This window comes from Trichomycterus rosablanca, chromosome 1, assembly GCF_030014385.1.
Source record: "Trichomycterus rosablanca isolate fTriRos1 chromosome 1, fTriRos1.hap1, whole genome shotgun sequence".
In the NCBI taxonomy this organism is placed as follows: Eukaryota; Metazoa; Chordata; class Actinopteri; order Siluriformes; family Trichomycteridae; genus Trichomycterus; species Trichomycterus rosablanca.
Window position 1 is genome coordinate 42,610,392 of NC_085988.1, and position 72,089 is coordinate 42,682,480.

General features: G+C 37.9%; 2 protein-coding genes across 2 annotated transcripts; one reads left to right on the plus strand and one right to left on the minus strand.

The window, feature by feature from the left end:
* The first annotated feature begins 4,370 nt into the window (after positions 1 to 4,370).
* fem1b (fem-1 homolog b) lies at positions 4,371 to 10,037 on the plus strand. Its single transcript, XM_063003139.1, has 2 exons — positions 4,371 to 5,121; positions 6,862 to 10,037. Exons 1-2 carry the CDS (start codon positions 4,874 to 4,876, stop codon positions 8,495 to 8,497), a joined length of 1,884 nt encoding a protein of 627 aa, XP_062859209.1. The 5' UTR covers positions 4,371 to 4,873; the 3' UTR covers positions 8,498 to 10,037.
* Positions 10,038 to 13,265: 3,228 nt separating this feature from the next.
* Positions 13,266 to 57,998, minus strand: itga11b (integrin, alpha 11b). Its single transcript, XM_063002871.1, has 30 exons — positions 57,926 to 57,998; positions 52,427 to 52,538; positions 46,279 to 46,388; positions 46,060 to 46,151; positions 44,779 to 44,893; positions 43,645 to 43,772; positions 41,903 to 42,051; positions 41,587 to 41,731; positions 40,938 to 41,100; positions 39,210 to 39,280; positions 33,583 to 33,727; positions 33,117 to 33,265; positions 29,069 to 29,212; positions 27,939 to 28,142; positions 27,711 to 27,841; positions 27,453 to 27,619; positions 25,185 to 25,324; positions 24,201 to 24,311; positions 23,954 to 24,039; positions 23,487 to 23,691; positions 22,540 to 22,638; positions 21,973 to 22,049; positions 20,980 to 21,063; positions 19,444 to 19,534; positions 19,164 to 19,277; positions 16,945 to 17,028; positions 15,712 to 15,822; positions 15,199 to 15,294; positions 14,976 to 15,089; positions 13,266 to 13,340 (listed from the first exon to the last, which is right to left on the minus strand). The coding sequence occupies exons 1-30, from the start codon at positions 57,972 to 57,974 to the stop codon at positions 13,266 to 13,268; spliced, it is 3,561 nt and encodes a 1,186-aa protein (XP_062858941.1). The 5' UTR covers positions 57,975 to 57,998.
* Positions 57,999 to 72,089: the final 14,091 nt, after the last annotated feature.

Consider the following 72,089-nt stretch of genomic DNA (forward strand, 5'->3'; position numbering starts at 1 on the left):
CAAGGTAGTTCGATTAACAGTTTTGCTAGGCAACATGAGGGCGAAAATAACATTCACTTTTTCTTTTCAGTGGCGTATTAATATGGAATGATGTGAGGTGGTCATAGGTGTGCGTTTATATGATTTTATCACGTCTTTCCCCGTGATAAAATCATAGCAGTAACCATGGCTGGATTACTGACCGAGCCCAAAAACATTTTGCGATGCCTATCAACATTTATGATACAATATATTTTTATTTCCGAGGGCCCTCCATTTTAAGGATCCTCTGATTATTGGGGACTTTTGGGGCCCCTAGCCATGCTTTTGGGCCCTAGCCAAAATACTTCTCTGTTATAGTTGACTCCACTCCAGACCTTGCTCATGTGGACCAACTTACTTTTACTTTCAGGTTTGTTAATAATGACGGACATGTAGTTGAGCGTTTTCTAGCTTTTGAGCCTATTGAAAACCATAGTGGGGACAGTTTGGCAGAGTGTGTCGTTGCTATGGTGGAGAATCTGGGCCTAGACTTATCCAACTGTAGGGGCCAGTCATATGATAATGCAAGTAACATGTCGGGAAAGTACAATGGAGTCCAAGCTCATCTTAAACAAAGAAACCCTTTGATTTGTTATGTCCCCTGTGCAGCACATTCACTGAATTTAGTTGGTGTCAATGCTGTTGACAGTAGCCCAGAAGCTGGACGTTTTTTTGACTTTGTACAGGCAATGTACACATTTTGTGCATCATCTACACACAGGTGGGGAAAGGTTTTCCGTGATACTGATATCAAACTCACACTGAAATCACTGTCAGGTACTCGATGGAGCGCACGAGCTGAGTCAACTAAGGCTCTTTGGAAATATTATGCACAACTGAGAGAGGCATTGAATGATATGTCTAAAGATATGGAGGAGAAATGTGTAACTCGAAGTGAAGCCTCTGCACTCTGTGACAAATTGGACACGTTGGAGATGGCCTTCATGGCATACTTCTGGGACACAATACTACAGAGGTTCCAAGCCACAAGCCTGCAGCTGCAGAAGCATGATATTGACATATGTACAGCTACACAACTTCTCTTGTCTTTACGAGACTTTGTGGCAGCACAGAGAGATACAGTGTATCACAAAAGTGAGTACACCCCTCACATTTCTGCAAATATTTCATTATATCTTTTCATGGGACAACACTATAGACATGAAACTTGGATATAACTTAGAGTAGTCAGTGTACAGCTTGTATAGCAGTGTAGATTTACTGTCTTCTGAAAATAACTCAACACACAGCCATTAATGTCTAAATAGCTGGCAACATAAGTGAGTACACCCCACAGTGAACATGTCCAAATTGTGCCCAAATGTGTCGTTGTCCCTCCCTGGTGTCATGTGTCAAGGTCCCAGGTGTAAATGGGGAGCAGGGCTGTTAAATTTGGTGTTTTGGGTACAATTCTCTCATACTGGCCACTGGATATTCAACATGGCACCTCATGGCAAAGAACTCTCTGAGGATGTGAGAAATAGAATTGTTGCTCTCCACAAAGATGGCCTGGGCTATAAGAAGATTGCTAACACCCTGAAACTGAGCTACAGCATGGTGGCCAAGGTCATACAGCGGTTTTCCAGGACAGGTTCCACTCGGAACAGGCTTCGCCAGGGTCGACCAAAGAAGTTGAGTCCACGTGTTCGGCGTCATATCCAGAGGTTGGCTTTAAAAAATAGACACATGAGTGCTGCCAGCATTGCTGCAGAGGTTGAAGACGTGGGAGGTCAGCCTGTCAGTGCTCAGACCATACGCCGCACACTGCATCAACTCGGTCTGCATGGTCGTCATCCCAGAAGGAAGCTGACGCACAAGAAAGCCAGCAAACAGTTTGCTGAAGACAAGCAGTCCAAGAACATGGATTACTGGAATGCCCTGTGGTCTGACGAGACCAAGATAAACTTGTTTGGCTCAGATGGTGTCCAGCATGTGTGGCGGCGCCCTGGTGAGAAGTACCAAGACAACTGTATCTTGCCTACAGTCAAGTATGGTGGTGGTAGCATCATGGTCTTGGGCTGCATGAGTGTTGCTGGCACTGGGGAGCTGCAGTTCATTGAGGGAAACATGAATTTCAACATGTACTGTGACATTCTGAAACAGAGCATGATCCCCTCCCTTCGAAAACTGGGCCTCATGGCAGTTTTCCAACACGATAACGACCCCAAACACAACCTCCAAGATGACAACTGCCTTGCTGAGGAAGCTGAAGGTAAAGGTGATGGACTAAACCCAATTGAGCACCTGTGGCGCATCCTCAAGTGGAAGGTGGAGGAGTTCAAGGTGTCTAACATCCACCAGCTCCGTGATGTCATCATGGAGGAGTGGAAGAGGATTCCAGTAGCAACCTGTGCAGCTCTGGTGAATTCCATGCCCAGGAGGGTTAAGGCAGTGCTGGATAATAATGGTGGTCACACAAAATATTGACACTTTGGGCACAATTTGGACATGTTCACTGTGGGGTGTACTCACTTATGTTGCCAGCCATTTAGACATTAATGGCTGTGTGTTGAGTTATTTTCAGAAGACAGTAAATCTACACTGCTATACAAGTTGTACACTGACTACTCTAAGTTATATCCAAGTTTCATGTCTATAGTGTTGTCCCATGAAAAGATATAATAAAATATTTGCAGAAATGTGAGGGGTGTACTCACTTTTGTGATACACTGTAACTTTGAGGTGTTTGAAGGGGCAGCTTTAAATGTCACCACTGCTGTCTCCCAAGAGTACAGGCATGACCTCCAGCGTACAAAGAAGCGCAAAATTATGTCTGATGATAGTGCAGAGCCAGGTGTAGCATTTAACAGAATGGACAAGTTTCGGATCGAAACTTTCAATGTTGTCATTGGCAAACTTGTGTCCTGTCTCAACCACCGTTTGAATGCATACACACACTTAACTGAGCTATTTGATGTTCTTTTCATGCCTGACAATATGTCCAACAGTGAGCTCACTTTAAAGGCTAACTCACTCGCTGCAGCATATCCTTCAGATCTGAACATGAGCCTGGCAGATGAATTGATACAATACAAATCATTCATAACAGAAAAAGAAAAATGTCCTAGTAAAATGCTCAAAACCATGATAAATTTGAATTTACAGTCAACCTTTCCAAATGTCTACATAGCACTTAGACTTTTTTTGACTGTGCCTATCACAAATTGTGAAAGGGAGCGTTCATTCTCCAAACTGGCTCGTATTAAGAATGAACTCAGGATTAGGATGCGCCAAAACCGCCTGAACTCACTGTCACTTCTGGCCATTGAATCAGATTTGGTCAGACAGCTTAATTTAGATGAATTAGTGGATGACTTTGCAAGAAAGAAGAGTAGAAAGAAACTTATATAAAATAGATTCTTGTGTTAGGGTTAGTTATTGACAGGTTGTTTAATGTATTCATTTATTTATGTTTTTGGAGGGGGGGGGGACTATCCTTAATCCGTCCTTGGCAGTAACGCACGGTCTCGAAAGGCTTATTGCTTTTATAAAACGACGGTCAACATAAATATAATAAAATACAACAAGGTTCAATTTATAAATGTTTTTATTTACAAAAAGCATTCTTCCGCGACCCCAGGTAGTTGTTAACAGTGTTGCTAGGCAACATGAGGGCGAACATAACGTTCACTTTTTCTTTTCAGTGGCGTATTAATATGGAATGATGTGAGGTGGTCATAGGTGTGCGTTTATCGGTGATTTTACAACGGCTTCGAACGCGGCTCAGCCAATCAGATTTTAGGACCGGAACTATCCGTTTTATAAATGTAATTAGTAGATCGAAACGAAGCACTTTTAAGGGTGGTAACAACGTTATTGTTGTCTGTCATCTAGAATCTATTACCTAACCTCTTAATAAAAGCCTTGTATTACTAGTTTTATATTTTGCTGTTAAATTATTACGTTTTAAGCAATTTTGAAACGTAACGTTGGTCTTAAAATTAATAACAAAAAGCCGCCCAGCTGTCGTTTTACTGATAAAAATGTCATCGTGCTTACTGTAAACAGACGAACACAAAGTTTAAGCTAAAGCAGGAAAGGCTATCTAAATGTAATGTGTTGGTTATGTTGGCTTGTGAATACACATCATTTTATAACAAAACAACTGGTTAATCGTGTCTGTTACCTTTAAATGATCACTCACTATTCATAATAATTGAGCAAACTTTTGCATTGCATTTACGACTCGTTGCGTTCATTTTGAGGACTTTTATTGTAACCCTAGGAACTACAGAATGATTGGTTCCTGTTATTGCTAGTTGTAAACAGCTACTGTGACTGCTGTGTGGTGTGCCGCGAATGTTACATGTGTATGTTTTTTTATTTAGTTATATTCGAGTTTTTTAGGAATTTATAGTGCAGTCGGACGAATAACTTTCAATATTGCCGAGTCACCTGTAGATAAAAGTGTCGGCTAAGTTAGCTAGCTAGCTGGGAACAGGCAGCTAAGTATAAACTGTTAAAGTTGCTAAAACCTAGCGGTACGTTCTTAATATTATATATGGATAAGCTTTTTTAAAGGTTAGTTAGAGCATTTAAAGGTTGAAAAAGTGAACCATAGTAACTTAAAGCGAACTGTGTGGATACTGTTTAAAAGGCTAAAAGAGTGTATCATTAACTTAGTGGTTAGCAGCGAAAGCTAACGCAGTAAATAATACCGGCGGTTTAGTCACCGGTTGTTTTCAGTTAGAATACAGTGATGAGATCGGACAGAAGTGAGTCGGGAGTTCATTTATTCTGAGCGTTTGGGCTCAAATCGGGTTTTAATGGGAGTCGGGTCGCGGTGCTGTGGTTGCGGCAGTAGGAGAGATCCAAACAGCGTAAGGAGGAAGACGAGGCCTCGGCGGCCTGAATGGAATCGCTGGCGGGTTACGTTCATAAAGCGGCCAGTGAAGGCAGAGTTCTGACCCTCGCTGCTCTTCTACTCAACCACTCGGCCGCCGAGACCCGCTATCTGCTCGAGTATGTTACACAGCTGGCTGGCCAACGCTCCACTCCTCTCATCATTGCTGCCAGGAACGGTCATGACAAAGTGGTCCGACTCCTTCTGGATCACTACCGAGTGCATACTGAACAGACTGGCACCGTTAGGTTTGACGGGTAAGTGTATTTCTGCACTCTGGAACTACAAACCTTAATTTCAAAAAGAGTTGAGACACTTTGTGGAAAGCAAAATACAACAGAAAACGGTGACTTGTAAATACACTTTACATTTATGACATTTAGCAGAGCGGCTTGCAGTACTGAGACAGTATATTGTCTAACCAATTGAGGGTTAAGGGCCTTGCTCAAGGGTCCAACAGTGGCAGCCTGGCAGGGGTAAGGCTTGAACCAACGACCTTTTGATTACTCGTCCAGTATTTTAACCGCCAGGGTACAACTGCCCTTCGTTGATCTGTATTTACAATCTGTAAAAAAGACATAATGCTTTACCATAAAATCGTCATTGTTTTATATATACTGATGCATTCAAGTCAAATGAAATTTATTTGCATAGCACTTTCTGCAATGGACATTATATCTAAGCAACTTTACACATTCAAAAACCACTGATGAGAAATAGTAGGACAATAGTGGCAAGTAAAACTACTCAAACATTACATGGAAGAAACCTTAAGAGGAACCCAACTCAACAGGACCCATCTCCTGGGGTGGCCTAGTGCAGGGTTTTTCAAACTTTTTTTCAAGCAACCCACATTTTGATCATGATTTTACTGCTACCCAAGTAACACAGACAATGCATCAAAATAAAGCACAAAATGAATTAATTAATAAAAATGGTGGCAATCTGGTCCCACTGTGGTTTACGAGATGTAATGTAAAGCCTCTACAAAGAGTGTTCGTAAACAAGCTTATTTTGTGTCTGTGTGCCTGTAAAAATTTGTTTATTTAATTATTATTTTTCTCTGCAACACATTTCTGTTCACTCGTGACCCATGGTTTGGAGAACCCTGGCCCAGCGTGTATTGGGACAGGGCAGATTAGGACTAGAAGCCTTTATTTGTAATATATGCAGGTGTAAAGTACAACGAAATTCTTTCTTCACATATTCCAGCTTGTTTGAAAGCTGGGGTCAGAGCGCAGGGTCAGCAGAGAGGTTTAAGGGCCTTGCTCAAGGGCCCAACAGTGGCTGCATGGCAGAGCTGGGATTCAAACTCTCAACCTTTCCGTTGATAGCCCAAAGCGCTACCCACTAGGCTACCACTGTCCCTAAAAACAATTGTGTTAAACAGTTAACACAATCATGCTTGTGTACATGAACATCTAGTGAGTGTAAGAATTTTTGTTATTATCTACAGTGCATAGAAATGATAGATGAAAGATACAAAAATTATGAAAAAAGGCAACACTTATGATTAATATAACCAAATCGGCAGAGTAATGCTAGTCTAATAACTGTAAAAATTGTTGCAATATTCACAAACAACAATTTAAGACTAATATTTACAAAGACATCCGTTTCTCAAGAAATGATGCTGACTTTCCTGGACTCGGTTGCCTTATATGGACTGATGCACAGTAAAAAAAAAAAAAGTGTATTGTGGTTTTATAGAGTCAACATTTTTGATTGTTTATGGAAATAAAAAGAAGAAATAAATGAAGTTTGTACCCATGGCATGGTTTACATGCACATTCCAAGGGGATTATAAACACCATTATCTGTGTAAATATAGTTTAATTGCAAAAACACAACATATTGATATCTTTTTATTAGTTATTTATTATTTAAGGCCCAGAGAAGGCTGTGCATTCTATGTTTGTGTTTTAGCCCTCTGTTCTTTTGATAATTTGTAATAAAAAAAACAGAACCCTGACAAATTGTCTCTTATATTTTTCTAGGTATGTTATCGATGGAGCCACAGCTCTTTGGTGTGCCTCAGGTGCGGGACACTTTGAAGTGGTCAGGCTTCTTGTGTCGCACAATGCAAATGTGAATCACACAACACTGACCAACTCCACTCCTCTCAGGGCAGCCTGCTTTGATGGTCGGCTGGACATTGTGCGCTACCTGGTGGAGCACAACGCTGACATCAACATTGCCAACAAGTATGACAACACCTGTTTGATGATAGCTGCTTATAAGGGGCACACAGATGTGGTGCACTTTCTGCTGGAACAAGGTGCAGATCCGAATGCTAAAGCTCACTGCGGTGCCACAGCACTGCACTTCGCTGCGGAGGCCGGCCATCTGCAGATTGTGACTGAGCTGGTGCGATGTCAGGCTGCCATGGGGGTGAATGGCCATGGCATGACTCCTCTTAAAGTTGCAGCAGAAAGCTGCAAAGCTGATGTGGTTGAGTTACTTCTCTCCCATGCTGACTGTGACCCTCACAGTCGGATTGAGGCTTTGGAGCTGCTTGGAGCTTCGTTTGCTAATGACAGGGAGAATTATGATATCCTTAAGACGTATCATTACTTGTACCTGGCAATGCTCGAGCGCTACCGTAACCCTGAGAGGGTCATCACCAAGGAACTTAATCCACCAGTAGAAGCTTACGGCAGCCGCATGGAGTGTAGAACCCCTCTGGAGCTGGAGGCCATCAGGCATGACCGTGATGCTTTGCACATGGAAGGTCTGATGGTCCGTGAACGCATACTGGGCTCAGACAATGTAGATGTTTCTCATCCTATTATATATCGTGGAGCAGTGTATGCCGATAACATGGAGTTTGACCAGTGCATCAAGCTGTGGCTGCATGCTTTGCGCCTGCGTCAACGAGGCAACCGCAACACACACAAGGACCTCTTGCGTTTCGCCCAGGTATTCTCGCAGATGGTGCACCTTAAGGAGCCTGTAAAGGCATTCGATGTGGAGCAGGTCTTGTGCTGCAGTGTTCTAGAGATCCGGCGCAGCGTGGCACGTCTGGAAACAGCGTCTGAAGCCGAACGTCCAGCCTGCACTGACAACTACGAATCCAACATCTTTACCTTTCTTTATCTGGTGTGCATCTCCACCAAAACGCAGTGCGATGACGAGGGCCGTGCACGGATGAACAAGCAGATTTACGACCTGATCCGGCTTGACCCACGCACGCGAGAAGGCTCATCACTGCTTCATTTGGCTGCCAGCTCCAGCACCCCAGTGGACGATTTTCACACAAATGACGTGTGCAGTTTCCCAAATGCGCAAGTCACCAAGCTGTTGCTGGACTGCGGCACTTCAGTGAACTGCGTTGATAACGAAGGTAACAGTGCGCTGCACCTCATAGTACAGTACAACCGACCCATCAGCGATTTTCTTACCTTGCATGCCATCATAATCAGTCTGGTTGAAGCTGGAGCTCATACTGACATGACTAATAAGCAGAAGAAGACACCGCTGGAAAAGAGCACCACAGGAGTCTCTGAGATCCTTCTCAAGACACAGATGAAAATGAGTTTAAAGTGCCTGGCTGCTCGGGCCGTCCGACAGCATCACATCCTTTATCGAGACCAGATTCCTAAAAGCCTTGAGGAGTTTGTTGAGTTTCATTGATCTGTTTTTTATAATTACGTTTCAGTTTCTACATTTTTAAAAGCCAATATGATGGTGCTGGGAATTCTTGATGTAATTTTTTATTATTATTTCCCCATTTATTGATGTGCTAGTAATGAATTGGTAAATAACTTTTACTCTTTTCTCATTTTTTAATTGCCAGTGTCTTCTGACCGATGCAAACATCAGAGTCTCAATTTTTCACTTCTTTTTGAAATGACATTTTAAGTTATGGACTAACCTAAGTGTGCATTGACTATAATAATGGTTTACATTCTCTGAATACAGACTCTGAGTAATTTTTATTTTGGCATTTTTTTGTTTTACTTTTAATGATATTTTATATAAATGATTGTTTAGAAAATTAAAGTCAGATGATCTATTTTTTATGGAATCATCGCTACTTTATTGATAATTTATATTAAATAACTAATCTCTCTTAACCAGAAAACTTGTGATGTCTGTGACTGGTTTATTTTTCCTTTAATGTACCTGCAGCATGTGGTACTTAGTATACCAGTGTGTGTTTTGGGACACAGCCAGAGAGAATTGTAAGCAAATAGCTTTCCCTTATACTTAACATTCAAACTAAACACATGGCTACAAAATTGTTAAAACACACACAAAATACCCAAAATATATGTTCATATGCTTAACCTTTAATATCATAAAGTTATTACCATGAGTGTATAGGTAAAAGTAAAGCAATAGTGCTAGATTGCACATCCTTTGAATAGGCTTGTACATCACAGCACATTCCATCAAATAGTTAACTATTGTAAAATTTTGGCTCTAACAGCAGATTGTATTTTTAGCTTTAAACATAATTGTTATAAAATGCAAGCCAATAACAGAGAACACTGACATTTGTTCTTTTGTAAGCAGTAAATATTGAGGAGAGCTAATGGGCCCTTGTCATTAACAGCTGACAGATATAATGTCACAGTGTGATTCTGTTTTCTCAGGCTTATAATGGATACACTTGCATCAATTATTGATTTAACAATTATGTTTCATTAGGTTCCATAATTAAATACTAATCAGTTCACCTTTAAGACTTGATTTAATTTTATCTTCCCACACACAGTTGGTGCATTATATTATATTTACTAAAATTTGTCATCTTTGACTTTTGGATTGATGCTTAAAATGTCCTTAAATGGAACACAGCCAGATATTTATTTATTTTTTAGAAATATACTAAAGTGTGTGTGTGTGTGTGTGTGCATCAGAGAGAGATACAGATTTTTAAACTTTTTATATCTATGTTTGCCAGATTTTATTAACAGCAATGCCACTGTAATGTCTACGGTAATAGAAACTTAATCTAAAAAGATATTTTGGGCCTAATCTAAGTGGGCTGTCATGCAACATGTGGCCTTTATTTTGAATGCTGCTTGATTTTTTTTTTGTGCGCGTCTTCCATTCTTACATGCTTCAGAATGTTAAGGGTGTGTTTTATATTACTGTGAACTGGTGATTGTGGAATTGTTGATTTTAAATTTAACAAACCATGATTAAACCCCGACTTGAAGTTTTATTTGTTTGAACTGTTTTATTCACTGTCTCTTTTATTCATTTATACTTTGTATCTAATTACAATAGTGTACTCTAACATACAATGATCAGCCATAACATTAAAACCACCTCCTTGTTTCTACACACTGTCCATTTATCAGCTCCACTGACCATATAGAAGCACTTTGTAGTTCTACAATTACTGACTGTAGTCCATCTGTTTCTCTACATACCTTTTTAGCCTGCTTTCACCCTGTTCTTCAATAGTCAGGACCCTTACAGGACCCCCACAGAGTAGGTAATATTTAGGTGGTGGATAATTCTCAGCTCTGCAGTGACAATGACATGGCGGTGGTGGATCAGACACAGCAACTGCTGGAGTTTTTAAATACTGTGTCCACTCACTGTCCACTCTATTAGACACTCCTACCTAGTTGGTCCACCTTTAGATGTAAAGTCAGAGATGATTGCTCATCTATTGCTGCTGTTTGAGTTGGTCATCTTCTAGACCTTCATCAGTGGTCACAGGACGCTGCCCATGGGGCGCTGTTGACTGGATACTTTTGGTTGGTGGACTATTCTCAGTCCAGCAGTGACAGTGAGGTGTTTAAAAACTCCATCAGCGCTGCTGTGGCTTATCCACTCATACCAGCACCATTGTCAGTGTCACTGCAGTGCTGAGAATGATCCACCACCCAAATAATACCTGCTCTGTAGTGGTCCTGTGGGGGTCCTGAGCATTGAAGAACAGGGTGAAAACAGGCTAAAACAGTATGTAGAGAAACAGATGGACTACAATAAGTAATTGCAGAACTACAAATTGCTTCTATATGGTAAGTGGAGCTGATAAAATGGACAGTGAGTGTAGAAACAAGGAGGTGGTTTTAATGTTATGGCCGATCGGTGTATTCATGACTAGTTTTTAGACTTATTGTGTAACAATATTTATATAAATATTTAATTTTAATGTTTAACTCCTGAGGCTGAAATATGATTTGTGCTGCCAATTGAGAGAGCCCTGAGATCATGTTAACTGTTAAAACCCATTTTCTATTCTAATGTAGGGACCCCTCCTGCTGCCAAAACCACTGGTGCATGTACTCCACAAGACCTTGTAAGGTGTCCTGTAGTATCTGGCACCAGGACATTAGCAGCAGATTCTTCAAGGCCAGTAAATAAGGTGGCGGGGCGTCCTCGGATTGAACTTTTGTTTCGAGCAGATGCTTTACTGAATTGAGATCTGGAAAATTTGGAGGCCAAATCAACACACAAACCTTTTTTGCACTGTGGCAAGGTGCATTATCCAGCTGAAGGAGACCACTGGCATTCATCGCCTCTGATGGCATGAAAGAGTGTACTTGGTGTGCTTTAATGTTTTAAGTTGGTTGTGTGTGTCAGTAACAGCCACATAAATGCCAGGACTTAAGGTTTTCCAGCAGAACATTGCCAAGGGAATCAAACTGTCTATGCCAGCATGCCTTATTCTCATAGTGCATCCTGGTGCCATCTCTTCACCAAGTAACCAGTGTGTTCTTCAAAACACATCTGCAATAGTATAACCTCCTGAAAACTAAATAATTAAACCTTGCTCAAGTCATTTTTTTTAAATTAGTTTTATTTTAGACAAACATTTAAAACAATTTTTCTTCAATAGTGCATAAGTAAATGTATTGCATACTGCTGAATAGAATAAAAATGTAACATTTATCTTAGGTTATTAGCTACATTTGTAACGTTCATGTTTTCTCTCTTTTAATTGACCTTCTACCAAACTGTAAAACATTGTCTTATCTTCTTGTTCTACATACAGTAGACAAATTGCAAAAGCTACTATATTTTTGTATTGCAAGTTATACATTGCAGTTTTACAGAACTACAGATAGACTGCCGACCATGTTACAGTTGCTGGATGCTATATAATCATCAATCTGGTTAAAGTTCAGAAGTTATGTCTATAGAGCAAGTCAAGTCCATTTAAGGTGCAAAAAGCATCTCTATTATAGCATATCCACTAATGAGCACATTATTAGGAACACAATGCTAATACTATGTAGGGGAAAATTCCTTTAAGATTTTGTCCATGTTTAGATGAGTGCATAACAGTTTCTGAAGGTTTTCAGGTTGCTTTCATGTTGTAACTCTCCCTTTCTACCCCATCTCAAATGTCTATTGACTGGGAATTCCCTAAAGAACATGTCATGTTTTTGAAACCAAAATCCTGAGATAACTTTTACTTGAAGTATGCTGGAAGTAGCCAATTGATGATGGATAAATTAGGGCCATGAAGGGATGCATGTGGTTAGCACCTATACCTAGATAGGCTGTGGCATTTAAGCAATCATTTGTGTCAGTGGTCTTGAATTGTAAGGAGCTTGTGCCCACTGCAAACTCAACTTTCTTTTCTTAGCTATCAGAAGTGGACCTGACCTGGTCTTAAAGTTTGATGTGTTGTGCGTTCTGAATTGGTTTACTGCTCACATCAATTGTACAGATTTGTTGTTTAAGTTACTGTAACCGTTCTGTTAGCCAGACCAGTCTGCCATTCTCCGCTGACCTCTCTTATTAACAAGGTAAACCACCTCTTACTTGATCTCCTTTGCACCATTCTTTAGAAACTACTTTAGTGAGTGAACTTTGTTTTGGATGATCACGGAGCAGTAGGTTAGAGATACTCAAGCTTAGGCACCAACAATTATGCCAAGACACTGCCAAAATAATTGGGATTACAATTTTCCCTCATTCTGATGGCTGATGTGAACATAAATGGAAGCTGCCAACCTGTATCTGCATGAATTATTGCATTGTCACATGATTGGTTGATTAGATACTTGCATGAAAGAGTGGTTGTACAAGTGCTTGTGTGTATAAAGTATTTCATAAATAACTTGCCTTGTTTTATTACAAAAAGCATTATTTGTGTTTGTACAAGTTGAAGTCTATAGGTGCAATTGCATTAACATAATGTAAAACTTTTGTCTACCAACAAACTGTTAGTTTACTTTTGAAATGAAAATAATACAAGAATGATCATTTATAGTCAAGACTTTAAAGTCTGTAGTCCTAAGTTCTGACTCCTCAGAGATCCATATAAAAGAGAGCATATTTATTGGCTTACTGAGAAAGTCAGAGGGCTCAGCAGTGCATGACAAGTATTGGTTAGCTGGAGTGGTGTAAAGACACACCCCCCGCTTTTGTAGCATCCCTGAGTACCAGTGTAGTTAGTACAAAACACCTATTGGCTGTTGGTTTATTACTCCATAGTGGTCTTCACATTGTTGTCCTGTTCCTCTTTGCGTCGTTGTCTCTCTCTATGAAAGAATCCCAGCTGAAGACAAGAAATGTATGGTCAGTTTTTCTGTACAAATTAAAAAATATTATTAAAAAAATTATTCCTGATATTAAATATGGGATCAATGTGGTGTGTTTATGTTTTTAGAAACAGTTTTAAAAAGTCTTAAGTGAAAAATAAAGCTAGTAAAATGCCTTTTGTAGCATTTTGCTAAACAAATAATATTCTATACTACTTTACATACAGGGTTGATAGTTTTCTTTGAGTAGAGGTCTTTGTCTTTTTAGATATACTGGTTTCATGTAAAAACATTATTAGAATTCAATTTTAAAATCTAAACACAAAAACAAGTAATTTTTGAAATGTAATTTTTAGTTCATGTTTTACCACCGGTTTATCCTGGTCAGGATCACACCGGGTCCAGCTTCCCGGAATCACTGGGTGCAATGCAGAAACACACCACAGATAGGATCCCAATCCATCACTGGGTTTTGACCAACAATCCCCCCATGACATAGCCAACAATGTCTGTCTGTAAACAACTGACAGTCAGAAAGCTATAGGCTGGGGATTTAAACCTCGGATCCCAGCAGTAGTGGGTTAGCGTAATTTGTCACTGCGCACCCATATAAAATTATTGTAAATAAATAATTGTATTTTTTTATTACATTTCGGTAAGCGCTGTTTCTTGCTCATGGTAGTGGATTTGGTGCCTATCCCAGGAATATTGGCTGGAAATGTGGAAGTCACACTGCACATGTCTTCAGTTCCAGCTTTTTATTATGTCCACAATTTAAGAATCAAAGTTCTGAGATTTACTAGCTATATTGTAATGAATTATTTTTTCTTTCTAATCTTACACACATTACACACTTTTTCATAACAGGCAGGTGTTGAAGGTAGAACCTTTCTGATTGTTCTTATTTTTATTTTCTATTTTATTTATGCATTTTCTCCCAATTTAGCGTAGTTAATTTGTCCTTCACCGCTGGGGGATCCCTGATTGCAGTCGATGTGTGTATATTGCTGCTCACGCCTCCTCCGACCCACACGCAGAACCCTTTTTCACTTATGCACTCTGCACAGGTGCCTCTCTATCTGACAGTCAGGGTCCTTACACAGCGTTTGAAGACCCCACCCCCACAGTCCGCTCATCCTGCCCTTGCAGAACCGTGTCTGCTACAGGCACTGCCAATTATGCCCGCTAGATGGCGCCCAGCTGACCGGTGGCAACGCCAAGTTTCGAACCGAGGAGTTTAGAATCTTGGTGCTGGTGTGCTAGTGAAATATCTCTATATATTTTTATATTTAAAAAAGTATTTGTGCTCAGTCCATTATATGCTTTATAATACTTATTTCTCAATATTTTCTTTAAAAAGTGCATTTATGCTTGATTTGCATCGTCTGTGCAATCGTCTGTACATCGTCTGTGTGTAAATTTGCAAACAGGTATTTATGCCATTGTTCCTCCTTTGGCTTTTTCCAGAAACACCCCTTCCAGTGAGGTTTTAAATTGTATGCTAATTGTAGTCAAAATTTAAATACATTCTAATTTTGTGCAGAACACATTACTAAATATTTTTAGAACACTGTGATTAGAACTAGACTTTTTTGTGTATGTTGTTATAGTATGCCCTAATACATGTATAATAACTCATCAGAATGACATGCCTTCCAGAGTGCTAGTATTAGAAGAGCCAGAAGCTGAAGGCCTCCCAAAGTGCTTCCAATTATGATCCAGATGGGAATTATGTAATCTTCCTCCTTCCTAATCTCCAGAACTATCTGCAAGCATGAAAAACAAAAACATAGTCAGATCCTGATTGAAATTTGTACAGTGGTGTGTAAAACTGTTTATAGTTATTTGTTTGTGGTATTGTTTTGTTGTACTTACATTTCTTGTTGGTCTTTCCTCATGGAGAAACATAGAGATATTTGGGCTCAACTCGATGGCTGCCGTCGTCACCAGCTCTAGTGCCTTAAAGTTAATCTGGTTAAAAAACAAGCAAGTAATTCTCAGTCAAACTCTCCACTAGAAGTTATGTTTTTGTTATGTGTATTCATATGATTGCTTTTTTGACCCTCTGGAACTGTGCTGTGCTTACAAACTTATAAAGGGTGTTGCACATTTAAATTGAAACTCAACTTGATAACACAATATTACACGTTAATTAGGGAAGAGGAAATTGTAATTTCTCATTTATGAGCCTGATTGCACCCTACAATCACTAGTACATTATATATAGTACTAATACTAGTACAGTATATTCTTGTAATTTTATTACTGTGACTGCTGAGGTTCTGCTCTTAGCCTGTATTAATGACAGCATCAGAAACAAATATATTTACTACTAAAACAAAATCAAACAAGAAGCACCAGGCATTAAGTTATACTGTTGCTGCTTACTGTTTGTAGTGCATGTAGATTTAGCCATCCTTCCACAGTTACTCTGATCTTTTGCTGGGGTAGAAGCATGAGCTTACACTGTGCAGACAAAGCTACAGCAGTCGAAGAATTCTGTTCAAAACACAACAAATAAATACATTACACATACTAAGTGGGCGGCACGGTGGCTAAGTGGGTAGCACTGTCGCCTCACAGCAAGAAGGTCCTGGGTTCGATCCCCAAGTGGGGCGGTCCGGGTCCTTTCTGTGTGGAGTTTGCATGTTCTCCCCGTGTCCGCGTAGGTTTCCTCCGGGTGCTCCGGTTTCCTCCCACAGTGTAAAGACATGCAAGTGAGGTGAATTGGAGACACTAAATTGTCAATGACTGTGTTTGATATAAACTTGTGAACTGATGAACCTTGTGTATTGAGTAGCTACCGTTCCCGTCATGAATGTAACCAAAGAGTGTAAAAAATGAAGTACATGACATATTTAGCAATATCTCACCTTAACAGTATCTGACTGTCTGCCTGTCTGTCTATCTCTCTATATCTCTCTCTCAAAGACCAACATTGTCATGGGATGTGACTTTGCACAATCCTGACAAGGCTAAAAAGCTGTTTGTCATAGAGTATTACAAATTAACATAATTTTATATTTTAATACATGTATACAATGCAATACAATGCAATATAGATACACTTTTACATCATTACTCTCTTTGACTTTGGCACACTGATTATTTATTTTCACCAACCATTTGATCTGAGTCCAGTGCCACCTGGATCAACTGGGTGCAGGGCAGGAATACACAAAGTACCAATTCATCGCAAGACAAGACTCACACATTACCTTACTAATGCATTGTCTAGCAGCCAATCCACCATCTTCATATTTTTAGGAGAAAAGATGAAACTTGATTACCAAAGTATACATTGAAAAAACATGCAAAACTCAAACTTGGTTCCCCTGGGACCCTGCTGCTGTGCAGAACCCATTTCACGAGCATTCCTTTTGTGCAGTGCACTTAATTAGGATTTAATTTTAGCATTGTCTGAAATAAAGTTTCATGAAAAATCACATTAATGATATACTAATGAATTACATTAGTATAGAATTATGCCAGTATGTAAATTTTTTGCACAATGATCATTTATTGTTAAACTTTATTCTTCCAGCAGCCAGAGTAGACTGAAACCATTCAGAAAATGGCCAATTATTTAAATAAAACCTGGAATGTTAAACAGATATTTACTAGCTGTGAAGTGAGAGAAAGGTCTTCTTCCAAAGACACACCTGCCACTGGGATGTGGGGAGCAATGCACTGGGACCCAGCAGTCTGTAAAAACCAAACACACAAAGACAACCGACTGCTTGTTATAAATAATATAAAACACAAATATAACAATAAATGGCAAGATTTACATAATAAATAAACAATTTTAAAAGGTTAATAAACTAAAAGATGTTGCTCTTACTGATTACTAGTCCAGTACCTTAACTGCTAAATTACCCCTGCCCTTGAAAACTGAAATAATATCATTTTGATTTAACTAAGCAAATAGGTAAGAGCCTCCCATTGGATAATTACTGCATGGGTGATTATGTTTCAGCTGGCAACAAGTTATTTAACCCTCACTGATGCAGTGAGTAGCTTCTCATTTGTTAAACAACAATGTCGAAAGACACATCCTGTGGTCGTGGAAAAGATGTTCATCTGTTTCAGAAGGGTCAAATTATTGGCATGCATCAAGCAGAGAAAACATCTAAGGAGATTACTGAAACTACTAAAATCGGGTTAAGAACTGTCCAACGCATTAATAAAAAGTGGAAGGACAGTGGGGAAACATCATCTTCGAGGAAGGAATGTGGTCGCAAAAAAATCTTGAATGATTTGATGAAACGTTTGGTGAAATCAAATGGTAGAAAAACTTCAGTAGAACTCAGGGAAATGTTTAATAGTGACAGTAATAGTGACATTTCCACGCACAATGTGAAGGGAATCAAGGGATTGGGACTAAACAGCTGTGTAGCCTCAAGAAAACCACTTGTCAGTGAGGCTAACCGGCAAAAACGACTTCAATTTGCTAGGGAGCATAAAGATTGGACTCTGGAGCAATGGAAGAAGGTCATGTGGTCTGATGAGTCCAGATTTATCCTGTTCCAGAGTGATGGGCGCATCAGGGTAAGAAGAGAGGCGGCTGAAGTGATGCACCCATCATGCCTAGTGCCTACCATACAAGCCTGTGGGGGCAGTGCTATGATCTGGGGTTGCTGCAGTTGGTCAGGTCTAGGTTCAGCAACGATATGTGCCCAAAGAATGAGGTCAGCTGACTACCTGAATATACTGAACGACCCGGTTATTCCATCAATGGATTTTTTCTTCCCTGATGGCACAGGCATATTCCAAGATGACAATACCAGGATTCATCAGGCTCAAATTGTGAAAGAGTGGTTCAGGGAGCATGAGACATCATTTTCACACATGGATTGGCCACCAGACCTGAACCCCATTGAGAATCTTTGGGATGTGCTGGAAAAGACTTTGCGCAGTGGTCCAAATCTCCCATCATCAATACAAGATCTTGGGGAAAAATTCATGCAACTCTGGACAGAAATAATGTTGTGACATTGCAGAAGCTTGTGGAAACGATGCCACAGCGAATGCGTGCCGTAATCAAAGCTAAAGGCGGTCCAACCAAATATTAGAGTGTGTGACCTTTTTTTTTTGGCCAGGCAGTGTATAAGAGAGCAATCAGAAAGTATTTTTCTTAATATTATTATTATTATTCCACTATTTTTGTCCGGTTTTCCTTTTCCAACTCTAAAATGTGTGTCCTGTATTCACACCTCTACTGTATGAGAAAAAGTATTCACACCCCCACCAACTACATGCTTGCACCCACACACACAATCACCTGTCTTTAACCAAACTATTTACACACCCACCAAATATGTGCTTACACACACACAATCACCTGTCTGAACAAAATTATTTACACCCCCATCCAATAAATGCTTACACACACAATACCTATCTGAGCAAAAGTATTCATACCACCAGTTATGTGCTCGAACACACACAATCACCTATTTGAGCAAAAGTATTCACACCTCCATCAAATACATGCTTGCACTCACACAATCACCAATTAGAGGAAAATTAAATGCATTCACATCCTCAACAAATACATGATTGCACACACAATCACCTATCTGAGCAAAAGTATGCACAGTGCTGTAAAGAAGTCTTTCCTCTGCTGCCGCAAGAAAAAATGACAGACCAGATGTGCATTCACATAGGTCCAGATTTAATAAAGGACCAGATTCAATCACAACTTCCCTCTAAATAGGCAGGTTTTCTTATCTGCACATTATGACGTGTAATCAGTGAAAACATTTTTCAATGTGTATGTGTGTTTTCTTCAAGTATTTCATGAGACTACTTACTACCTAGATGTTTTAATGCCATACCTGATCAACATTAATATATGGCATGTAGAGCAGCTGATTCATGTTTCTGGTTATGGCAAAAACATCTAGAGTGAAAAGCAGGTGAGTTACAGGAAACAGGCCAAGATTCTGGATCTGCAATGTAATATAAAAAATATAAAAAGTTTGCACCAAAACTAAAAATAAAGATTCAGTACAGGCTTTATTATTTTTTTTTACTTTAAGTACACAAAAATGTTTAAATCTAATGAGAAGAGCAACTTCACTTCATTTTATCCAGAGTAACAGAAAAGATTCCTACTTGATAAGACAGATTAAAGGCTGGTCCAGTAGGTTCTGAATAGACATGTGTAGGCTCCGATTTGATTTCAAAGCGAGGTGTGTTTGAATCTCTGCAAAAAAAACAAAAACAAAAAAATCATGAAGGGGTAATTCTTTATTTAAGAATTCTGTTTGCCAAGTATACACGTGAATATGTGTACAAGGCTAGATAAACAATTAAAAGGCATATTTTAACAAGTGTTAGCCATCATTAATTTTATGTCATGTTGACATTGATAAATGTTTACATAAGTTGTTGACTTGTTTGGAAATATTTAAACACCACGAGTATTATAATGAAAGAGCTTCCTTAAGTTCTTTGAAACATTCCAATAAAAACACTTCAATAAAAAAGGTTCAAAACCATAATGTTAAACAACCTTAAACAAGTGGAAATGTAATTGAATCACCAGTTGTCCCCAGGCAGGAATGCCATTTAACATTTTACAATGTGCTCTCAGATTAATGATAATGAAGGTAAGAGTTGCAGAACAACCTGAAACAGCAATAAGAACAGCTACACAGTGAGCAAAAAAAAGATACACTAAAATTAGCATGAAAGAATTTACAAAAATCATATTACACACTGATTCAGTGTGTCATCTTTAAAAAAAAAAAAAAGCTGTGCTTATGATCCCAAAATTCCCATAACTACAGTGATTTATGGAGATGAAAACAGTATAATATTTGGATGCTTCCAACAGTACTAGGGCATACATGTAGAAAATCTGGACATAACATTAAACATAAAGCCAGAATAATTCATGAATCATTTTCTAAAGAGGACTGACCTAGGTCCTACTTAAAATACATAGGGAATTTCAAATTTGCGAGTCTATCAGATCTGCCAAGAGTTCAAGTTCCAAGTTCAGCCGCAATGCTGCATAAAGCTATTTTTATTATAAGTCCCAGTAGCCAGCTTGGCAACAAAGTAAAAATGTTATTCATTTGTGGATCTAAATACTTTTTCTTTTACCATTAGAAAATAAAAACATATCTTTAAGGAATAAAACACCCACTTTACTTAAAAGACATTGTGTGTAAATTTGAAGTAGAAATAAGCATTGAATTTATATTAAACAACAAAAACACAAGCACATAAATACTGATTTTTCTGTTACTGTACGAATTCTAATAGTTACTTATTTATCATTCAAAGCTATAAAGTATGATGATCTAATACACAGTAGGTCAGTCTGGCAAGGGCATGACATTGACTTGTGTTAAATGTGAAATAGGTAAAAGTGTAATATTTGGGTATTAAGAAAAATGTATGACAGTAAGCATTTTTCATGACAGCTAACACCTGTTGCATTAAGTACTAATAAATAATGCAGTCCTATATGTAAGGTAGGCTTATCAAGCACAAGTAAATTGGTAACAAAAAAGATTCATACTATGTTTTAAATGTTATGAAAAATAATGCATTGTTTTATTAAATCAATAAAAACCAACAGAAAAAATTGGACAACAAAACAAATATTATTTAACTATGAATGTTACATTGGCTTATTACCTTGTAAAAAGAAGATCAGCCTCATATTTCAGAGGGTGATATATCTCATTGATGTTGTCTTCTGGTGTCATTTCTTCACCATCACTACAACAAATGAAAATTATTTAGGGGTATGTTTTAATGAAGTGTTTACTAACAAAGGCAGTATTACCCACTGTATTTACTCACAACCTTATTTGAATGAAGATTACTATAGAAATTCAATTCTGATCTTGCAGGATAATTGGAATTAATTGGATAATTTGTAGAATTTTTCCAAATTAAAGACCTACTATCAGTATAACATGGCCTTCCTGTCTTTTTTCCATCTTCTAAACCATACAGAATGTTCAAATGTTGTTCTAAATTGTCCTGTGCTGGACTGGGGTTCTGTCTAGTCTAGTGTCTGTTGTGTCTAGTGTGTTTTCAGGTGGCTCCAAAACCACCACATCACTGATCATGATCAGTCAGATTTTAAAAAAGAATAAATATTAAATTTTAATGTATATACATGCAAACTGGGCCAGACATACATCATCTGTTGAATTTCGTCATCACAATAACTTTGTTATTCCGTCTTTAATATGCTACGCCAATTTTTTTATTACATGATTGCTGCTCTTTATTTCCTTGCTACATCCAGGTGAACAGATTTTAGCTTAGACTTTTATAAATCATTACTAAATAGCCTGTAATTTATTTTTACAAAGATGTCTGTCCTAGCTTTGAATGGTGTAGCCTTCATAGAGACTAGGTCATTGTTTTTTTTTCATGTTTTACCACCATGTCATGTCATACTGGTCAGAGTCACATTGGGTTGGACGTTCTTGGAATCACATGGTGCAACAGGCCTCATTTAAACCCTGGATCTTAGTTTTAGCAAGCTAGCATAATTTACCACTGCACCACTTGAGTAGCTGTCTATGATTCCCACTAAACAGACCACTGACAAAAACAATAATAAGCTACTGTATGTGACAAGTTACTGTTTAAATTATTAAAACATTAACATACCTGGAGACCTGTAGTAAAATTTGTATGTAGTCCAGAAAGATTGACCTGCTGAACTCGAATTCCAACCTGATGGTCACCTACAATTAAAATGAAAATCTGCTGATGAATGTAATCCACACGTCTTGGGTAAGATGTCGTTATGTTTTGTATTTCTTGTCATGCAACAAACAGGGTGCATTTGATTGCTGCATTTTTGTAAAGAACTGATGTATGGCTGCATCTGGTTGCATTTCTTGATGAAGTGGTTGACTGTATCAAGTGATAATGGTTTTCTAAAGTTCTCTCAAACATAAGTGACTATATTTATTATGGTGTCATGACAGTCCCTCATGCATTGCTGTCTAAGAGCTCAAAGGTCCTGCACATTTAACAGTTGTTTCCTGCTTTGCCTTACATGGACTATCATCTCTCCAGATTCTGTGAATCTTTTTATAATGGTATGTATGGTAGATGTTGAAGGACTAAAAAAACAGGCAGAGAACACACAGACGCAGCCTTCGATATACTGGTCTTTAAGTAAAACCTTGTAAGTATGTGCAAACTGATGTGTGAAGTGTGAAGACTTACATGAGCTAGTGACCTCATCAGTGGAGCACTGACACTGCAGTTAGTTTGTGGAATCAGTCTGTCTTCTGCCTCACATTTAATTTTCATATCAGGAGGAGTCTGAAACACACAAAGATTTGATGTGACCGTGTGTTAATAAATAACAATAATAAAATTATTATTAGACATGCATTCAAGTATTTTTTTTTTTATAATCATCACAATTAGATTAAACATAATTAAGTATTTTAATTAATTAAAATAAAATAAAAATACTACATAGAATAGAAAAATAACATGAACAAACACATACACCTGTCCTTTTTTCAGGACAAAAATTATATATTTTTAAAACAGAGTTCCTGTTGTCCATTATTATTATTATTAGTAGTAGTAGTAGTAGTAGTAGTAGTAGTACTAGTCATTCATTACATTATTTTAACATTATTTTTACTCATCCCACACATTTATAACAGACAAGTTAAGGATGTTGTTCGGCTTTTAAATGAGAATATATTCCTCCAACAAAGGCAAATTGTGGGCATAACCTCTCATCTTGCAGTTGAAAGTCAACTGTTGCAAAGACTTTTACCCATCCTAATTTTGCTAGAGATCATGCATAACCTTAATAGACTATCCCTTATCAGCTAAGCAACAGGTGCTATGAGTAAATATTTCTACATTATTACTACTGTTTGTAGTAATACTACGGTTCCTGGCTGATGACCCTGCAGTGGAAAACTACATGGGCACCGGAGGAGGTGCGACTGGCAGTAATGCCCAGCAGGCATTCCATCTTCCTGTATATTTACTTTGTGTGGATTAGTTTATGATCTGTACCAAGAGCAGGGAGTTTAGGTTATTTCAATGATGGTTCCATGTGCAGCCCTGAGCTTGTTTTTCACTTTAGTACTAGTCACCTTTGCAAAATATAACCGTGTGTGTGTGTGTGATGCATAGGTGCACACCTTTACTGCCAGGCTGGACAAGTTCAGGTTAGCAGAGTGAGTGATGTAGAGCTGTGTGTTGTAAGCATTCTCTCCTCTGTTTTCCAGCTGAACCTCCACCAGCACCTGTCTTCTGGTGGCCTTCACTACACGTTCAGCACTCACACTTACTCCCTTCTGGACACACAGTGACCATGCAGCATGTTCTTGCAAGGCACAGAACTGACTGAGGCAAGAGCACAGTTAGAAGGTAAAGCACAGTTGAAAATGATTTACTGTTTCAATCACTTTACATAAGTCGATGGTCAAACAGCATTAATAATGCTGATTTTAACTTGAAGACATGGCATGTTAGCTGTAATAGACACCTGTGACAAATGCAAGCTAACTTCCTATTGTTGTAAAGGGTTTTTAATAATCACATTGTTTGTGTGTATATTTGTGTGATTTGTGTAGTTGTACTGGTTACATTAATTTTAACAACGCACCTATGGTCTAAAAGATCAGTATTACTCTGTAGTATCAAGCTGGGCACACATCGATCATCTTCTTCACAGCCATTCCAGAAGGGCAGCTATTGGAATTGCGGAAGAAAAATACAGAAAGTAAACATAAGAAAAGAGAAAAATTCCAATAATCTCAATTTAAACATGTTTTTTCAGCAGTACACAGAACTACAGTAGGTAATTTAGCTGAAATAAACGAATATGTAATTTAACCTTCAGTAATAGTCACCTCTAAACGCAGTGAGGTGGGCCAATTATCATCCAGCACAGGTCCTTCATCAGGGTTCTGCATTTCTACATTCACCTTAAAGACTACTGGTTGAGTGTAGTCTGCGGTTTCCTATACAACAAGAAAACTTTATTACTGCTGTTACACATGGACAGTCATGTCACAATCATAATAATTGTACTATCATAAAATTAACAAATTAATTGTCTTTCCTCTTGACTTTATGCCAGATGATATTATACAGATACACTTCATTAAAAATAGTCAGTAGTCCGAATAAACATGTTAAGAATGTTTAATAATTAATGTATTAATGATGTTTTTTAATTAATAAAAAGTGGTGTTCATAAAATGTAAGATTGTAAAACCTAATGATTCTTTCCAGATTATTTATCCTAAATAATCACAATTGCATCATAATTGTTAAAGACCATAATGTTAAAATTATCTACAAAATCAACTCAATTTATCAACTAAATGATGTACTTTAAAGCAAATTTCAGATCACAAGAAATCCAAGTACATTAATATAAAATGGTATTAATGTAACGATATGGTAATTATATGACATTGATAAGATACCATATTAAATTTTAAATTTGTAAATAACAGATATGAATTTAAAGTCTGTACATAGAAATACAATATAATATATATATATATAATATATAAAATATAATATAATATAAAGATAAATCATGTGCAGTATGTACCAGAAGGGATCTTCCACAAACATTTGCCACAAAGTTAAAAACATGTAGTTTAGTTTATATAATTGATTTTATATAAATGTGAACAATAGATGTGACTGAAACATCTGAACTTAATAATTAATAGGATTTATTCCACATACATTTGGCCATAAGGTGTAACAATTAAAGTTATATTTATGATCATTACATATTGTCATACAGGGCTAATAATTTGATTATTGCTCTACTTGTTAAATTATTATGACACAATACAAAACATTAAAGTACTCACATGCACATGAAAGTTGACATGTTTGCAGTGCAGAGTTTCAGGTAGGACAGCAATGTCTGCAGTGGATTGTCTATCACTGGTGTCCAGCACCGCTCTGGGACTGTGACGCCTCTCATCAAAAACCCAGTGTAATTTAAGAGCTGCAGAAAGAAAGAGATAAAAGCTAAATTCAATTATAATAAATATGAAAGATTTCTTAATCTCTTAATTAACTGAAATTGTTATCAGGGTATAATAAATGTTACTATTATTTTTTATTATTTATTGTTTTATTAAATTATTTATTTATTTATATTTCATTTTAAAAGATCCAGTTTAGTTTTAAAGTAAAGAAAACTGGTCGTGTTTAAATGACATTTTTATCTAAAGAGCTCAGTTTCCCAAACAGTGTAAAATGTTATTAATGTTTTCTTATTTTTTAAACTATCTGTAAACTGTAGTATAACTGCTTTGTTTATTTGTCTTATTTTACTTTTACAGTCACATTTTACTTTTACACCAGAGGACCTCTAACTGAGAGATACTCCCTTTTAAACAGTGTTCTACATTACTACATGTAATGTATTTACATGATACATGATAGTTAACAGCAACCTAGATTGACTACACTGCCACCCAGTGGTCAAAATGTACAACGCTAGAACATTTTCTAAAAATAATAATAATAAAAACAGTAATCTGTGATGTTATTTTCTTAGTCATTTACTTAACTGTCAAAAGTACAATGCAATAACTGCTAATGTTTTCAATGAACATCTTGGTTGTAATTTGTAAATATAAACACATTTTGAAGTTGATGCCTGCAACACACTTAAAAAAGTTGAGACAGGCAAAATAAAAATGAAAAGTTTATAGGATTTCACAATACGCAAGGGAATTGTATACAGGTGAGGTAATGATTAGGTATACAAGGAGCTTCTCCAAAGCAAATAACTGGGAGACCTCTGGGAAGAATTGGGAAATGGATAACTGGGGCCAAATACAGGAACATTCCAAAGAAAAATGTCATCCAGAGCATACAAGAGCATACAAACTCTGACTGGTGCAACTGTCCACCTTCTAATATGACAATGACAACATTGACAACATGTGTCAAGTCCTTGAGTGGCCCAGCCAAAGCCCAGACCTAAACTCCATCAGTCGTACGTTAAGAGAGCTGAAGGTGGCAGGTCACAGATGCTCACCATGTAGTCTAACAGTAACAGAGCTTAAGAGAATGTGCCATAAAGAATGGGAAAACTGCACAAATCTAGGTGCCATAAAGATGGGATAAACTGCACAAAAATATTATTTCAAACAAGGCAAGAATTACTATAGTATTTAACGAATTTCCTCCAGGTTGTGTTGAATAAGGTGTTGTGCCAACAGGGAGTGGTTCAACCATGTTCTGGGGTTGTTTTAACTAGAGCAAAGTTATCTGTAAGTTTGTTGTTTGTTATTTGGTATTTTAGTTAAAGCATTATCTACCACATCAAAATGACCTTTTTTTTCTTTCTTTTTTCTCCCTTTTAGTGCGTCCAATTGGCTGATTGCGTTATGCTTCCTCTCCACCAATGCCAATCCCCGCTCTGATTGACGAGAACGAAGCTAACCCACGCACCCTCCGACACATGGGCAGCATGCCGTATGCATCTCATCACCTACACTTTGATGAGCATTCTTTCCTCATCTCTGTGCAGGCGCCATCAATCAGCCAGCAAAGGTCGTAATTGCACCAGTCATGGGAGAGAGACCTCATCTGGCTTAGTCCCGCCCATTTCTGAACAACAGGCCAATCATTGTTCATGTGGCCTCTCAGCCTTAGCCGGCAGGCAGAGCTGAGATTCGATACGATGTATTCGAGATCCCAGCTCTGGTTTCAGCGTGTGTTTTTACTGCTGCGCCACCTGAGCGGCATCAAAATGATCTTTAAATCAACAGTTGTATAGACCAATTCTGGATATCCGATTCAAACCCGTCAATGAATATCAAACTGTGCAATCTGTGTATAAATAATTTGACATACATCAAGGAACAGTGGAACCACTGGAGTAAAATAACTTGACCCTAGTCGTACTGGATATTCATCACAAGTCATCACAGGATGAACTGTGTACTCAGTTAGTAGAAGAGTGTGTTAAATTTAAATTATATCAATCAGTGGAATCCTTGCCTGACAGTATTGTAATTACTCTTAAGGTGGTGAAGGTGTAACAACAAAGGGAAAGAAAGATACAGGTGATTAACTGTCTGATAAGCCTACAAAAATAAGTAAATGTGATTACATACCCACTCTTTGTGTGCTTAGAATTGTAGTTTGAGCCTTAACTTTGAGACAGACAATGGCCGCCATGCATGTCACTTTCTTTCCTCCTCGCACACAATCTTTGTTAAACACGTTTACTTTTGATGGCTCAAACTGAACAGTGATGTGCACACGAACAACACTGCGAGACCTGCTCAGTAACACAAGAAGCAAATAGTGAGGCAATACATTGTCAAATTATAGTTATAACAAACTACATTAGACACTTGCTGATGACTCACCAGAGCAAGACTGCAGCATTGAGTGCACCTACAGACAAATCAGTTAGTCCATCTCCATTTAAGTCCATCACACCATGGACGCTCCGGCCAAAATACTGTAGGTCTGACGAGATGTCCATAGCTGATATTCTCTAACAGAGAGAAAGAAATGAAAGATTACAGTACATTTGTGATTTGGAGCACCTAGCCAGATTCAACAGGTCTGCTCATCAAAGCTTTAAATTCTACCTGCTTATACTTTAGGTGGATAGCATTCTGCTGGCTGTAATAAAGGTAAATTGCACCTCTGTGTTCATCCTCTAGAGGTGCACCCACCACCAGCTCTCTGCTACCATCACCGTTTAGATCCGGCAGAGAGGACATGGCTGATCCAAAACGGGAGTTCTGTGCCTTAGGTGATGGCTCAAGAAGCCCCTCCAGGTTAATATTACCCTTTAAACAGAGGAAAAATAATAAGGCAATTAGATACAATCATTCATTTATGTAAAAAAAAAACATCCTGGTCAGAGTCACAGTGGGTCAGAAATATATCCAGCAAACACCAGTCACAAGGTGAAAATACACCATAAACCACACATTACATTATTACATACGTCTGTTTAACGTCCTGACCTATCAAACCCATGTTGGACGTTATGTGTATGTATAAAGAAGGGGAATGGAGGTTGACAAGTGTAGTTCTTTCTGAGATAAATTTTAAGGCATTCCCTGTGCCTCATTAAACATTACTCAGCACTGGTGGGTGTTTGGGTTGTAACTAGCTGGTGGACTGAATAACTGGTGGAGTTTCATCTCGAAGTTTCTTCTCGAATTTGTCCCTTTGTTTGCCATGTTTGTTTCCTGGCACTTTTGTCACCCGTCTTTTCAATTCTTGGTATTCTTGGGCGGCAACTTTGGTTTTATTTTATGAATTTGTCAAGTTTTATCATTTAGTTTATTTAGTTTTCCTTTTAATTGTCCTTTCTTTTGTTTTCTAGTTAAGTCTCATGCAACTGGGTTTATCATCTATTATCTCAGTTAAGGGGCTACTTCTGTTGCTTCTCTGTCATGAGATTCTCACCACCCCGTAACATCTATAGACAACATAAAATAGTCAATCTACCTACTGGCTTGTTTTACGGACATGAAAAGAAACCAGAGTACCCAAAAATGATGACAGCATATCAAACACCACACAGACAGTAACCCAAAACTTAGATCCAAAGTAAGTTGATGGAAAAGCTTGGCAAAAAATTAGATTCAGAAAGTAGGGGAAACCATATGCAAAAGTGACTACCTTCTCAGCATCAGCATTATCTTTATGATACACTAGTGATAAGTAAGTACAAACACACCAGTAATGCTGTAGTAAGGCCTACCTGTTGGTCCATTCTGTAGATGTAGGTTCTGCCAGCTTCCCAGCCTTTGCTGAAGTACATAGGAGCAGCCACAAGCAGCAGATCAGTCACTCCGTCCATGTCCTGGTCTAGTGAAGTTACCTCACTGCCATAATATGATCCAATCTACAACACAATACAATGTCAGTTCGACAGACAGGCCAAATCTATTTTATGAAAATAAGACACTATTATTCAGCCAGGGTGGCATTTGATTTGAAACTAATACAAGTTGAAACTAATAATTCTATTTTATGATGAATGTTGGACCATGTTCTTTAATATCATCTGTTAAGAAGTATAAAGTGCCTTAAGAGCCACAAACTACATACAGTATCGATAGATTTCACTTTAGCACCAGTTATCACAAACTTAAATGTCAAATTAAAGATTTATGAAAAATGAGAAGAATGTATCTACGTATGTATCAAGTATCTTGATTCTTTTTTATTAATGCCCTGCCTTGGTACAGTTCAATCATCTTTTAAAAATAGTGCAAGCTTTATAAAGCAAATTTTACGAGAAAAAGTGCATTTATAACACAGAATTTTTTATAAATTCTTATACATTTTAATTTTTTTTTTTTTATTTTATACATTTTTTATCAAATTTATAAGAAAAATTTGTGAGGCTAAGGAACTGTACATCGGAGACTGTTGTCAGCAACACAGGAGTACCACAGGGGACTGTACTTTCCCCTTTCCTTTTCACAATCTACACATCAGATTGGGGGGCCTGTGGTAGCCTAGTGGGTAGGGCTTTGGGCTATCAACCGGAAGATTGGCGGTTCAAATCCAGGCTCTGCTATGTAGCCACTGTTGGGTCCTTGAGCAAGGCCCTTAACCCTGTCTGCTCCAGGGGCGCCGTAAGTTGGCTGACCCTGCGCTCTGACCCCAGCTTCCAACACCAGCTGGGATATGCGAAGAAAGAATTTCATTGTACTGTACATCTGTATATGTATATATGACAAATAAAGGATATCTATCTATCTATCTATCTATCTATCAGACTTTAACTACAACTCGGAAACCTGCCATATGCAGAAGTTCTCGGATGATACTGTTATTGTTGGGTGTGTTAGAGATTGACAGGTAGAGGAATACATTAACCTGGTAAGAGACTTTGTTGGATGGTGCGATGTGAATCATCTACAACTCAATGCATCAAAGACAAAGGAGATGGTAGTGGACTTTCGCAGGTCAGATTGGCCTACGCAACCAGTATCCATCGAAGGGAATGCTGTGGAAGTTGTCAGGAGCTACAGATACCTAGGGGTGCAACTGGATGACAAACTGGACTGGTCAGTGAATACTGACACTATACAAAAAGGGACAGAGCCGGCTCTATTTTCTTAAAAGGTTAAGGTCCTTTAATGTATGCAACAAACTCCTGAATATGTTCTACCAATCTGTTGTAGCCAGTGTTCTTTTTTATGCGGTGCTGTGCTGGGGTGGCAGCATTAAAAAGAAAGACGAAGCAAGACTGGACAAACTGATTAGACGAGCTGGTGCAGTGGTAGGCATTGAACTGGAACCACTGGTAACAGTGGCAGAAAAGAGGACACTGTGTAAACTCTATTCTATCATGGACAATGTCAGTCACCCACTGCACACAGTGATTATTAAACAGAGGAGCATGTTCAGTGACAGGCTGCTGTCTCAGAGCTGCTCCACGGACAGGCTTAGAGAGTCATTCGTACCCAGAGCCATTAGGCTCTACAACTCCACCAGGCAGGGACGGCTAACTGTAGCTAAATAGTGAGGGTTTCTAGTGTAGCCATGTGTGTACGTACTTGTATGCACTTGTGTGCATGTGCAGGTGTATATACAGTGTATCACAAAAGTGAGTACACCCCTCACATTTCTGCAGATATTTAAGTATATCTTTTCATGGGACAACACTGACAAAATGACACTTTGACACAATGAAAAGTAGTCTGTGTGCAGCTTATATAACAGTGTAAATTTATTCTTCCCTCAAAATAACTCAATATACAGCCATTAATGTCTAAACCACCGGCAACAAAAGTGAGTACACCCCTAAGAGACTACACCCCTAAATGTCCAAATTGAGCACTGCTTGTCATTTTCCCTCCAAAATGTCATGTGATTTGTTAGTGTTACTAGGTCTCAGGTGTGCATAGGGAGCAGGTGTGTTCAATTTAGTAGTACAGCGCTCACACTCTCTCATACTGGTCACTGAAAGTTCCAACATGGCACCTCATGGCAAAGAACTCTCTGAGGATCTTAAAAGACGAATTGTTGCGCTACATGAAGATGGCCAAGGCTACAAGAAGATTGCCAACACCCTGAAACTGAGCTGCAGCACAGTGGCCAAGATCATCCAGCGTTTTAAAAGAGCAGGGTCCACTCAGAACAGACCTCGCGTTGGTCGTCCAAAGAAGCTGAGTGCACGTGCTCAGCATCACATCCAACTGCTGTCTTTGAAAGATAGGCGCAGGAGTGCTGTCAGCATTGCTGCAGAGATTGAAAAGGTGGGGGGTCAGCCTGTCAGTGCTCAGACCATACGCCGCACACTACATTAAATTGGTCTGCATGGCTGTCACCCCAGAAGGAAGCCTCTTCTGAAGTCTCTACACAAGAAAGCCCGCAAACAGTTTGCTGAAGACATGTCAACAAAGGACATGGATTACTGGAACCATGTCCTATGGTCTGATGAGACCAAGATTAATTTGTTTGGTTCAGATGGTCTCAAGCATGTGTGGCGGCAATCAGGTGAGGAGTACAAAGATAAGTGTGTCATGCCTACAGTCAAGCATGGTGGTGGGAATGCCATGGTCTGGGGCTGCATGAGTGCAGCAGGTGTTGGGGAGTTACATTTCATTGAAGGACACATGAACTCCAATATGTACTGTGAAATACTGAGCAGAGCATGATCCCCTCCCTCCGGAAACTGGGTCGCAGGGCAGTGTTCCAGCATGATAATGACCCCAAACACACCTCTAAGACGACCACTGCTTTATTGAAGAGGCTGAGGGTAAAGGTGATGGACTGGCCAAGCATGTCTCCAGACCTAAACCCAATAGAACATCTTTGGGGCATCCTCAAGCGGAAGGTGGAGGAGCGCAAAGTCTCGAATATCCGCCAGCTCCGTGATGTCGTCATGGAGGAGTGGAAAAGCATTCCAGTGGCAACCTGTGAAGCTCTGGTAAACTCCATGCCCAGGAGAGTTAAGGCAGTTCTGGGAAATAATGGTGGCCACACTAAATATTGACACTTCAGGAACTTTCACTAAGGGGTGTACTCACTTTTGTTGCCAGTGGTTTAGACATTAATGGCTGTATATTGAGTTATTTTGAGGGAAGAATAAATTTACACTGTTATATAAGCTGCACACAGACTACTTTTCATTGTGTCAAAGTGTCATTTTGTCAGTGTTGTCCCATGAAAAGATATACTTAAATATCTGCAGAAATGTGAGGGGTGTACTCACTTTTGTGATACACTGTATATGTATGTATATATATGTATATATGTGTGTATGTATTTGCATATGTGTACATGAGTATATACTGTATGTGTATGTATTTGCATGAGTGAATATGTATGTATATGGGTGTATATGTGTATGTATATATATGGCTATATTGGCCTCATTGTGCAATATTGTCACATGTCACTTTACTATTTAATAATTTAATAATTTAATTACTATTCAATTTTTACACTAGCAATATACCTCATGCATCATTACAGTTACCAGTTATTCATTTTATATTAATCACAAGAAAGACTCGGTTCTATTTTTACTTTTCTGTTTGCTTTTGTTTTGTTTTGTACTGTTAATTATTTGTTGTATTATGCTACTGGGGCTTTAATTTCCTTCGGGATCAATAAAGTATCTATCTATCTATCTATCTATCTATCTATCTATCTATCTATCTATCTATCTATCTATCTATCTATCTATCTATCTATCTATCTATCTATCTATCTATCTATCTATCTATCTATCTATCTATCTATCTATCTATCTATCTATCAGAAAGAACCAATGCTTGTTGTTTTACCTGCTGTCCTATTAGAGAGTGCAGTATGGTAAGGTTGCCCGAATTGGTAAGGGTGAAGAGGATCACTTTGCCTGTGTGGTTAAACCGAGGAGCTCCAGCCACATACAGCTGGCCATAGTAAGTAGACACTACAGAGGACACCACATAACCTAGAGTAATATACAAGCACATGCGCGCACACACACACACACACACACACACACACAGTTAAGTAGTTCGCCAAAATTACATCATGGAGAAATCAGTCCTCTCGTGGCAATAACCTACATACAGTAATTCTTTGGCTTTTTCAGTCCAATTTGTGGTTAGTCATAAAATAACTGAAGGGACAGATAAAAGCTAAAAGCAAACTAATTGTATGCATAACAATGGGGTCTCTTGGCCTTGTCTGCATTAACAAGAAAAGACATGGCACAAAAGAAGACTGTAAGGATGGATAACCAGTCAATGGTTTTGCATATTTTACCCAGATAGGCTCCATGGTTTTTCAGCTCCTCAGGAAACTCTTTAAGGTACGAAGACCTGGGGGGGATCACTTTGCCATTCAGTGTCTCCTTAAGAACAGCTCCATTCCACTCATAAGCTCCCACAGCACCCACCAAAACACCATCCTATAAACACAAAAACTAATGTTATTGTAAAAAAGAACATTAATAATTATTATTTTAATTACTTTTACTTTAATTAATCGCAATTTTAATTTACTAGAACAACCACTCCTAATTACTGAGTTCAAGTGTGTCAGGCACACCCATTGCCAAATTGGGTTTAAAATAAATTATATTAAAACTAATTTAAATTAAAATTTCAGAAAAAAAGACTTTGAGCAATTATGCACACACCACACCACAGGATATATGATTTTTTTCTGCAAGTCTGCAATAATGATGCCCTGGCAATTGTTGGAAAGTGTTAAAGACTTGAAAATCTACCTGATTATCCTGTAGAGTAAGCTAGACATACAATCTTTCATTTATTTACTTAGTTTTTTTTCCTTTAAAGGTTAAAAAAGCATCAGTAAAAACAACCTTTTTGCCTGGACATACTCTTTGCAAGGGTGCTTTTATGTATTTTTGTTTATGCATTTTTCTCACCTTTTTCTCCCTTTTAGCGCAACCAATTGCCCGATTGCGTTATACTTTCTCTCCACCAATGCCGGTCCCCGCTCTGATTGAGGAGAAGGAAGCTAACCCACGCCCCCTCCGACACGTAGGCAGCATGCCGTATGCACCTTGTCACCTACACTTTGACGAGTGCAGTGCAGATCAGCACTGTGTATGGAGAGACACACCCTGAGAGCACTCTTTTTCCCATCTCTGTGCAGGCGCTATCAATCACCACCTGAGCGGCCTTTGCAAGGGTGCTTGAAGTAAATCCAAACACCGGCAACCTATTTTGTCCTGTGTTAATGCTAAAATCTCTTAGAATCCAAAACTCAGAAGTTTCTACACCTAAATACATAAATTATTAAATGCATTGGACAGGAAAAGCTCTGTGCATTTCGAATGAGCAAGAAAGTGGTTGAGTTTGAGGGAAATTTTACTAGTGAATAAAAAGCCTGCTGCACCAGAGCCAGAGCTACAGCCTTCATGAATTAAGGACAGCACTGTAAAAACTTCCAGCTAACACACCAGCCAACTTTCTCTCACTAAATGTCGACGTGGACAGTTTGATTAAATATCACAACCCATTTGTGCAGTGAACTCCCTCAGTGATATCAGTACGTCCATATGGGTTGCTCACAGTACGTTTTGTGACTGTGATTCTGATTTTTATGATCTGATTTTTTGTTCACAGGCTGCACTTGTTAATGATTTATTAGAAGTATATGGTCACAGCTAAAATATTTTTTAGCCACAGGAATTTTAAGGACTTTGATAAAGAAATTTAGCATTTACTGCTTGTGTCTAGGCCAGGGGTTTTCAACCTTTTTGGACATGCGCCCCCCTTCGTGTGCCAACCGTGAACTTGCGCCCCCCCCTCCCCCCTCCCCTTCGTCAACCACCACACAGAAATCATTGAGAAAGCTTCTGACAAGCTAAAAGAACGTAATTAATGTTGTGCACATTATATAATTTTGCTGATTGAAAATATTATTTTAAAAAGATAATACAGTCCGACCCCATCTGAGCCGATTCTATCAGCACATTATATAAATTCGTGGTTCACTTTGGTAAATCATAAGCGGTTCTTGCTTTTTGATGTAGATGAGAGCATAAAACGTTACTTCACAGAGCATAGACAAAAGTTCATCAATTACTAAGTTGGTTAGTTCGGGATCATCTGCTCTGACTGAAAACGTTTAGCTCCACAGGCAGAACGACTCTGACTCTGTGGTAATACTCAGTATAATTAAGCCTGAGCTTTATAAGGTAAGCGAGTCACACGAAATGTTCTGTAGTAGTTGGTGTTTATTTACAACCGCAACATTCATTATAACAGTAAACACGGAGAGATGCCTGAGAAAAGAAACTTACGCTGCGCTTAAAATGAATTGACTCCCGAGTCACTTATAATCGATACTGTGAACAGAGCGTCTCTCTTAAAGACACAAACACGTCCTATAACAGCGGTCGTTTATCTTCGCTGTGAGCCCTATTTTGAAGGTCTTTTTCAGACGGAACTAAATAACATTAAACGTGCGTGTGAGCGTGGTCAGTTAGAGTAATGAAATCTGTCTCCCGTGGGTGAAAAATGAATTGCTTTAGTTTTAGAAGTAAAACAATCTCGTAATGCCACGCCCCCCGGTCAGGCACTCGCGCCCCCACAGACAAGTACTCGCGCCCCCCCCGGCTTGAAAACCCCTGGTCTAGGCAATGACAACCACTGACAAAATGTAACAATATTGTATCACACAGGGGAAGCACAGTGGTACAGCATAAGGTGCAAATGCTGCCCAGCTTCAGTGAGATAAGTCTGCATAGGATTTATCTGTGTACCCCAGTGTCTTTCCACAGCCCATAAAAATTTACATTTGTACTGTATATCTAACATATTGGAAACAGGCCGGTAACTTTACAAATAAAGAATGAAGAAAGTGGAAATGTATTTTTTTTTTAGCAATTTCTGGCCATGAAAAATATATTACTACACTGATTGTAGAGAGTATTAGCCCAGATAATTAGATGGGAAGTAGGCCATGGTCATGAAATTTTTTGTTGTTGTTCGGCTTAATGCACTTAAACTTGCATTAGTTACAAACAAGTATGATTAAGTCTTGGTTTGCATTAGTACAGTCTAGATCACTGGTTTTTAACCTGTGGGTCAGCCCCCTCCTCCCCCAGTGGCAGTAAATAATTGCCTGCCAATTATTCATTCATCCATTCATTGTCTGTTTTATCATAGGTGTGAAACGTAGGAAACACCCTGGGCAGGTTGCTAGTCCATCCATTTTTAGTACATCCAATTGGCCTGACTGCATGTCTTTGGACTGTTGGAAGAAACCAGAGTTCCCGGAGGAAACCCATGCACACAGTTAGGACATGCAAACTCCACACAGAAAGGACCACTACACAAGGGGATCAAGCCCAGTATCATCTTGCTTGATGCCATTGGCCTAGGCATCAGAAAGTACATTTAAATCATTACATAAAAAAGTAAAAGTAATAAAGAAATTTTTTTTTTTTAAATGTAGGTGAAGATGTCTGAGCACATTGTAACAAGACAGCCATATTAGCGTTATTATCATTTATTTATTTAAAAGGATCATTTACAATTTTCAGCTTCCTAGTAGATAAGAATATCTTGACCTTTCAGATAAAGCAATACGTTTTCCACAGCACATCTACTGACATGCAAGACCAAATACAAGAATAAGCTTTATGCTGAGCCAGAACTCATTTTCCTTAGCCTGACATTGAGCAATCCAGATTAATTGTCTCATTTTCATTTACATTTTCAGCATTTAGCGGACGCTTTTATCCAAAGTGACTTACAGTTGTGACAGTATACTATCTAAGCAATTGAGGGTTAAGGGCCTTGCTCAAGGGCCCAACAGTGGCAACCTGGCGGTGGTGAGGCTTAAACCAGCAACCTTCTGATTACTGGACCAGTACCTTAAAGCCAGGCTACAGCTGCCCTTGTCTCATTTGTACTTTTAGCTATGCATCAAAACACTGTCAAATATAGTGTACATTGTGTTATGGTTGAATTTAAAATGATGAGTGGCCAGCAAGTAGCAAAAGTTTGGAAACCCTTGTTTTAGATAAAAGATTTATTAGCATCAAAATGTGAAAATACACCATACTAATGATGTGCGTATGTCATCTTAGCACAAACATTGCTTATTGGCACACGCTTTTCTTAATGATAGACATAAATCTTTACAGTCTCCAGGGAATTTATCATTTAGTAATAATAATAATTGAAAAATCATAGCTGATTGGTTTATATTTGTGGAGCTCAGACTCCCTTATGTCACCCTTATGATTAAATTAAAACAACAATTAAAACAACTCAAATAAAACAAAAATATTATTTGTATTTTTATTATTTGATTAACATAGTATCATCAAAAATGATTTCTATATATAAAAAATGTATTTTATTGTCTCCAGTGTGCAGGGATCATAGTATGGAATATGAATAAACTGAGAAATTAAGTGTAACGAGAAACAAAAATTTTTTAGTGCTGCGATGAGGACAAGACTAGCTCTGCAAATCTGATCTGTACCGTTTCAAGGACTTGTATTTGACATTTAAAAAAGGTAAACAGAGTTATAATATTTCATGTCCCTGTCAATGAGCCAAGCCAATAAATCTAAAAAGCCCTTTTCTATGATTTTGATGGACAATGCCTTTTTTCCTAAAAGCAATTAAATGTATTTTTTTTAAATCACAGCCTCTACAGAATTAAGCTTAACACCCCCTTTTATAGTCACACAGAAAAGTTAAGGACACGTGAGAGTGTGTCCCTCGGGTTTGCCTAGAACAAAACCACATGTGCTCTGTCGACCCTTTTTTTTCTTAAATTCATAAAAAACCTCTTTCCATTACATTATCTTCCCTCTCCACTGCCACTGTTCAGAGCTGAAATCCAACAATTTGAGTTATGAGCATATGTTATTCTACCAGTGTTATTTCTCCCAGAGAAAGTGCTTCTACGTTCCACGAAAACACCACTATTTCCAATATATCTCACCTGCTGTGGATTATTTTTACTATTTAACTTCATACCAGACCAAAATGTATCTAAACCCTTATGATAATTTTGGTCACATTGACATTTAAATATGTACCAAAAGTGGAATATATACTATACATTATTTTCATACTATAATTATATCCATGCTTACAGCATTGGTGACTTGAATACAGTGCTGTGAAAAAGTATTTGCCCCTTACCTGATTTCTTCTATTGCTGCTAATTTGACACATTTCAATGTTTTAAATCTTCCAACCAATTTTATTACAAAGACAACACAAGAAAAAATGCAGCGTTTAAATGATTGTTCCATTTATTGCATTTATTGGAATGTGATAACTTGTAATGAATCTTTCACACTGCTGTGAAATAATTTTGGCCCACTCTTCTTTGTGGAATTGTTGTTTTAATTCAGCTACAATGGAAGGTTTTAAGCATGACACAGCATCTCGATGGAATTGAATCAGGACTTCGACTTGACCAGTCCAAAACCTCAATTTCATATCTTTTGAGCCATTCAAAGGTGGATTTGCTTTTGTTGGATTTGCTTTTGTTTGGATCATTGTCCTGCTGCATAACCCAACTGCACTTGAGCTTTAAGTCATTGACAGGTGGATAGTCTTCTTTAGGATTTTCTGATAAAAAGCAGAATTCATGGTTTCATCAGTCATGTTCAAGTTGTCCAGGTCCTGCGAAAGCAAAGTAGCCCCAGCCATCACACCTGGACCACTACCATATTTGACTATTGGTTTGAAGTTCTTTTGGTTAACTGTTGATATGATGTTCTGTTGGTATGGTTATGCTCTCCTTAATTCCTGACATGGGATGGCTATGATACTGATGGGACTAAAACTTGCTCCCACTGTGCTTATTGAGGCCCATTTTAATTTTACTTAAAGCCACATTGTTAATGCAACAGTAAGTTAACAGTGAGTAAGGACCAAACTTACCTCCACAATATGTGATGAGAAACCTGCCTGAGACATTTGAAGTCCAAAGGCGGTCCCATTTTGACTGGTACCTACAGAGATATGGGTAACACTTTATAAGAGCTTTTCTTACCAACCTAGTACTTATGCATTGACACACATAAACGTAAAAAATTACCACAAAATAGCCAAATATAAAATCCCAGACAGGTGCACCACACAAGATTTCGCAGTGTGGTTTCAGGCTTATAATAAGAGGGTAGGACACAGTCCAGTATTTACTTATAAAGAGTTACAAGAGGAGCTGTAAGCAGCAATTATACAGGAATCAATAAGCAATGACTTGAACCAATAATTTAACTCATCATGCTTAGAGGCACATTCGATCCCAAGAGCAATATAACCACAGACAGTATGGGAGATGACAGCATAATCAATTGGTGCTTCTTTGCAAATGGTACTGGGACATTTGAAGTCATTAAAAGAAAAATTTCATTTCTTTAGCCAATATATTAAATCTTGTTATTTTAACACAACAACAACCACAAATCTAAAGCCAAATGGAGTTAAGTTTGGACCAAAGTTTGTTTGACAAGACCACAAATGAAATCTCACTCTCACTACAACATACTATATACACCGATCAGCCATAACATTAAAACCACCTCCTTGTTTCTACACTAATTTTATCAGCTCCACTTACCATATAAAAGCACTTTGTAGTTCTACAATTACTGACTGTAGTCCATCTGTTTCTCTACATACTTTGTTAGCCCCCTTTCATGCTATTCTTCAATGGTCAGGACCCCCACATGACCACCACAGAGCAGGTATTATTTAGGTGGTGGATGATTCTCAGCTCTGCAGTAACAATGACATGGTGGTGGTGTGTTAGTGTGTGTTGTGCTGGTATGAGTGGATCAGACACAGCAGTGCTGCTGGAGTTTTTAAATACCGTGTACACTCACTGTCTACTCTATTAGACACTCCTACCTAGTTGGTCCACCTTGTAGATGTAAAGTCAGAGATGATCGCTCATCTATTGCTGCTGTTTGAGTTGGTCATCCTCTAGACCTTCATCAGTGGTCACAGGACGCTGCTCATGGGGCGCTGTTGGCTGGATGTGTTTGGTTAGTGGACTATTTTCAGTCCAGCAGTAACAGTGAGGTGTTTAAAAACTCCAGCAGTGCTGCTGTGTCTGATCCACTCATACCAGCACAACACACACTAACACACCACCACCATGTCAGTGTCACTGCAGTGCTGACAATGATCCACCACCTAAATAATACCTGCTCTGTAGTGGTCCTGTGGGTGTCCTGACCATTGAAGAACAGCATGAAAGGGGGCTAACAAAGCATGCAGAGAAACAGATGGACTACAGTCAGTAATTGTAGAACTACAAAGTGCTTCTATATGGTAATTGGAGCTGAAAAAATGGACAGTGAGTGTAGAAATAAGGAGGTGGTTTTAATGTTATGGCTGATCGATGTATATTATCACTTTTCTTTACCTTCATGGCAAAACTTCACATTCCACCTCCTTCCCTGCTATTTAACATTATTATAAACAAAGGTAATGTAACACAGTGGTAAACATGGACCCCCGTGCCAACTTTGCTGTGAAATGAGAGTATATTTACAAAAAACAACAAACTTAATTAGTTAGTAATGTTGAATATTTTTGTACCTATTTGTTGAATACAGTACACCTTTAAATTTGGACTAGATTTGAAAGATATTAATGTACCTTCTAAGCTGAAGATTTTCTCTCCCAGGGCATCCACAATGTCCTTCAGAGCAGATTCATCTGTCACACTGAAGAAATGTTCCTCAGGGTCAGTGGCGATGAATTTAATCTCTTTTAAAAAAGCTTCAGGATTAATTCCACGCCGGTTGTAGTAGCCAAGCACCTTGGGACACCAATATGAAACTTCATCTTCATACACAGGTTCAGAAAATAACATTTCAATTACAACTGATTAACTGACTGTGGTGTGCAAACTAAAACATCAGTTCCTGCTGCCACACAATCAAACATTACAGTCAAAAAAACTCCTAGCCAGTTATTCCAGTCCAGGTATTTGATGTGTTTTAGCTCAAGCACAGATGATAAACTAATGAAGGCCTTGATTAGTTGCAACATGTGTGCTTGAGACAATTCTATTCTAGGAATTCTATTCAGGGAATTTAATAATTTTCAGACTGAAGTAGTCATTAAAAGTGGCATTGTGTTGAATTTGGAGAAACCCATTGTTATATTAGTTGTGTTTAGCTATTAAAATTGTTCTTCTTTAATTGGTTTATTGCAAGTTACCGAATTTGCAATGTGGGTTGAATAATGTTTGCAACTGTATCTATATGCAGCAAAATGTAAGAAATATGTAAAGCAGACGTACAGCAATTCCATAAAGGGTGATGTTGTCCCTCTCACTCTCTTCCACAGCTCTTTTTAGGTCTGGACTGTCATGTGACTCTCCATCAGTAATCACAATCATTACCTTCTTGGCATCTGGACGTCCTCCACGCTTAAATGCCTTTGAGCTACAATTTACAGTATAAAATGGACTATTGAGTATCTATAAAAACATAACAGTTATAAATTCTATTTTAAAGGGTTCCACTGCCACTAAAACAAATACAACACAGAATCACAAGCATAATATTATTAATACAAATATTTCCACTGAAAAAATATTCCACTCTCTTGTGTACCGTGCAAAATTAATCCCAAGTGCGGTGCGAGTCTCCTCTCCACCACGCTGAATAATACTCTGTGCAGCTTCCACCACTTCATTAACTGTGTGGTAGTCATCTAGGTAGAACTCCTGAACCACACTCTCTCCATACTGCACCACTCCAACCTACAAAGCATAAAACCTTGTGATTTACATAAATTCACAATCACGATCTTCACTGATCTTTACCAGGTAATAATAATAAAAAAATCTGTCTAATTTTATAAAACACAGATCCATTCTAAAAAGTGTTAGGACAGCATGTAAAATGCAACACATTCCAAAAAGTCTGCAGAGGGACAAATTTTATTTTAAACAGCACTTCACAAAATGTTCCAAATTTAAAATCTAAAAACAATTATAATTATTATGACGTTGCAGGGAAAATCCAATAAAATGACCATTTGGATGTTTGACAGCACATTTGGGATCATGTTCTGTAAACAAATAAAAGTTTGATATTTTGGCAGAAATGCACAGCTAAATGGAGAAAACACAATGCTGCTTTGTTACATTGTTCTTCCAGGTATTTACAAAGAATTTACTAACCGTTTTAAAAAATTAAAGACTGTTCCAACAAGTAAACATGAAGTGAATATAAAAAGTCTACACACCCCTATTAAAATGAGGTTTCACATTTACTCAGTTGCATCTTACAGCAGAAGCTATGGCCTGCACCGAGCTCACAAAGTTTTAAAAGGAGTTCATTGTTGGAAGTTATCAGTCAGAGAAAGAGTTAAAACAAATATTCCAGGGCATTACATATACAGTGGAACAAAATAAAGACTGGCATCATTGAGTGGAGTTACCAAGATCTGGACATTCTTCCAATATTGTTGAAAAAACAAAAAGAAAGCTGGTATGGAACACTGCCAAGAGGCGGTACTGCAAGGAGCTGCAGGAATTTCTAGTAAGTACTGGTTGTGTACTACATGTGACAACAATGTCCTATTTTCTTTATATATCTGGGATGTGGGATAGGGTGGCGGAATGGAAGCTTTAAAAAACATTTAAACCCAGCTACAAAATGTATATTAAGTCTGCCCAAAACATGTGGGAATATGTGTTATGGTCTGATAAGACCAAGTTTGAACTTTTTGGCCATAATTCCAAAGATTCCATTTGGCAGAAACACAACACTGCACTTCTTCAAAAAAAGAACACCATACCCACTGCAAAGCATGGTGGTGGCAGCATTATGCTTTGGGTCTGTTTTTATTCGGCTAGAAATTGGGCCTTTGTTAAGGTGAAAGGGAATTATAAACAGTTCAAAATCAGTCAATTTTGGCATAAAACCTTAAGGTTTGGCATAAAACATTTCAGTATGACAATGACCCTAAGCATACAAAAGATAGCTTTACCAGAGGAAGAATGATGTTTTGGAATTGCCCAGACCTGAAATTGAAAAAACCCAATTGAAAAACTGTGGGGTGAGCTGAAGAGGGCTTTGCACAGGTGATGCCCTTGCAATCTGACATATTTAAGGGACTTGTGCCATGCTAATGACCCAAAATACTGAATGCTTTTATAAAATCAAAAGGTGCTGCAACACAGTATTAGTGTGCAAACATATTAAGTCTTAAGTCCCCCCCCCCTTTCCCCCCAAAAAAATAAAAAAAAATAAAAAAGATTAATACAATTTGAACTGGGGTGTGTAGACTTTTTCTTAAATAATTACTGTAGATAGGCACTTCAGATATAAAAATCATTCAAACCCACCTGAATCTGTCCTGGCCCAATAGAGAACTTCTGAAGGACATTTATCAGGAAGTGTTGCACCTCAAACCAGGGGTATATAGAGTTGGACCCATCCAATACAATGACAATATCCATATATGTCTCACATCCTGCCAGGAACAACATACATTGTTTCTCAATGTTTGCATATATTTGTAATGGGGCTGCAAGAGTGGAAATAGAACTCGTGTAGATATTTAATCAAGGTAGAAAAATACTGTGACTACAGTCGACTAACAAAAGAGTGGACAATCACAAATCAATAAACCAAATTAGTAGAATAAGCCAAATTAGTAGTAACAAAAGACAAATAAAAGACACAAAACATCCGCAACTTGCAACAGAGAAAGTGGAAAAAAACAGGAATAGTGCAGAAATAAGAAATTTATGTTATGACAAGCTGCTCCAACCATCTGTGACCAGCCAGTCCTTGAAAATAGAAAAGACAGAGAACTATCAGAACCTGCCAGCCAGCTATGAATGAACGGAACCCCTAATCTACGAAGGAGCTATGAAGTATCTATGACGTAGCTTTTCTATGAAGTGGTTTTACAGGTGGTTCCGCTCCAAAAAAAATAATGTCACACCACTACTGGGGCAAGTCGCTCTCCCAGTTCCCAAGAGCCAAAAAAATGCTGACATCCCACATCAGCAGAAAACTGGACTGAGCAAGCATTCAGAGAAAAGCAAGTTTGCAAACAAAGAAGCTGGTCGAGAATTTAAGGGGGAAGTCGTGATTAATAGAAAAACCTTCATCTGGAGAGTATCGATGCTTATGAGGCACAGGCGATTGTCATTCAAGAGAGATCGACCGATCACATGCAACTAAGCCTGCGTGCCCCATTTGCTGGCCCAACTAGGCAAGGTAGAGGGACACAAGTCACAGGTGATTGAGATTGACAGATCCCACGCTACTGCGCCACTGTGTCCCAACTGTCTGCATAAATAGCCTGTGCATAGGGACACAACTGCCACCACATTACAATATTGTACATCTTTGTAGAATTAAGAACAAATAGCAAAGGTTGCATGGAATAGCTTTATCTAGTGAAAATGTAATTAACGGTTATCAATGCAGTATATTGTAGCAGAAATGAGAAATAAACAGAATCATACTTTGATAAGCTGGAGCAATGCTGTGTGTGAAGTTAAAAGTGCTGTTAACTCTGGAGCAGATTCCTGTGCTATACATGGAACTGCCACATTCATATGACCATAATGGACCACAAGTCTGAAATACAAAACAGTAAAACATTATTACCTACAGGATCAGCTTAATGTCACTGCTATTAGGAATAACATGTACGTACAAGTTACTTTTTATCTTATGTGCAATTATTCTTTAATTCTATAAATTTTGATTATCATTAGCAAAGAACTCAGAACTTTAGAACCTTATAACTACAAAGTTAAGGTCATTTAGTCACACCTATTGCTAACTGTTGTGTAAAATCAATTATATAAATGTTACAAGCTTCTGAATTATAATGGCAATGGTTTGAGACATGACTGTTCCCCTGTTCACAAAGCAAGGTCCGAAAAAACATGGTTGGACCATTTGCATTTTTCCCCCTAATGTACTTCCCAATCTAGTCGTATCCAATTACCCTATTGCATTATGCTTCCTCTCTACTGATGCTGATCTCCACCCTGATTGAGAAGAGCCGTGACTAGCACACACCCCCTCCGACATGTGCAGTAGCCGACTGCATCTTTTCACCTGCATGAGATGAGTTCATATGCGGATCATCTTTGTGTACATAGAGCCACACCCTGATCAACACATTATTCCTCAACTCTGTGAAGGCACCATCAATCAGCCAGCTGAGGTCATAAATGCATCAGTTATCAGGTCCCCTAGGGCACCCTGCCCTTGAACAACAGCCAATCATTGTTCATGTAGGAGCCCAGTCTGCCAGATGGCAGGGCTGAGTTTCAAACCGACGAGTTTGAAATGTCAGTTCTGGTGTTTTACCACTGCGCCACCTGAGCGCCAGTGAATGCCTTCTCAAAAAAATGGAGGCTGTAATAGATGCAAAGAACAGAAGGTTTTATAGCTCCATAGTTTTGATATAGGATGTCCAACAAGCTTATGGTCATTACAAGTTGTACTAGTTGTTGAGTATTGTCTATATAGTGACATTTCTATTAACTAGTAGTTTACTGCTATTCTACAGCACAAATTAGAATCACTTCAGGATTGACTACCCCTACATTAATTTTAGTTTGGTGGAATACAGTTGTCCACATTTTCCACAAGCAGTTTGTAAGAACATAACTGGAAAAGCAACCCAAACAAGAGTAACAGTTAGCTTCTCTATTAATGTGGCCACACAGGATGTATTCGTGCACGCAGATTGTCATTTTTATGTTTAAGTAAGAGTAAATCATACCAACCACAAAACTGTCATCCTTCGGATTAGAGGTAAGGGACATGCCCAGTCGCATTTTGTCCCTGCGCTCCAGTACATTTTTTAGAGGTGATGCTCCTATAATTACAACATAATAAGGAAAAACAATAGATAGACTGGTGAAAAATCATGAACATAGTGGATCCAAAATAACTTGTACTCTGTACTGGTATACACTAAAAAGAAATTGTTTAGTTTATGGTACCTAAGTTGAGGCGTGAACAGTTTTTGGAAGTGTTGCTATCCAGTGGACACCGGTAAACATCACCAGTTTCATTTTCCCCAGTCTTTTCAAATGGAGCACCAACAAGTAGCCTTTAAGAGACATAAAACACATAACAGGTAACATCACATATTCATTAATGTAGGAATGAATTATGTCTTAGTTGAAAGGCATTCTTGGACTGAAAACAGGGGAAAAATCTGCAAGATGTTTTCAAAAATGAGAACAGTGGTATGGTATGGGAATGTACAACCCCAAATCAGAAAAAAGTTAAAAAGTTGGCACCAGTATGGAAAATGCAAATAAAATAAGAATGCAGTGTTCCTTACATTTACTTTGACTTTTATTTGATTGCAGACAGTTTGAACCCAAGATATTTCATGTTTTATCTGCTCAACTTCATTTCATTTGTTAACAAACATCCATTCCTGCATTTCAGGCCTGCAACACATTCCAAAAAAGTTGGGACGGGGCAATTTAGGGCTAGTAATGAGGTGAAAAAACTAAATAATGATGTGATTCCAAACAGCTGATGTCAACAGGTGATTGTAATCATGGTTTGGTACAAAAGCAGCATCCAGGAAAGGCTAAGTCTTTGATGAGCAAAGATGATCAGAGGATCTCCAGCTTGTCAACAAATGATTGGAAAGTTTAAAAACAATGTACCTCAAAGAAAGATTGGAAGGGATTTGCATATTTCCCCCTCTACAGTGCATAATATCATTAAATGAGTCCAGGAATCAGGAGGAATTTCAGTGCGTAAAGGCCAAGGACGCAAGCTTAAGCTGTGATCTTCGATCCCTCAGACAACACTTTATCAAGAACCACCACTCAACACTAGCTGGTATAACCACATGGGTGAGGGATTACTTTGGTAAACCTTTGTCAAGCACTACAATACGGAGTTACATACACAAATGCCACTTGAATCTTTACTGTGCAAAAAAGAAGCCTTATGTTAACCATGTCCAGAAGTGGCGTCGACTTCTCCACGCTTGGAGGCATCTAGGATGGACCATCACACAGTGGAAACGTGTATTGTGGTCAGATGAATCAGCATTCCAGGTCTTTTTTGGAAGAAATGGACGCTGTGTGCTTCGGACCAAAGACGAAAAGGACCATCCAGACTGTTACAAGCAACAAGTCCAAAAGCCAGGGTCTGTCATGGTATGGGGCGGTGTCAGTGCCCTTTGCAAAGGTAATTATAATGCAGAAAAGTACATTGAGATCTTTAGAGCAACATGTGCTGCCTTCTAGACATCATCTTTTCCAGGGATGTCCATGCATTTTTTCAACAAAACAATGTGAAACCACATGCTTCACACATTACAAAGGCATGGCTGTGGAAGAAGAGGGTACAGGTACTGGACTGGCCTGCCTGCAGTCCTGACCTGTCCCCAGTAGAGAATGTGTGGAGAATTTTGAAATGAAAAATGCGACACACCGACCCCGTACTGTTGCACATCTTAAGACGTGTTTGCAGGAAGAACGGGACAAAATAAAAGCTGAAACACTAAATCACTTGGTATCCTTGGTGCCAAAACATCTTTTAAGTGTGGTGAAAAGGAATATCAACATTACAAAGTGGTAAATGCTTTACTGTCCCAACTTTTTTTTGGAATGTGTTGCAGGCCTGAAATGCAGGAATGGATGTTTATTAATAAATGAAATGAAATTGAGCAGACAAAACATGAAATATCTCAGCAATAAAATAAAAGTAAATGTAAGAAACTCTGTGCTTTTTTTCTGTTTGTATTTTCCATACTGTCCCAACTTTTTCTGATTTGGGGTTGTAGAACACAGAACCATGGTGGAGAACTGCTTTTTGCATTGCCACCATATCATATCATATCAACTCTAACGTCAACAAACAACACTTTTATAGTTTTGTAATAAATCTATGTGGTTGTTTACATTTTTCTGAGAACCTCTGTTCTACAGTTCACTGACTTCAACTTCATTTCGCATTGTTCAATCTAAAATCTAATAATTCCATTAACAGTATTACCTAATTTTAATATAGCAAATTGAATATTACTTATTTGTTTTTTTAATGCTTAATACCGCAATATTTCCACAGAAATCAGACAGGTTATAATAATCATTATTATTTCATTAGCATTTGTATTGACAATGCAATTCTTGAAGTCATGATGAATAGAAGCATATACAAAGCAGAGACATTTTCTCACTAAAATAAATGTAGAATATTTTGAGAATGTCTAAGATTACAGAAAAAGATTCATGACCAAAGATTTTGGCATGTATTTAAACAGCTAATATGCCAAAGAATCACACAAGAGCCTAATGACTGAAATATGAATTTGCTGGCATTACACAGCAGAGACTCATTTCCTAAAGGAAACTGTATCACTGCTCATAACTTTTCATCCCTGACTTATTCAAGACCAAATGTTCCACATATCACAATACCATATGTGGTCATGAAGCTAATCTACTGTCACTTTTTAGACTATTACATACCAAAACATGGCATACTAACGTGGACTCGCTCACATTCCTGAAGTGTCACATACCAGGAGATTTGCTCTCTGCCTCTGGGTTAGAATATACTACAATGGGATGCACAGTGGGGAACTTAAGCGGGAAAACAGACCACATCACATATTTTCCAGAAGCCACTAGTGCAACATAAGGCTAGCAGACAGGTTGCTAGACAAGTGCAAATAGTTTCCACTTATTTACCTGCAAACTTCAAAAGGCCAAACATGTTGTATTGCTAAAGGAATGCAAGTTAACTATCATGGATGAAAAACCTCAGGCTTGAAAACAGGAAGTAGGTGGCCAGTTTGGTTGCATTGAATTACCTTAATTGAGTAACAAATTAAGTGTGTCTGTGAGGTTTGTGATGCTGACTCAGATAATAGACCACTTTTAAAAGTTACTCCACAGCATGGAATGAAAACAATAACCAAAGGAGCTTTGAATAGCATGATAGGAAAAACCTTTTTTTTTTTTATAATCTAGTATGTATTCACTGCGTTGGGTCTAGATCTGAAGATTTAAATGCAGACTGACCAAAATCAGTGAAACTAAACATACGCCAATGTATGTTGTGAATAGAAATGATGTTACAAATTAAAACGTTTCTGGTTCTAATTAATATTGAAGCAAGAATGAATAATAAATCTCTATTATGTTTGATCTAGTCCCCAAAAAAGGGATGCTATAAAGTAGATGGACAAATTATTCAAAGGATCCTCTAACCTTTATGATCCAACCTCAGTAAACACTGTAAATTGCAAACTGCACAACGCCTGAATTTATAGCAGGACCCTGGGTGCTTCCTTTAAACCCACAACCCACACACATTCATTTAAGCAGAACTCTTTGTGCTGATTGGTTAAATAAGTGTTTTCCTTTTGTTTACAAAGACTTACGCAGGCATAGAAACTATTTCTCTTTCCAGAACTTTTGTTTTGTTGTCAGCTTTTGGAATGCAAGGAGAGCTTTGGCAAATTAAAAAAATGTTCTCTGACTGAAATGAATACCCTCCCTCATTCTAAACTGGCCAAACTTCATATGAGCAACAGTGATTATGGATAACAGTGGTTATAATGAAGTATTTCTTAATAAACACTATAGATTTTTTTTTCCTGTTTATGAACCTGACCTGGCTGAATGGAAACAGGCATGATTTGTGGAGGAAACAGAAATCTTTTATAAGAGAAATTAATATGACTGATTGCTTAGACATTTACGACTAAGAAGAAGTCAGACTCTGTTTTTGCCAGCAGACGCCTACTGGGACTAAATACATCACTAAATGATTTGAGAAATATAAGGATCATGTGTGTGTGTGCTTCAACAGCTCTCCCAACTATAAAACACTTACCATTATTTATTAATAAAATTGTAGTAATAACAATTAGAATTATATAAATTATTTTTACAGTTTGCTCTTTTCTACAGATCATAATCACTTAAACTTCACCCTAAGTTTAGATAATTCAATACAATACTGTATTGCAGTTCTAAAGTTTATGGCTGTGGCATAGGCAAATGGCTGTATCAAAGAGGAACAGTGCTCATATGTAGAGAATTGTAGAGAATTTAAAAGTGCAATCTAAACTTATTCTTCATAATAAAGTAACAACATGTATTTAAAGTTTTTTGAAGATTCATTAAAACACCTTAACTTAGACCCTTAACTCAACACTGAAGCCTTTTGGAAGCTAACTCAGTTATGTGTTCTCTTAGAAGTATTGTACACCTGGATTTGGGCAATTTACACAATTATTTATGCCAGAATCTCTCTTGCTTTTCTGGTTGGTAATTGTCTGTAAACTGATTTTCAGCTCTCTACAGATATTTGATTGGGTTAAGATGTGGGCTTTGACTGGATTTGGCCTTAAGCCACTCCAGTGTTTGGGAGAAGGTATTCTTCAAGGATGTTTCTGTATTCATTCATCCATCCCTGCCACTAAGATGCAACCCATAGCAAATCCAAAACATGCTCTCACTTTTACATCATGGGTAATTAAGTGTAGATAGAGGAAAAAAATAATAGCAGAAAGAGCAAGAAATCTTTGTGAGAATTGAGACAAAGTAGATGGTGAAGAATGCCTTTATTGGTCGTATATACATTGATTAGCCATAGCATTAAAACCACCTCCTTGTTTCTACACTCATTGTCCATTTTATCAGCTCCACTTACCATATAAGAGCACTTTGTAGTTCTACAATTACTGACTGTAGTCTGTCTGTTTCTCTGCATACTTTCATGCTGTTCTTCAATGGTCAGGACTCTCCCAGGACCACCACAGAGCAGGCATTATTTAGGTAGTGGATCATTCTCAGCACTGCAGTGACACAGACATGGTGGTGGTGTGTTAGTGTGTGTTGTGCTGGTATGAGTGGATATGATGAAGGTCTAGAAGATGACCAACTCAAACAGCAGCAATAGATGAGCGATCGTCTCTAACTTTACATCTACAAGGTGGACCAACTAGGTAGGAGTGTCTAATAGAGTGGACAGTGAGTGTACACGGTATTTAAAAACTCCAGCAGCGCTGCTGTGTCTGATCCACTCATACCAGCAGAACACACACTAACACACCACCACCATGTAATTGTCACTGCAGTGCTGAGAATGATCCACCACCTAAATAATACCTACTATGTGGTGGTCCTGTGGGGGTCCTGACCATTGAAGAACAGTATGAAAAGGGGCTAACAAAGTATGTAGAGAAACAGATGGACTACAGTCAGTAATTGCAGAACTACAAAGTGCTTCTATATGGTAAGTGGAGCTGATAAAATGGACAGTGAGAGTGAGAGTAGAAACAAGGAGGTGGTTTTATTGTTATGGCTGATCGGTGTGTATATATATATATATATATATATATATATATATATATATATATATATGTATAGAGAGAGAGAGAGAGAGAGAGAGAGAGAGAGAGATCACAGACTTTGACATCATAATTTGCATCAGCAAGGCCACTCTCAAAGGAAAATCAACAACAAACTGGATACTCAAGGTGTTAAAGAGAAGTTTGAAGCATCAGGAGAGATTGGGGAAAAAAGGACTGGAAGGCCAAGAAAACGTTCACAACGTTCGGCAGCTTAATCGGGAGGCCAAGTTCAACAGTCCAAAGAAGCTTGATGTGGAATGGTCCTCTTGAAGAAGCAACAGCCAAGAAACCACTTTTACAACAGGGGAACAGGATGAAAAGGCTAAGGTATGTTAAAGCTCACAAACATTACAATGAAGGTTGATAAAAGTATTGAAGTATTGAAGAAGGCCAGTGATAGCTCAGTGGTTAAGGTACTGGGCTAGTAAGGAGAAGGTTGCCGGTTCAAGCCCCGCCACCACCAAGTTGCCACTGTTAGGTCCCTGAGCAAGGCCCTTAACCCTCAATTGCTCATCATGTAAGTCGCTTTGGATAAAAGCGTCTGCTAAATGCTGAAAATGTAAAATGAAGAAGTAGAGGCAGTATGGAATCAGTATAAGCTGTTTCATTTAAGTTTTATCCACTGTACAACTATTTGGAACCGGTTTTGTAAATACTAATGTATACCTAAGCATAAGAAATTTTAAACAAGATTTGTTCAATAAATAACTGGACACTTTTGCTATTATTCAGTGAAGAAATATTCATACCATTTCTGACCAAGTGCCTCATGTTGCTGCACTGTGTAGCCAAACTGTACTTCCTTTGGGCCTTGGATGATCTGGGCCTTCTTCGTGTCAATACTGAAGCAATCTTGGCTCCCTTTAAAACAGATAAAAATATACATTGGCATTTAAAGCAGAAAGTCTGTGGACACCTTATAATGATCATGTTGTATTTCCTATTCCAAACCCTCTTGTCAAGCCATGTCATAATGGATCTCACTTTGTCACTCACATCTACACCTGGGAGTAATTTAAAGAAGAAAATTCACCTTTTATATGTTGTTAAAAGGTGGAAGGGCATAAAACACCCAAAGGACATTCATGCTGACACAGAGAGAACATGCCAGTTTCTTACAGACAGTAATTGGAGGCATTTTGGACCCAGGTCCTCAGGTCTCTAGTGCAATGTGGCACTGAGATTACACAATGCACCATAATGACACCTCCTAAACAGATTAGTAGATGAAATATACATAACCTGCAGCTAAGCCATGTTATTATATTATTCATGAACCTCCTATCAATGACACATGATTTCACGACTCACTAAGATGTCTGTTTTTAATTTAAACATTTATCTGAGAAGCACAGGAAGACGTCTTTACTACTGCCAAGCCGGGAAAAATACCATACTGAAATAATGAGGTCAAACTGATTTTCACAACAGGAAACTGTAAAATGTGGACCATAAGATAAAACAGATGAAAGATCTGTGTCTTGATTAAAATGTGATATTTTGGTCAAGATAATGGGTGACACAAAGCCACAGCAGGTAGGATCTGAGGTCCTGAGGATCTGGATTCAGACCGTACCTTTGATCACTGAGCAATTAGTGTAAGGTTTAGATGGTTCTTTACCTAGTATCATGGTTTCTGTATTTTTCCATTTCTGTTTTAAGTACTTGATCTTTTCGAGTATTGACCGTAACTGATTTGATGAAATTTGGCTTAATTTATGAAGAATATTTCTCACCTCACAGAAACATGTCTTTAAGGAAACGTGTAAGTAAATTGACGAATTTTGTGCTGATGGAGTTTTTAAACACCTCACTGTCACTGCTGGACTGAGAATAGTCCACCAACCAAATATATCCAGCCAAAAGCGCCCTGTGGGTAGTGTCCTGTGACCACTGATGAAGGTCTAGAAAATCACCAACTCAAACAGCAGCAATAGATGAGTGATCATCTCTGACTTTACATCTACAAGGTGGACCAACTAGGTAAGAGTGTCTAATAGAGTGGACAGTGAGTGTACACGGTATTTTAAAACTCCAGCAGCGCTGCTGTGTCTGATCCACTCATACCAGCAGAACACACACTAACACACCACCACCATGTACATCACTGCAGTGCTGAGAATGATCCACCACCCAAGTAATACCTACTCTGTGGTGGTCCTGGAGAGTCCTGACCATTGAAGAACAGGGTGAAAGCAGGCTAAAAATATTTAGAGAAACAGATGGACTACAGTAAGTAATTGTAGAACTACAAAGTGCCTTTATTTGGTAAGTGGAGCTGATAAAATGGGCGGGCAGTGAGTGTAGAAACAAAGAGGTGGTCATAATGTTATGCCTTATTGATGTATATAGAGCATGTGTGTTTGCCATTTACACCACTGACACATAAACGCATGTAAGCAATTTAAAAGCATTTAACCCCACCCAGGAATATTACAACTTTAAATTTAAATAGGCACTTGCATATTGGAATCATGGTTATTTTTTTTAATTAAGGAGAAACTAAAGAAAACGAGCTGCTTTTGCCTAAAAAATGAAAAGCTAAAATGTTAACAATTTTTAGGTATTTACCCAACTAAAATTATGTCTAATATTTGATACTTAATTGTACCAATTTTGGCAGCTATCATTTATTTATTTATTAGGATTTTAACGTCATGTTTTACACACTTTGGTTACATTCATGACAGAAACGGTACTTACTCGTTACACAAGATTCAACAGTTTACAAATTCAATATCAAACACAGTCATGGACAATTTTGTATCTCCAATTCAGCTCACTTGCATGTCTTTGGACTGTGGGAGTTCCCGGAAGAAACCCACACAGACATGGGAAGAACATGCAAACTCCACACAGAAAGGACCCAGATGGCAGCTATCACAGCCAGAATAAATTTTATACATACAAATAAATTTCTCACAATGTGATGTCCTGCCAGGTTGGTTAGATAGTTGTGGTGTACAGAAAATCTGCTAATCTGAATCTGATCTCACATTAGATGTTTGGTGGGATTGGAATAAGGACTGACCCACTAATGTACATATTTATAAAACAATTGTCAATCCCTGCTGCAGAAACTCATCCCAGTCCAAAATACATAATGCTACCACTACCACATTATACAATAGGGATAGTGTTGCCAGATGCCCCCTTTCAAACCTTTAAGCCAAATAAGGTTTATTAGTAAATCTTCCAAAAGGCACTTTGCAAATTCTTTTTAGTATATTTAGTATATTTAAAAAAAAAAAAAGGTCTTTTAGTGTAACACCATGGTGTAACATCACCTTTCATTGTAGGCACTGACTAATGCAAGTTTGTTGGTGAGGGTTGGTGTCAAAAATGATATTCTAACAAGTGCCAATCAAGTTTATTGACTAGGTTATGTTGAACAGCCTGATTTAGACAAAGTGACTTTACTTTCATATTAGCCATGACATTTATAGAGCTTCAATGGTACTATTTTTAATATTTGTTGTCCTGGTATTGGAATTATAGGTACAGCAATGTGCTGAGTTGTTTTTTTTATACCTCAGTGTCAGTTGGGTTAAACATTGTGTACCAACCCAATTTATTCAGCCACCACCATGCTGTGGCCAGACACTGGCCAGTAATTACTTGTTAGAGGTTAACACAATTTGTGCATGAAAAAGATCTTACAGTCTCTAACTGTACACACATTGTTTACTAACAACATAGCTGTGTTTAACAAGGGAGGTGACTGCCATGTCACTGCTGTGCTGATACACCATGACAGTCAGTAAATATAGTATATACCTGTACAATACATGCATGTTATGGTAGATTCAAGGTAAAATTTTAATAATTGAGGTTAAAACAGTTGTAAAAATATATGACTGGTTATGACATTTCTTGTGGTAAAATATATGATGCCTTACTCTGATAGTTAAGGGAGGAGAAAGTTTTGTTAAGTTACTTGATTACAGCATAGTAATGAGTATTTAAAGTAGAAACAGGCGGATCTATAATCTCCAGACTTTCCTTCCTAACATTAACAGGGCATTTACTGAAATGCTGTCTTTATAAACAAATTCAAGTCCTGTTATTTCCTAAATGACTTGCCAATCACAGTTCTTCCAAGAGCTTCACTATGGCAATGTAAACTGAAGGAAAGTTCTTAAAAACACATGGAAGTAGTGACTGCTTGGCATTTACCTAATTACTTTCAGCCTTTATTTTATTTTGTCCAAGTGTCTTAGACCTTTAAAAGTTTAAGCCTTAATGGGTCTGTGTAACTGCAAAGATATAAGATATAAGCAAAGGCAAATTTATTGACGGATTTTTTTCACTGTTTTGTTATTATATATTTATATAATAAGCGCTAATGAGTTTCTGACACCTCCCTTGTCAAATCTTCACCAATTTTTCTCATGCAAAAGCTTCCAAATCGTTGAGGTTTTGCCTTTCAGGCTGCACCTGCTTTCCTTAAATTCCACCAATGATTTTTGTGAGATTAAAATCTGTCTGAAAAATCCACTCCAGGTTATTCCAGGACTGATTTGTTAACCAAACTTTGGTTGACTTGAAATTGTGTTTGGGTTCACTGCACTTGCTGGAAAGTGCAATCATCCCCAATGTTTAATTTCACCACAGAAGGCATAACAATCCTCCCCAAAATGCCATGTTATTTCTGTGAATCCATGATGTCAGATTCATGGTTAAGATTGCCAGTTTCAGCAGCAAAGAAAAACATCACCACATCATCACTGACACACCTCCACGCTTGACCATGGGTTAGTGTTCTTCTGGTCATATGTAAGGTTGAAACATGGCAGTATTAGGGAAATATATGCTATCTAATATATTTGCTGCATATTTCACCTGATAAAGAACTCAGTAATGGGTACCCTTGAGTCGAAGAGAGTACATAAGAAATGTGTGATCCCTAGTAAGTATATGATGCACTTGCTTGTTTTATTAGATCTTAGTACATTGTTTGATACTATAAATCAAAATATTGTACCCTAGAAAATACAGTAGGTGTTAAAGCACTCACTCTCTTGGTTTAAATTCTATCTGACTGACAGTTTGTTCATGTAAATAATAAATGCCTGGAAACTACAAAGATAAGGTATGGTGTTCCACATGGGTCAGTATTAGGACCTCTAATAAAAAATATACATAAACATGGCATTAATTTCCACTGTTATGCAGACAACACAGTTGTACTCATCAGTTAACCCAACTACATCACACTAGATGCATTAATAGATCCATAAACAAGCCCCAGGTGGTTCAAAATGCAGCAGCTTAAGTGCTAACTAGAACTAGAAGTTTTTATCCTATTAGTCTTGTTCTATCATCCCTGCTCTGGCTGCCCATTAAAGTCTGCATTAATTACAAAATCCTTTTACTAACCTATAAAGCGCTACATGGTCTCGCACCACAGTATTTGAGTAAACGTATTGAGCACCACAACCCATACTCATACTTATAGTTCCTATAATTAAAATTTCATTCTCAAAAATGAGCATTCTCATATACAGCCCTACAATTTTAAGAAAAATCTCTGCCTCTAATCAGGATTTAAACTTGCAACATTCAAATCTAGATTAAAAACATTTATCTACTCATCTTTTAATTAATCTTTACACACCTGGAAATTTCCACCTGGGGTGTAAGTCTCGTGCTATATTCTGTGCTGTTGACATTGTATTACATATTATGATTTTACTCTGAGATGGCTTTTAGGTGAACCCTCACATCTACCTGAGGTGGAAGCATGTAGTAGGTTCAAGGCTGCTATGTGTTGAAAATCGGTGGTGGCTATGCTCACGATGTCCAGAAACTGTCCAACTTTGTCCAATAAATTGTTTTTTCACTTTTTAACATTTGTTAGAAATAATGTTATTGATACATATATAGTCTATTTAATCACATTCTAATGAATCTGGTTATTCTATAGGCCAACCAAGGAGGATGGGTCCTGTTGAGTCTGGTTCCTCTTAAGGTTTTTTCTTTGTAAATTTAAGGGAGTTTTTCTCTGCCATTGTTGCTGTCGGCTTGCTCATGAGGGATTTGGTCTTGGAGTCTGTAAAGTTGCTTTGAAACAATGTCTGTTGTAAAAAGCTCTATACAAATAAATTTGGCTTGACTTGACTACTAAACGTTGTACATTTTTGATGTACAGCCAAGCATAATGTTTTACTGGATGTACACATCATTACACATTCGCTCTGCATGCCAGTTCACAGTCACACCAATTCCAGTTCATACACAGCTCTTACCTGGAAGCAGAAAGCAGCTCCAAAGCACCATGACTGGATAATACTCCATATGTGCGGATGTGCAAAAATCAGTGTGTGAGTGAGTGCTGTTCCACACTGCTTGCTGTAATTGCTTTGGTAGAGAGAACTGCTATGCTGCAGCAGCACTGAGTTTTCGGAGGAGAGGCTCACATCTGTAAGGAGGTGCACTGAAACTGCACACTCATAAATGACAACAAGGCTCACACATGTGAAAACTACTATAAGTCACAGGCACACACAAAGAGAGAGAGAAAGAGAGAGAGAGAATATGAAGTAAAGCCCAGGCTTAAGGCGCATGGAGAGTACAAACTGTAAAGAACTTTTTTTTTAAAAGCACTGCCTGTCAAACCTCTCAAACATTTTAATGTTGCTTCAGGTTTACAATCCTGTAAACATGTAGGTTAAATGAGGGGAAAAATAAGCAGTATAATGCCTTGGTGCCTTAGTGCTTTTAGAAAATGCACTAGCTACAAACAAACCCATTCACATGTCCACATATATTATAAGGGCATGACATGTTGATGCTTTGGGCCCCTAGCATTACCACACCATAGGAGGACTTACAGTGCAGCACGGCGTGAAGGGTCATGTCCCTGTTGACAGAGTTATCCACAGCAACCTAAAATATAACCAAAAGTATGTGGGTACCCCTCTTAATTATTAAGCTAGGTACAAAATGCCCTGACCTCAATCCCACTAAACACCTTGTTCTTATTCATCAATCCAACTTCATCAGTCCAAGTCCAACATTAATGCCTGAGCCCACAAATGCTCTTTCAACTGAAAAGACACAAAGTCTCACTGACACACTTCAAAATACTGTGGAAAGCTTTTCCAGAAGTATGGAAAGGACAACTTCATATTCATGCCCAAATAAAACTAAAATCATTAAATGTTATAGCATTTACTCATTACTCATACCCAAGAGATGCATAAAATCAAGCATACAGTAATGCACTCAAATATTGGATAACAATTGGTAGTATGGAAAAGCTCAGTGACTCTCAAAAATGCATTGTCATAGAATGTATTTTTAACATTGCAAGTAGGTCTAAATTGACCAGAAGTGAACAGTTTAATAGCAGTAAAGACGTGACGATCTCTATATTATTGTAACTTGTCAACCTGTGACCCCCGACTGCCATCAACTCAGTGCTATATAAACTAGCTTTTGGTGGGGTTCAGTGCTGAGTCTTTGCATTGTGCTTGACACAGCCAGTAAAGTTGGTGGCTGGTGTAGCATTTTGCATATTAATTTTTTTCTAAACTTTTCTACAAGTATTTCTAAATCTAAAAGTTATCTCTAAAACTGAAAGTAACCCATTAATATATAAAGGTACTCTAAAACTTAGAAGTAATTTTAAAACAAGTAAAGTAATCTATCTATCCATTTGCTAAACTTAAAAGATCTTTCACTTAAATATATAGGTATTTCCCTTATTGGTTAGGGTTGAGGAAGAAGTCTCAGTCTGTGCCCATAAGTTGGTGCACTGGTGGACTAAATATGTAATGTACAACATTCGGTCACAGTTCCACTTAGTGCTCTTGCCTAGTCGTTTTCACTCACCACCCTACTCTTATTCTTTTGTTTTCATTATATTGCTGGTTCATTGGTTTCTCAGTCTGCAGCATTTTGACTGTGTACAGTCTTGTGTCAAATCTCTCCTTGGGCAACAGGATTTTCCATTTCAGTCACTCAGAGTGTATTCATAGCTTATATTTTGTATTCATAGCTTTTCTTTTGTTCTGATTCTGTTTAGTGGCAGCATTTGGGTCCAACATCAGCTTGGAGATGAATCCTTACTGTTGTCCTTCACCACCTCATTTATTATTGCCCAATATCTTGTATGTAATATTTGTGTGTTGGGTGTCCACAAACATTTGGCTACATTGTATATCAGGTTTTATTAGAGTAGGCTTTGCATTAAGAATGTTATTTATATAGCTAAAATATATAGCTCTAGTTTCCTTACCCTCATTTTGTTCAGTGGTTCACCACAAACAAACTAATTAGCCCGAGCATGTCTATGGAAAAATACACTCTTTAAAAAAACAAAGGAATATCCTGGAAGAGGGAGGTGAGTCAGAAGCAGTAACCACACCAAAAGCAATGACCTCTTGTAGACACTGTGAATCAGAACTCAAAAGTATTACCAGACTGCAGGGTGTCAAAAAGAAGGCCACTAATTGGTTGTGAAAATTTGAAAGGCATAAGAAAGCATAAAGCATGTTTTAAAGTGATAATGTTTGATGTACAGCAAAAACAGCTATTGTATATACTTTATATACTATAACCATATAGCGTGTGTATGATCTAGATAAACAGCTTATTGCAAATTCATTATATTTACAGCCAAGAACAGAGTTAAACCACTCCCAGTCTTATTGGGCTTATGTCATATGTGCCACAATATGCCCAGAATTTCCATAATTAACATTAAAAGCTACATCAAAGCCATTTCATAAAGACATGCATAAACCATTCCTCATTTGTTCCAGAAGTATTAGGTCCAAAGAAGGAAAAATAGAGCCACATTAAACTAAACCAAATGGAGTGCTTTTCTATTCTGCTGAACAATCAGTGCCAAACAGCTGGTGAACTAAGCTTAGCTGCAGTAAGTTACTGCTTGCAAGATGGAGAGGTTTTGATCATTGAAGATTTAGTGTTGACTGTGTTTGATAGCACAAGTCCACTCTGAATTTACAAAGTGTGACTGTACAGCTGGGGGCTTACAGTGCTGCACGCAGTGCACGGCTTACCTGAATAGATGGTGTAAAATACCTAGTAAAATAGCATATTGCAAACACTGTAAATTTATATTAACATCTAAGGGTCAGACTTTAAGTACTCTCTAAACTTATATCTATTTAAAGGAAATATACTGTAACAATCATTAAAAAGTAATTAGCAGCCAGGCACTTGGTGTTTTAGGTGCTCAGATGTTTGTGTTTACATAATGCCAAGAAGAATGAACATCCATCTTCAGAGAAACAGCATGTTGCTGCTCATCAGTATGGAAAGAATAAGAAGGTCATCTCTATACCATTTGAAGTTCACTATTTAACAGTGTTCAAATAGTGAATTGTGAAACAGTGAATAGTGAAATGGAGAGCCTTGAAGACAGTTGCCAAGAGTGGGCATCTTCCCATGTTCATAAATATAGAGAAAAGTTGGTGAGAACCACACAAATAAAAGATAAATACAAATATAAGAAGGATTTTTCCTAAAAGTGAATTATTTTCTAAACAATTTTTTGAAAACTAAATAGGATGACAATGAGTTAGTAAGGCTGGTTCCTCATTTCTCACTGAGCATCTGTGGGATGTTCTAGACAAACAAGTCTGTTCCATGAAGGCCCCACTTCACAACTTACAGGACTTGTTACTAATGTCTCTGCTCCAGATACCACAGAACACCTTTAGAGCTCTTGGTAAGTCCATGCCTCGGTGGGTCAAAGCCTATCTGGTGACACAAGAGGGACGTACTTAACTGTAGTTATGGAATAACTTACATTTGGGAGAAAGGACATGACTGAAACTCCTCCCAACTCTTAACTGACTGCCTATATAATTACCCATCATTCCTTTCTCCCTTTCTTAATGAATCTTCCCACTCATCTCCTCCTCATTTTCTCCACAGCTCTTCACGTTTTTGCTTTCATGAATAAGTGAATAAATTAATAAAATATATAAGGTGGGGGCAGTCGGGGTTTGGCTGCCCAGCACAAAGAGGGAGCCACCCTGAACTTCTGCCCAACATTCACAAAGTCCCCCTCTTCCCTTATAGTCTTATAATTACTCTCTGTTCACTACAGTTTATGGTGTGGCCAGCACTTATAAATATAAGGCAGACAGTTTTAATGTCATGGCTAATTGGTGCAGTTATTCGATAGTTAATAAATATAAATGTTTTGGAACATTTTATTATAAAGTGCTGAAAGGCCTCACTTACAGCCCCAATCTTCAAAATCCTTCAGCTTTTTGAGTCTTAGTGTTCTAAGTTCCCATTTAAAAATTTTTTAATTCATATTAGTAATGTGTGAATCCATATGAATTGAAAGTCGGCAAAAGAAAATTTGCTCAAAAAAGGCTGATAAGAGTAGTGGAAAACAGTGAGAATCAAGACAGCAAAAACAAACATACCAGACATTAGACTGTCTGTGCACACGTGGATTGGCAAACATACACTCACACATGCACACAGAGAGTAAGCCAAAGCGTGCAGTGATATTCAGAGCATACTGGGAAGCAATACTCAAAATACTCCACTACTGATGGAAAGAATCAGTCATAACAGGATACAGTGTCGTAGCTAGTAAATTGATCTACACACTGTTTTGAATAAAAGCATAAGAACGTATAAAATTACAATCTGTATAAAGTTATTTATATGTTTAACTTTCCAGTCATGCAGGAACTTTTTAACTCATCTTTAACAAGGGTGCCAAATTTTCCAAAGAATGTATTCACTCCTATTTAGGGCCGGGGTGGGTCAGATTTACTGGACTAAAGGATGGACAGGTCACCAGTCCATCACAGAGCAAACACACACACAATTTTCACAGCTTCAATTAACCTGATAGCATGTTTTTGGACTTTGGGAGGAAAACCAGAGCATCCAGAGGAAACCAATACAGACAAAGGAAAATATGACAACTTCACACAGAAAGGACGCAGACCACTTCACTTGGGAATTGAACCCAGAACCTCCTTGCTGTGAGGCGACAGTGCGACCCACCAAGTCACCATGCCACCCTGTTACTTCTTTCCTGCATCATACTACTCCTATTAAGCTTTTTGCAAAGGCCTGGTACCCTGTTCAATTTGTTAATATGGTGTGGACCTGGGGCAGCATCATAACCCCAAATTATGATGCTACATTTACCATGTTTACAGTTGCTCAGGTTTTTTTTTTACCTTGCTTTTACATGTACCTGATATTAAACAATACCCTCAAACATAAACAAAATCTGTATACAAAACTACAAGTTATTATCAGATTTAAATACATTATATTGTCAAAGGTATGCTACCAAAAGCTTATTGGGTGTTTTTATCATTCTAAAATGATAGGCAATACAATAAAGCCTTCATAGAAGAGTAATGGGGGCATCAATACGAAATTTCCTGATGTTATTGTCATAGTTCACATAGTATCAAAGAAGTATGTTTAAAGTATTCTGTTTATCAGCGTCACTGCACTGCTTATCAAATATAGAAATATAATTGTAGGCTTCCCTCTAGTGGTTTCTAACCCTACACGCAGGTAAAACCAGTGACCATAACTTTAGCTTTATCCTGTTCAGGATCACAATGGATATGGTTTCCAGTTCAAGGCAGGAACACCCTGGCCACCAATCCATCGCAGGCCTTTAGCCATCCACCCCCTTAGAGATAGCCAATCATGACTGTGTAGACGTGAATTAGGGAATTTGCAGCTACATTCCAGAGATGTTTATAAGTCACAAAATACGAGTCCGAGTCGAGTCACGAGTCAATAGGCTAGAGTCCGAGTCAAGTCACGAGTCAATATAATATACACAAAACATATATTGGAAATGTAGCATAGAAATAATCTGTAAACTCAGATAAAAACAACAACAGATTAGTGACTGTATTTTGCAGTTTTACTTAGTGCCTTTACTTTCCTAAATACCAGTTAAAAGCTTAAACTGATACGTTTTGTTTTCATTGGAAATTACGGCACAGCGAACAAAATCCCAAACACAGCAAATTATCCATAACCACTGCTTACCTTAGCTTATGTTCTTCCAGATGCTAATAAATTTATAAGCGTGTGTCCCATTAGGAATATAATCCGTTATTTTGTAAATGTGCGTATAATTAAAAAAACGACAAACTTTTCCCAGTTGTGAAGTAAAACACAAACTCGATAGAAAGCCAATCAAGCGTTTCATTGACACATCATCTGTGTGACGCTGCAAACTAAATAAATGCAAATAACAGCATTTCTTACTAAAAATTACAATCAGAAGGTCTGATTGGTTCAGAAAGTGTTTTTTTTTTTTATCGTTAGCGCTAATTCTGTAGGAGCGTTCCATTCACATTTGCTGTTACTGTGAAGTGCACTACGTAGGGTATTCCACCATTTTAAGTGAGATTCATATTCAAAGGAGGGAGTGGGGAGCGACGCTTTATCACTATGCGGGAAGCTGGCTGGAACATTTACCCAATGGAGACGGCCGGAGCATTATTAGAGAGCAGAAAATGACACGATCAGAATGATATACAACACATAGTTGGTAAACCTTTATACAGGCAACTAAAATGCAATTGTTCAGTAATATGCTAGTAAAACACAAATGTATCCACAAATTACCCCCACACGGGAGTGTCACCAGGATTTTGCAATGTGTCCTTTTAAGGAAAAACAAATAGAATAGAAGGCAATCAAGAAGATTTACAATGCAAACTGAAAAGAGCAGGAACAACAGTTACACAGTGAACAATCAGCAATTAACAACAATTAAACAAGCATTCAAACAAATCAAAACAGTGGTCAGATATAAAAAAAAACTATTAGGCAATAATTTAGCTTATAAATGGAAAATAACAGTAATGCTGCAATGCTGTAGTATTGGTAGTGCTTGGCTCTCTGAAGCCAGATTTGAACCTTACCTCCAGTTACTGTCTATGTTTGCCATCTTCACACTTGTGGGTACTTTAGTTTCACCTCTGAAAAATATTTCCTTAGATGAACTGTTTTCTCTACAGGTGTAAGTAGATTTGTAATTTCCTGTAGTGAAATGCCTGTAGACCATTTTTCCTTTTCAGAATAAAGCAATAATAAAAGATGGATGGATGTAAAATATTGGAACTGGACCTATACACAGAAAAATGATTGCACATAATAGAACTATGGTTAGTTAATGTGAAATGCAGTGTCTGTTTGCATCTTTTGATAAACTGCTATTCTTTACTAGTAATTTCTGGCTGCCCAAAATCTCAGTCATTCAGTCACGATCAATACAGACAGATACACTCCAAAATACTTGTGGTCAAAGAACATTGGCACAGTTCACTCGATCAGCAAACGGGAATGGTTGTTGATACAGGCTATGGTCAAGATCAGAAGGCAGTCAATATAGTCACATATAAACTATTCAGTATAGGCTACAAACTGGAGCTGATACCTCGCACTGGACTGTGGAAATAAAGACACTAACATTTCGTTTAAAATACACATTGGTATTATTGAAGATTTTTGTTCAAAGCCTTAGCTGAGTCTTTTTCTAATCTAATACCAATGCCTTCTGGTACTTTTCAGCAGTGAGAGAGCTTGAGCTTGGGTGGGAGGCAGACACACAATGAGTTAAAACTTTAAATGCAGTGGATTCAGAAAGTATTCAGAGCTCTTGACTTGTACAGACTTTGTGTTGTTCATTTGGTTTTAAATAAATATAATGGCAATTTCACCAATCAATCTGCACTTGATGGGTAAAAGTAATAATGAAGAAATCACTTAGTATTTAGACACTTTATTGAGTGCTTTGTAGAATCATCTTTGTCACCAATTACAGCTTCAATTCTTCTTGCACACATCTCAACAATCAATAAAAATTTCATCAGGTGAACTTATCTCAATTATAATTGAAGCAAACAGGATACAACTGACCATAATTTAATGCGACTATAATGTGTCAGAACACATAATGCCTTGCTGCTAACACTGAATAGCCACATACTGGTCAGACCCATGCTGACCCCTGTCCACCACCAAAAGTGCCCACAGTGGGCATGAGAGCATCAGAACTGGACCTTGATGCAATGGAAGAAGATTGCCTGGCTTGATGAATTCTCTTTATGTTACGTTACATTATGTGGACATCCAGTGTGTTTGCGCTGCTTACCTGGGGAAAAGTTGGCACCAGGATCCACTATGGGAATATAAGATAATATAAGATGGCAAGAGGCAGTGCAATGCTCTGGGCAATGTTCTGCTGGAGAATGTTGGTTACCAGCATTCATGTGAATGTTATTTTGACAATCACCACCAACCCAAACACTGATACAGACAAAGTACACCCCTTTATGTCAATGTTATTCCCTAACTGCAGTGACCTTTTTTTTAGCTGGATAATGCTCAATGCTGCACTGCAAAATTTGTTTAGGATTTGTTTGGAGACCATTGCAAAGGGTTCAAGGGACTGACTGCTCTTTGGGAGGAGCTGAGGATCCATTGATAGAGCCCTAACCATGCAACTTACAGGACTCAAAGGATATCCTTTAAAGGTCTTGTGGAGTCCATGCCTCTATGGGTCAGAGCTATTTTGGGGGCACAGGAGGTTGACGGACAATATTAGACATGTGATTTTAATGTTATGGCATTTTTAACTATCTAAAATTAGTAAGTGTCCTGCTGTCTCCTGTGTCTTTGTTCAGAAGGAACATTTTTTGAACAGAAAACAACAAACATTTACACAAATTGGACGAAACTTGCCATTAAACAAACGTTTGCAGTATTGCATGTACACCGATCAACCACAACATTACAACCACCTCCTTGTTTCTAAACTCACTGTCCATTTGATCAGCTCCACTTACCATATAGAAGCACTTTGTAGTTCTACAGTTACTGACTGTAGTCCATCTGTTTCTCACATGCTTTTTTAGCCTGCTTTCATGCTGTTCTTCAATGGTCAGGACTCTCCCATGACTACCACAGAGCAGGTATTATTTGGGTGGTGGATCATTCTCAGCACTGCAGTGACACTGACATGGTGGTGGTGTGTTAGTGTGTGTTGTGCTGGTATGAGTGGATAAGACACAGCAATGCTGGTGGAGTTTTTAAACACCTCACTGTCACTGCTGGACTGAGAATAGTCCACCAACCAAAAACATATCCAGCCAACAGCGCCCTGTAGGCAGTGTCCTGTGACCACTGATGAAGATCTCAAAGATGACCAACTTCAACAGCAGCTATAGATGAGCAATCGTCTCTACAATGTGGACCAACTAGGTAGGAGTGTCTAATAGAGTGGACGGTGAGTGGACACGGTATTTAAAAACTCCAGCAGCGCTGCTGTGCCTGATCCAGTATGGTAAGTGGAGCTGAGAAAATGGACAGTGAGTGTAGAAACAAGGAGGTGGTTTTAATGTTATGGCTGATCCATTTAAGAATCGCTCGAACAGTGCCATAGCCAAATGATGTCTTGATCCACCAACAGATGGCAGTGAGGTCGCATGTTTCCCTGCATCTGAGTAAAACGTTTTTAGGTCATACAATAATACAAATTATATAACGTCTGTAAGCGTGCAGGTGCAACTCAGAAATTAGAATGTCATGGAAAAGTGTTTATAATTTAATTCAAAAAGGTAAACTGACATATATTTTATATTCATTACACGTAAAGTGGGGCAGCTCGGTGGGTAGCACTGTCCCCTTACAGCTAGAAGGTCCTGGGTTCGATCCCCAGGAGGGGCAGTCCGGGTTCTTTCTGTGCGGAGTTTGCATGTTCTCCCCGTGTCTGTGTGGGATTCCTCCGGGAGTTTCGGTTTCCTCTTACAGTCTAAAAACATGCACTGAGGTTAATTGGAGACACTGAATTGTAGGTTATAGGTGTGTGTGTGTGTGTGTGTGTGTGTCTGCCCTGCGATGGACTGGCGCCCTGTCCAGGGTGTTACTATGTGCCTTGCACCCATTGAAAAGCTGGGATCGGCTCCAAAGGTTGCCAGATTCCTGACAGTGCTGCATCCACAATCCACAATGAACCTTACATGTTTACAGACAATTGTGTTTTAAAAAAAGACAGTGATCTTTAAACATGCTACATTCAAAGACATACCACAAAAAAGATAATAAAACCAACCCTGTTTTGTTTTTATTTAAACTGCTCTCTGTTGGATTTTGCTTAGAATCACATTTTACTGACTTTTTATAGTTTATCTGGTCACCAGATGGGGATTTATTATCAGCAGCTGAATAACAGTGATTTAAATTGTGCAAGATCAAGGAAATGGGTAAAGACTGATATTAATGTCTTGCAACTCTTTAAACAAAAGAACATTATATGTCATTTTGGAAAGCACATATGGATAAACCTAATAAAAAAAAAAAACAAGAATCTAGATTAGAAAAAATTCAGATTGGGTGACTATTATCTACAACAACAACACAAATATTTTCAGCCAAACACACTGTCACTGAAACAGCACATATCACAAGGCACATATCACAAAGCCAGTATAATTCATTCCCATTTCTAAAAGTTCTAAAAGGTCTTAACAAAAAATCACACTATGTTGCAATCAAATGAAATCAGAAAGTGATAAAATATCAGTCTGGAAAGTTTTTAAAACAATTCATAAGGCATTGGGACTCCAGCAAATCATAGTCAGATCCATGATCTTCAAATAAAGAAAACGTGTAACCATGGTAAAATTTCCCAGAATATACCAGAATTTCTACAAAGTGCATCAACAAGAAAGTCACAGAAGGATGGTGACAAATAACTGAAGAGCAGCAGGAATTAATTACCTTGAATAAGGAGTGAACCCAACACAATAAGAACATCATACCTACAGTAGTGTGATGTGTGACATGCTCTGCAACAAGACAATATTCAGTGCATATGCTAGCAAGCCTTGGACAAATATAACAAAACAACAACAATAATAATAATGTTTCAAGTGGTCAAGTCCTGACTTGAATTCAATTCAAATGATGTGGTGGGACCTGAGATGCGTAGTTCATACTTAAAAACCTTCAGTGTGGCTGAAAACACAAACATAAGGCACAAGCAGTTGAGGTGGCATAGATAAAATAGGGGTTTTCTTTATGTTCTTGTCCTATCTTGCATTTTACATAAAAATCTAAAACAAAACTAAACAGTTTTTATTGCACTGTTTTTACATAACATTGCTGAAAATATTGTATTAACTTAAGACTAAAACTGTAATGTGCTGGCCTAGAATACAAGTTAGCCATGCACATACTAATTTGGGAGGACCAGACTTTCAGTGCATATTTATGTATATTTATAGATTTTGCTTTTGTACTGGGGCAAAGGTGAGTTTGTTGTTAAGCCAATAGGATTTTTTAGCTATGAAAAGCAAATAAACAAATATTTAAAGCTACTTAAACGTCTAAAGCTGTCTAAATTATTCAGCAAAGATTGTTTTAATGTTTTAAAGTCGACCTGTTTAGAGGTACATCAAGCAGTCATTGTATGCATGGCACTTGTGCTGGTCACTACTTGATCTGAAGTATGAGTCTACATAAAATACAGTAAAAATACGCAAAAATACAGTGACAGTAGTGCTGGGCGGTATGACGGTACATTCAGGATACCGGCTTTGATTCCTCGTACAGTATGGATTTTTCATATACCGCCATACTGTAGCACAGTTAATACAAGAGCTGTATGCTTCTCATATAATATTGTTCCCTGCTAAAAGCGCTATGGAGCGCTGTGCAGATTAAATACAACTCACTTGTTAGCAGGTAGCAATAGCATAACAGTGTGGGAGATGTTTTCTTGATATGTCGAAAAAAATAAACAAAAACAGCAAAGAAATAAGCTGTGTCTGCAGTTTAGAAGTTTTTTGTTCTGACACAGATTAAAACACTATATACTGTACAGTTTGTCGATGCACGGTTGTTGCAAAAAAGCAAACTATTAAACGACGTTACTACCGGTGCGAAAATACTTCAGCTTAATTGCTATACCGACGTTATACCAACAACACTGAAGCAAGCTAAAAGTGTAGATATGTAAAGTAATTTTATTTGTTAGAGGGAGAGCTAATGGTAATTGTATAATACTTACATATTATTAAAAAACATTGTATACTGTACATTGCACCTGTTACACGTGCAGTGATTCCATCATATATTGTGTCATTTTGTGGGGCCAAGCAAAGTTTATAGTACTCAAAACCTTCATTATATACATGGTAAAATTAAAACTTTTTTATATTCTAGGTACTTATGACAGTAGAATCAGCCACAGACAGGAAAAAGTCCCAGTCATACAAAAAATAAAACATACCATGATATATCGTGAAATCGTCAGAATCTTAAAAAATACCGTGATACACTTTTTTGGTCATACTGTCCAGCCCTAAGTGACATATATTTTCAACAAAGTAAACTAAAGCTCTGAATTAGGAAGTTAAAAAATATTGCTAAGGCGCCCAGGTGGCGCAGCAGGATATTCTGCTAGCACACTAACTCTGAGATTTTGAACTCCTCGTTTCGAAACGTTGGCTTCGGTCGGCTGGGCGCCATCTAGTGGGCATAATTGGCAGTGCCTGTAGCAGGGTCCGCAGGGTGGGGGCGGATTATGTGTGGGTGGGTGGGTCTTCATACGCTGTGTAAGGACCCTGATTGGCGGAAGAGACGCCTGTGCAAAATGCAGGGGCAAGAAGAGGAGGGCTGTGCACGTGTCGGAAGAGGCATGTACAGCGACGTGCTTCCCTCAGATGCAATCTGGTATCTCTCAGCAGCGGAAGACAAATTGAGTGCGCTAAATCGGAAAGAAAATGGGGAGAAAATGCATAAAAAAATAAATAATAATAATATTGCTACAAAATGTGCACAATTCCTAATACATTCAGAAAACAAAAATATTTTTGCTTTTGCTTAATGTTTGGCATTATTTTACCTTTGTAAAGCTTTTATTGATTGTTACTAATTGAACTACAACAAGGCCCTGTTCTGTACCAGTAAGACTTTGTCCCTGTACACAAAGTAAGGTCCATAAAGACATGACTTCTTGTGTTTTTTTCTAGAAGAGTGAAGGCAGCACCGCTGAGCATTTGTGAGGTCAGGGACTGATTTTAAGTGAAAAGGCTTCATAAATAATAAACTTCATAATTAGAAGGGGGTCCACATACTTTTGGCTACACAGTGTAAATTGAAAGTTATTTTCTACTTTGTAACAATCAAAAGAACCAAATATTGTTTGCCTGTTAAAGAAATTAACAGTGGGTAGTGAAAAGGTTTTAAGTGAAAAGGCTTCATAAATAATAAACTTCATAATTAGAAGGGGGTCCACATACTTTTGGCTACACAGTGTAAATTGAAAGTTATTTTCTACTTTGTAACAATCAAAAGAACCAAATATTGTTTGCCTGTTAAAGAAATTAACAGTGGGTAGACTTAAAATTGTGCAATAAAAAAAACAAGATAAAATCAATACAGACACCGTAACCATGTAAATCTTTATTAGATGTGTTTCTATTGTTTGTACACTTGTTTTCCTGAGACTGTGAGCGTGTATGTGTGTGTGAGTTGGTTACTTGATTGCTCTACAATGATATTGTTTCTGTAACAGGAAGAGATTTTGTTTTCCTAATGTGAATAACAGTTGACATGTTACACAAGCCTTATCAGTATCTGCATGAGAATATCCTCTTCTTTACCTAGGTATGCAGGGGAACTTTGCCTTACTTTCCTGGCATTCTATTGTTTTTAATATCATGTTAATGCAGGGCTAGAAAATAACACATACCAACTAGCCACTCTTTATTTCGGTTTACTTACTTTTTACACTACTACTGCTTTAACTACTACTTTTACTACTGCTTCTACTACTACTACTATTACTACTAATATAATGGCATCTTTACATACACTAGCATACTTACAATCAGTGTCAAATAAGGCAATAAACAATTTTACAATGCAAAAAACTGCATTTGTCACTGTAAGTTATGACATGTAAAGCATTTTTTTAATTCTTAGTATATGGTATGGTATTCTGATCATGTGCATTGGAAAAAATTAAAATATCTGATCTGACCTTAGCAAAACAAAACAAAATATAAAATGTTTGTATCTTTAAAGATTTAACTTTCCACTCAAATTATGCTGATTATATGATTAGATTTTTTTTTTAATAAAAAAAAATAGAAGGATGTTTACTTGTGATAGACCTATTGTTCCAATTGTTTATCTGCTTTACCAAATATAATTCCTAATTGTGCCTTGTATAACAGAAAAAACCCTAAATAAATTAATACAGAAAAATAAAACATGCAGTAAATCACATGTAAAAATACACCAGAACAGCTGTAAAAGTTCTCTGAATCACATGGAAAAAATACACTAGACTACATAGAAAACAACAAATACCATTACATAAACAAGTACACTAAATCACCTCAAATGATTTTCAAA

Excerpts from the sequence above, each read along its gene's own strand:
- fem1b (XM_063003139.1), top strand. The coding sequence starts at position 4,874 with ATGGAATCGCTGGCGGGTTACGTTCATAAAGCGGCCAGTGAAGGCAGA. Across the intron at positions 5,122-6,861 it reads GGCACCGTTAGGTTTGACGG|GTATGTTATCGATGGAGCCA; the intron begins GTAAGTGTATTT and ends ATATTTTTCTAG.
- itga11b (XM_063002871.1), bottom strand. The coding sequence starts at position 57,974 with ATGGAGTATTATCCAGTCATGGTGCTTTGGAGCTGCTTTCTGCTTCCA. Across the intron at positions 27,842-27,938 it reads TCCACCTAAAGTATAAGCAG|AGAATATCAGCTATGGACAT; the intron begins GTAGAATTTAAA and ends TCTCTCTGTTAG. Across the intron at positions 24,040-24,200 it reads CCACCTCACTGCGTTTAGAG|CTGCCCTTCTGGAATGGCTG; the intron begins GTGACTATTACT and ends CAATTCCAATAG.